Here is a 72,089-nt window from a genome sequence, read left to right on the forward strand (position 1 = left end):
TCACATATTTAGTTGCGTGTGTGTGAAAATCTAACTTTAATTTCATCATGTACTTCTATGCATTTATATTTAGTTGTGTGTATGTGTGTTGTGTGTGTGAAAATCTAACTTTAATTTTATCATGTACTGTTGGAATACTGAAAGGAAAGAGTAGAGTGGACACAAAATCAGAATACTTGCTTGTGGAATGAAGAAGAGTGAGGTCCTTAAGTAGGCACCTCATACAAGCTCACTGACATCACTGATGACTTCAGAGCTCCACAATCATCTCCTCAATCTGCTCCTAGATTCTCTCAATCATCCTATGTGGCTTTCCACCACCTAACTGTGCTTGTGGGCACCTAACTGTGCCTCTAGCACTCACACATAGAAACATAAGGTGTGCCTGAGGCATACACCTTGAGATATCCCAACAAACCCCCCCTCAAGGGAATGCCTCAGGCTATGTCAAGGATACATCTAGTCTCATAGTTTCTCATGCCATCTCATGGTGGTCAAGGATAAATCTATGGCTAGGTTCTCATGCTAGCAAGGGTTCCCATGGGTGTAAGGTAAACAAAAGGGATACAAAAAGACCTTCCAATGGTTATCTCCCCTGCATGTACATGCACACAATGTCTGCAGGAGGTACCATGGAACAAAACATACACATGGCCTACATCATAAGGTGACCAGAGGTGTTTACAAAACACACAAAAAACAATAGTTTATTTTCATTCATTTTGGAGGACTATCCAGGCTGAGTACCTTGACATAAAAAGAGAGATCTGGAGCATACATAGAGATGTGTTTAAAATGCATAATCTTCAAAGGATGCCTCATCTTGTGGAGGCTCATTAACTATAAGTAGATTTGCATTTTCTGTCTTTGCTTTAGCTCTACAAAACTTCTCATGATGGTTGTTCTTGCCACAGTGCTTGCATGGATTAACTTTGAAGCAGTCCTTTGAAAGGTGATTTGTCTTTCCACAGTGATTGCAAGGAGTATACTTGCCCTTCTTGACTTTTACAGCATAAGCAGTGTCATTGCCTTTCCTTAGCTCCATATGCCTTTCTTCTTCTTGGAGAGCAGAGATAATGCCTTCAAGGTTAGGATTGGGAAGATTCTTCAAAGTGCTAACAATGTGATCAAAACTTTCAGGCATACTCTTAAGTAACACTGCCATAGCATCATCAGGGGTGATAGGAGAGTTGATAGAAGCTAATTGAGTCATAAGACTCCGCATATAGTTGACATGAGCAGCTAAAGTAGTATCACTTGCCATCTTTAATTCAAAGAAAGAGATTTTAAGTGATAGTTTAGAGATGTGAGAGCTTGCACCAAAAATCATGTCTAGCTTCTGCCAAGCTTCCGAAGGAGACTCCAAGTCAGAAATATGGTGTATATAATCATCACCCAAAGCAAGAGCAATGATACCATATGCCTTTTCTTCTCTTGCTGGATCCCTTGCCGGTCGTGTCGGTGTTGAGGATTCTCCAGCATTGGAGGCTGTAGAAGAAGCGGTAGGAGTGGGTTTGACAAGTCCCCATAAGTTCTCCCGCATCAATGCAAATTTCACCTTCATTTGCCATGTATGGAAGCCCTTTCCATTGAACTTCTCAAGATCTAACCCAGATATTGGGCAGTGTCTATCTCTCTTACAAGGCAAAAATAACTGAAAGACTTCCAAAATATGAGCACTTAATGTAGCAAATAGTAGTGACTAGATTTCAAACAATGATGCTTCTTCTTACATGCTTCATAGAAGTGGATGATATAAACACTTTCCAATCAAAACCAGGTCTAGCAAGTCAAAACAAAACTGAAGCAACACTTGTAGTGAAGTTATTAAAAACTTCAAAAGAACAGAAATGCTAGAGTAGCATTTTATGTAGGATCATTTTCAAAAGCTTGTCAAAACTGTCAAAACTAGAGAGCTGAAATTGGAGGGCTTGTAGCTCACTCTTCAAAGCAAGGAAAAGAGGGCTTTCTAAAGCAAAAGAAAGCTCATATACCAGAGAGGGTCCAGCACAGAGGTTGGACGAAATGGTGCGCACTTTTGCCCGGGAGAGTTGCCACCATCTGAAACTGAGTTTTGACGATTTCTCCCTCGTTACTGAACCAAATGACTTGAAAAATGGCTCAAAATCTTCGTCTTGAGGTCGCCCATCTACTCCTAAGAGGGCTCAGGCAATGGCGGAGCAGGCAGGGAGTATTGAGCAACAGAAGAAATTCGCTGTTTGGAGAATGGCAGCCACCACATACATTTTTTCTTCAATTGCTTGCAGGTGGAAGTTTGCCCATACTAGAGGAGTTTCCAGCTCAGAGGGTTTGGGCCATGGTCATCTGTAGGTGGAGAACCAAGCTCTCAAAGATTTTGGGAAGAAAGAGGAAAATGGAGAAGAAGAAGATGATGTGGCAGAAATGGGCTCAAGGGGGATCAAAGGGCTCTGATACCATGTTGGAATACTGAAAGGAAAGAGTAGACTGTACACAAAATCAGAATACTTGCTTGTGGAATGAAGAAGAGTGAGGTCCTTAAGTAGGCACCTCATACAAGCTCACTGACATCACTGATGACTTCAGAGCTCCACAATCATCTCCTCAATCTGCTCCTAGATTCTCTCAATCATCCTATGTGGCTTTCCACCACCTAACTGTGCTTGTGGGCACCTAACTGTGCCTCTAGCACTCACACATAGAAACATAAGGTGTGCCTGAGGCATACACCTTGAGATATCCCAACATGTACTTCTATGCATTTATATGTTTAGAAATTTATCACAATGCAAAGAACTTGCCAGGCAATAGAGGCTTTAAATATAAATCTACCCCTCAAGCATTCTCATACATCTAGTACACTTAAGCCATCTATTTACAGTGAGAATCAGGAAGAAGGTTGACGCAGATTCCTCAGACAATGCTGCCCCAAAAATGGCGAGATAGCGCATATGGCTTGTTCTGCAGATTAGCCCTGACCTTGGGAAGACTCTCCTGAAAGATGAGAAGCTGAGAATGCGAGTTTGAAGAGAACTCTCACTTCTAAAGTCGATTTTGGAAGGGAAGGTGGAAGATGGAGGTGAGGAAGAAGATGATGATGTGGCACCTAACTAGGGCTTAGGCTAGAGAAAGAATCTAATGCTAGGCTAGGCTAGATCTAGAACCTAAAGCTCTGATACCATTTGTAGGATCCCGTAGGATAGAATAGATGCCTCTTGCAAGAGGTGTGAGAGCACAATGAAAGAAAGATGGTAGATCTCTATTATGATTGTGAGAGAGAGGACTCTCTCTTATAGAAAGGGGGAGAAGGTAATACCTTCCCTACATAGTGGCAATCAGCCCCTACATTAGTGGGAATCAATCCCTACATCACTGGGATTGCCTTTGTCTTACATCATCACTTAGGTCACACACGACACATCATAGCACTTGATGTGCCTTTACAACACACACAAACACACATGTGACTCCCCTAGATGCACACATGCACCATAGAGCAAGCCCTTAATCATACTTACCCCAACAACCCTTACATGTACTCACTAAATTGACGTACTTATATTGCATGCCGACATCACCTCCTCCTTAGGAGGGGCCCCATAGGTTGGTCGAGTTTTGTATAGATGTGTTAGTGTTTAAGTTAGTGTTAGTTGTTAATGAGGGACCTTAGTTAACCTTATCTTCTTCTCTTGAATTTTGCTCTACTGACAAGCTTCATGCCACCCCTCTCTCCTCTCAGCTCTCCCTCACTTTTAGACCTCATCTACGAGGTCAGCATCCTTTTTGCCTGCCCAGGTCGTCATGGTCACGACCCAAGTCTTCAAGCACTCCTTCAAAGACTCAGAATCTCGAGAGCAGGAAGATATTCAGTAAGCTTCATTGCAAACAATCTTTGATGAGCTTCGTTGCAGCAATCTTCCAAAATGGCCACCCTTAAGCGTCACATTATGATTAGATTATTTTGTCAGGATGAAGGCCTGCATACAATATCTCTAGAAGTAGTAGCAGCAGCAAGAGTACGTGACAGGGGAGCTAGTCATAATCAGTTGAGATGAGGCAAGGCTTGTAGGAGCCATGGGTTCGACTTGCTGGCAATTATTGGAGCCAATCGATACACGGTGTAGAGCCTTTTCACTCCTACATCAGCATTCTGTGTGCTCCCTTCAGTTCTCCACCACTTCCCGAGGGAACAACCATCTTTCATCTAAGCTGCATGTCCTGCGCAGGAAGTGGGATTATGCGTCGTGAAGCTGCACAATTATCCTCGCAGGAAGTGGAAAAATAAATCCTTTGATCTGGCACAACAGTATTTGCTGGATGCGACTTGCGCCTCTTCTGTGAGTGAGACAGACATCAACCCTCAAGCTTTGCGAGCCTTACCCTCACACAATTCTGGGTGGTATGTGGTGCATCTCCCCTTACTTTTTCTTTTCAAGCCTATGATAAACCAGTATTGTGAAGCCAAATGCGCCCCATGATTTCGTATTGGTCCATTTTGAAATCTGTGGGCTCTTTCATCTCTTTAATCGTAATGCATTCTCAAATTTTCAATCACCACCGGGAATGGAATAATCAGCCAATTGTGCGAGCTTGACTGGTTCTTGAGCACAACTTTCCCATCATCTTCTCTATCCGAATGCCCTCATATTTATTTATTCCTTACCTAATTCAAAATTTGTGCACTCATGATTCTAGATTTTCCCACTGTCACTATCGAATCCGGTGGGGTTGCATTTTTAGTGGGAATGCTACCTGTAATCGAGCCTGCTTTAACCATCCCAACCACCTGATAACCTCGACAATCGGAACTCATAATTGTGTTCCATGGCACTACAAGCATACTGGTTGTTTGCACTTCTTTTCATGCATTTACCGCAGAGGTCACAATAATAAATCTCAGAAGGGGTGAGTTGTACTCTACTCGGCTGCTTCAGATCCTGTTATGTAGTAGTTAAAGTGATAGTTGTGTTGCTGTTGTGCCTATAAAGTCAGAAAATGATGCATCGATTCAAGAAGCAAAAGATGCAAAATTTTCAATAGCATCGAATAGGCCTTTGAGGAGTGATTGTCGGGAGCTTGATCACTAAGTCGGCAGACTCGTGTATGGAGTTGGGAAAAAGAGCACTTCTTTTTCATTTGCCTCCCTCCCTTGAGCACAGTGGTCGACCATTAGACTTGCATCTTCCATGTTGGTAGGGATAGACAATCTGAAGAAGCTCTTATTGTAGGATACTCTATGGGCTATCCATAGGTACCGCTCATTCCTTGGTATGTGGATTGTAGGTCTAGTTATTAGACTTTAGGTTACATAGTACAGTTAACTAGTTAACTAGTACATGTAACCTTTATGACACCTGGTTGTGTTGGGACACCTATCTTAGGGTTTCATCATATTGGGTGTAGTCTTTTGTACTTTCCAACACTTTTAGTTATTCTACTACAGCAGCACGTTTTGCTTCTTGCCTCCATCTCCTTTGCTTCTGTTGTCCACTCCACCCAACAGTGGTATCAGGGCAGGCTTTGCCTTGGTTCTTGGTCTTCCCCCGCTTGCAAGCTTCTCATGGATCTATCATTTGCTAGTTGTCTACTTTTGGAGCTATTTTTCAGTAAGTCGCCTACCTTTCTGGCCATCTGGAGCACTCTCGTGGATTTTTATCGTGAAAGATTGCATCTACCTATTTCATTGAGCTGGGCGACTGCACTTCAGGGTAGATTTGAGCTGGGGCAACACTTCTCCTGGCTATTCTTTCCGTGGGCGACCTATTTTGTGGCTTTTCTCCTGACCAAGGCGACCTCTTTTCAGGCAACCATTTGCTGTTTTTCACATTGGACAGCAACTTTCTCTCTTCCTGAGTGATTGGTTTGCTTCTTGGAGCTGGAATACACATTCAAATTTGAGATTTACTGCTGCAGCAACTGTATTTTGCTGAATTAAGTTCATTTCGACTTGGATTTGTGCCCGAGACACTCAAATTTTGCACCAGAATCCTACCTTTTGCTAGACGAATTGATTTTGGTGGCATATGGAGTGATATTCAGTCACCATTTGCTGATTTTCAGTTACTATTGACTACTACATACAGGCTGCATGCTTGTCATTAACTTTTCTTAGCTTCTGGGCTGATATTTGGTCATTCTTTGGTGGACATTTGTTGTCTTTCTTCCATAGGCTCACCTGGTAAGCTTATGTTCTTTCTGTTGCACACTTGGCAAGGCCCTTATGCCTCTGGACTTGGCTTTTGATGTACCATTTGACAGTGGACAGTAGCACACTTAGGCACATTGGATGGGTTGCCTGACTCTTACCAAGGTTTTGCCACTACCTTGAGGTTGGTTGCCATGGGCAAAGCCAACTACTATTCCTTTGCTTAGTCGGTTGCACTTCTATTGCAAGAGGAGCAGAGCCGTGTGAATCGGAATGCCAGTATGCACTTAGATCAGGCATTTGCAGCCAATGACAGGAATAAGGAAAATCTTAGAAAGCTTCCCCTAAAAATATAGAAAATAATCAGCCTTCTTCTTCATCCTCTCAGGGTGATCAGAAGAAGAAAAAGAGGTGCAATTATTGTAGGAATCCAGGCCATGAAATTGCTGAATGTAGGAAGAGGATACATTTTCCAATGTCATTACAATCCTTTAGTGCATGATATAGGTTCAGATGCTTGTATGGCAGCTTCAGCTTCTACATGGTTCTTTGACAGTGGTGCTTCTAAGCACATTACCTCCTGTAAAACTTTGTTTACTTCTCTTGCTGATGCCCCACAGGGGGGTTCCGTGACATGTGCCAACAATGCATCATGTGTGGTTAAGGGCATTGGGTAGGTGGCTGTTACATCTGGGCGACACTTCTTGTAGCTGTTCTTTCCCTGGGCGACCTGCTTTGTGGCTTCTCTTGGCTAGGGCGACCTCTTTTCAAGCAACTATTTGCTATTTTTCACATTGGACAACAACTTTATCTCTCCCTGAGTGATTGGTTTGCTTCTTGGAGTTGGAATACACATTCAAATCTGAGATTTACTACTGCAGCAACTGTTTTTTCTGAATTTAGTTCATTTCCACTTGGATTTGTGCCCGAGACACTCAGATCTTGCACCAGAATCCTACCTTTTGCTGGACGAATTGATTTTGGTGGCATCTGGAGTGATATTCAGTCACCATTTGCTGATTTTCAGTCACTATTGACTGCTACATATAGGCTGCGTGCTTGTCATTAACTTTTCTTAGCTTCTGGGCTGATATTTGGTCATTCTTTGGTGGACATTTGCTGTCTTTCTTCCACAGACTCACCTGGTAAGCTTCTATTCTTTCTGTTGCACAGTTGGCAAGGCCCTTGTGCCTCTGGACTTGGCTTTTGATGTACCATTTGATAGTGGACAGTAGTACACTCAGGCACATTGGATGGGTTGTCTGACTGATCTTGCCAGTTGCACTACTATTTGTTCATTCAATTTGCTTGATTTGAGGGGGGAATTGTGACGTCACAATCGAAGTATATTGGGTAGCATCTACAGAGATTTCAAATGGAGGATTGTAAGCCTGTCTCCACCCCATTAGAGACTGGTTTTCATTTCTCTGCTCAAGATGGCAGTGGTCCATGTGGTTCATGAAGTGGTGTCTGGTTCCTGCGCTCACAAGGTAGGGGGCTAAGGGGCACCATGACCTAGGACCAAGTTTCTTAGATCCAACTAACAACCTGAAGAAAAATATGATTATTTATTTTTAAAAAGTTTATGTTGTGGATATGCATATGCTTCATTGTCTGGTATGCATGATGTGATGTGCTCTTTCTTTTTTAATGTATTTATTGGTCCTTTGTATAATGTAAGTTGAAATTGGTTTGGGATGCTTTATGTAGTGTAGTATTATGATTTCAAACATGAAAGAAGGGCTTAGTTCAGGAAGTGGTGTCTAGTTCTTGTGCTCACAAGGCCCGGGCTAAGAGGCACCACGACCTAGAACCAAGTTTCTTAGATCTAGTTGACAAGGTGAAGAAATGTATGCTTATTTATTTTTTAAAAGTTTTTGTTGTGAATATGCATATGCATCATTGTCTGTGATGTTCTCTTTCTTTTTTAATGTATTTATTGATCCTTTGTATAATGTAAGTTGAAATTGTTTTGGGATGCTTTATGTAGTGCAGTATTATGATTTCAAACATGAAAGAAGGGCTTGGTTCAGGAAGTGGTGTCTGGTTCCTGTGCTCACAAGGCAGGGGGCTAAGAGGCACCACGACCTAGGACCAAGTTTCTTAGATCTAGTTGACAAGCTAAAGAAATGTATGCTTATTTATTTTTTAAAAGTTTTTGTTGTGAATATGCATATGCATCATTGTCTGTGATGTGCTCTTTCTTTTTTAATGTATTTATTGGTGCTTTGTATAGAGTAAGTTGAAATTGGTTTGGCATGATTTATGTAGTACAATATTATGATTTCAAACATGAAAGAAGGGCTTGGTTCAGTAAGTGGTGTCTGGTTCCTGCACTCACAAGGCAGGGGGCTAAGAGGCACCATGACCTAGGACCAAGTTCCTTAGATCTAGCTGACAACCTAAAGAAATATATGCTTATTTGTTTTTTAAAAGTTTATGTTGTGAATATGCATATGCATTATTGTTTGGTATGCATGATGTGATGTGACCCTTCTTTTTTTAATAAGTTGATACCAATTTCATGTATGTTGGGCTATGATAAATTTGTTCAATTTCTTAGATTTAAAACTATTTTTGAATGCTCTTTTGTTTTGATCCTGCATATGGTTTAGGGATGGAAGGATCTAAGCATAAGGCTATTGACTTTGAGTTATCTAAAGCACAATGAAAGTATGTCAATTAGGTCCTTCGAGATGAGCTTCTTGCATAGATAAATAACATGAGTACAAAGGAGATGGAGATGACCATAGAAAACACTTCTAGATTGCATACTCTAAAGAGTAAAGTTGTTTTGAATACAAGGCATCAAGTAGAGCTGGATCCCAATAGGAAAAACCTTGTAGGGATCGCAAAATGGGACACTGATGTTATGCTATGGGTAGAGAGCAACATTGGGAATGTCTTGGCTTGGTTTCATGAAGCATGTGCAAGGAACCCAACTTTTGCAAATGATATTAACGAGGCAAAGATGCATTTACGGAATTCCTTCTAGGCTAAAAATAAGACAAAGGTTATAAGGTCGGATGTGAAAACCATACTAGCTGCAAGTTGGGAGAAAAAGTCAGCAATTGCTTTCGGAAGGGCAGAGGAAGTAGCACTTGGAGAAGAAAGTGCAAGGATTTTGAATGGAAAAAGGCGAAAAGTGCAAGGTAGTGATTCTCAAAAGCTACAGATCAGGGCAAGTCATATAAGCAATGTGTCCTTCATGATGTACATAACTAAAAATGAGATCCAAGTTGGTGAAAAGATAGGTTCTAACACATATTGATTTGTCTACAAAGTACAACTCACAGGTGCTCCAGGATTATTACAATATATAGATCGGCATCCTGTGCTTGTTCCTCTTATTGCAGCAAAGAGCCCTTGTGGACTATCACACCATATTTAAATGGGGTAGCTTGATGCATTTCATGAGAACTTTTCCATATGAGCAAGGCAGGTTTAGGCGCTATGTTGACATCATCCTAAAAAGAGGCAAAGAAATGAAGGCAAGGGCACAAGGAACATTGGAAGATGTATGCACAAGGAGCAAATAGAGCAAATTAACTAATTTAGTGCAAATGTGCACCACATTATACATGCACTCATTGCTGGATTAGCAAGGTTACATAAGGGTCAATGGATTCATGCAAACTTACATCCTGGTAACATTCTATTAGATTTCATAGCAAATGGTGCATGTAGAGTTGGCATAATTGATTGGGGGATGACACTAGTTTCTTCAGAGGCTAGAAAAGCTTTTAACGATATGAAGAAGACATCTCTAGAGACTGACCAACAATTTACACAAAGGAAGCATAAGAAAGAGCAAGAGCATGCACGAAAGAAGTGGTTTGCACCTGAGCTTCAATGTTTTTCTAGGAGAGGCATGTATAGCCCTCAGTCAGACATATATGCATTAGGATGGATAATTACAGAGATTATATAGTTTTGGGAAGATGCAGCTGGGTATTTTGAACTTTCTTGCCACATGCCTGATAGTGCACTATTAAAGTGTATTAAAAAACATGCCTTTGAAAAGATGATGACTGAGAATTCTACAGAGAGAATAGCACTTATGGATACCTATATTATCCTATCAACATTTGGATGTAATGCAAGTCTAGCAATGCGGCCCCTTGATGAGATGAATGTTGCTTTGAAGCTAGCAACATAGAAAATATACTCTCTTACAAAAATATCTTGTTGTTGTATTCATGTGGTGGACTTGTATTCATTTTGTATTCATATAGTAGATTTGTATGAAAATAAATTAAAGTATTTCTTCTCTTGAAAGATGTGTTATACTTGATTTGCAATGCACTTGAAGTGCACATAATTTTATAAGGATAAGAAGTATTATGCTATTTTTTCAGCATGTGTTTAGAGAAAAGAAATTATGTTCTATTTTATGCTCAACTAATAAAGACATAATTTTTGAAACAGGTACTTATCATGGGAAGAAAGAAGAAAGTTCAAGCTTTGGAGAAAAATACAAAAATGACATCTTTCTTATTACCTTCTACATCACTGGGCACTAATATAAACATGTTTACAACATCAAGTACACCAGTAAAAGAAAAGGCTATAATTAGCTTTTTTGGACTATTTAGACTAGACTTTGAGAATTTTCTTCCCGCATTGGATTTGAAAGATATTCATTATCCTTAAACAATTTTATGTTTTGCATACTCTACAGCATCCTAAATCTAGCTATTTCATGTATTTTGAAATTATGTAAAACGGAAAAGATAGAGTTTTCAATATAACTAATTTTTAGTATATTTGTGAAAATTGAAAGTTTTTTAAATGCTCTAGAATATTTAGCCAAGTTTTGAAACAAAAATCATAACAAAAGATATAATTCGCCAATTCTTTGAAACTTTTAAAAATAATTTATGAAAAATTTCGCCAGTATATTGGCATGTGCAAAGTATGGTATCCATCAAACAAATGCACATGCCAAAGGAGCATGTGGATGTGTATTTTTTTTATGCTCATGTATGAGATTTGATGGAAAACAAAAAAATATATGAGTCCATCCATATGCAAATGGTGTCTGATGGGAATGATACTTTGCACATGACTTAAAGTAAATAGTTTAAAGGTGTGTGTAAAGTATCATACCCATCAGCAGATGAATGAACATACGATAGGAGTACCCCAATGCATATCTTTTTATACTCATCTATGGGATGTATTGAAAAATGGAAAAATATGCATGTCCAACCATGAAAATGATATAAGACAGTCATGATACTTTGCACAAGACTTAAAATAAATAGGTTTAAGACATGTGCAGAGTATCATACCCATCCAAGAAATGTACATGCAATAGAAGCACTCAATGGCTTATTTTTTTGATACTCACATATGAGATGTGGCGGAAAACGAGAAAATATGCATGCCCAACCATGCAAACGGTGTTTTATGGGCATGATACTTTGCATGGGCCTCAAAGTAAATAATTTTAAGGCATGTACGATGTATAGTACCGATCAGACAAATGCACATGTGATAGCAGCACATTGATGTGTATTTTTTAATATAGATGTAAAAATGGAAAAATATGCATGTCTAACAATATAAATGATATCAGACGGTCATGATACTTTGCACGAGCCTTAAAGTAAATAGTTTTAAGGCATGTTTAAAGTATCATACCCATCGAAGAAATGTAGATGCGATATTATTAGCAAATTCCCGGTATGTGTGTATGTGTGTGTGTTTGTGTGTGGCAAGCAATTTTGATACAACAAAGCAAGCACCTCATCGACAGATCATACACTTCATACCTTGAGTATTGTGTTGAAATAAACACTAAAATAAGCTTGTTGATGAGGATAAATATGCCCTTGAATAAAAGCACAGTTGTTATATGACCATGATAGGCTCGCTTTGACACCTGTGATTTTGCTAGAATGTAAGTTTGCAAAATAGTATAAAAATTTGTCTTTGTACGGCAAGTGAGTAATGGGAACTGGAAGTGAGAGTGGGGGGGGAGGAGTGGGATGGGAGAGGGAGAGGTAATAGGGGAGTAGGATAATAAGGGAGTGGAATAAGTGAGGGGGAGTTAATAGGGAATGGAAAAGAGGAGGGTGAGATGGGGAAATGTGAGATTTTGGGAAATGGGAGGTGGGATGGGGAAATGGGAGGAGCATGGGCGTGGTGGAAATGTGGGATGGGAGTGGTGGAAATGGGGGAGGAGGAAGAAATGGATGGGGGGGAGGGCCAATGGAAGATTGGGATGAGGGATGGGGGTCCAATGGGAGAGGGTGAGGAATGGGAGCCAATGGGAGAGGGGAGGAATGGGGAGCCAATAGGAGAGGAGGAGGGAAACCCTAGTTTTTCTTATATATACTTTTCCTTGCCTTCATTCATTCCCCCCTAAGAGAGAGGAATCCTTACAACCGTGGCCCAAGATGAGGGAAGGGAGGGGAGGAGAGAGAGAGAGGAGAGAGAGAGGAGTGAGGGAGGGAGGGAGAGGAGGGAGAGAGAGGAGGGAAGAGAAGGGGAGGAGAGAGAGAGAGAGAGGAGTGAGGGAGCGAGAAGCATGAGAGAGAGGAGGGAAGGGGAGGGGGAGAGAGAGAGAAAGAAGAGAGAGAGAGAGAGGAGTCCTCGCAGACGTGGCCCCCAAGTGAGAGAGAGAAGAGAGGGGGAGGGGAGGAGAGAGAGAGAGAGAAAGAATAGAGAGAGGGGGGGGAGAGAGAGAGAGAGAGAGAGAGAGAGAGCGAGAGAGGAGTCCTGGTGAACGCGGCCCCCAGGTGAGACAGAGAAGGGAGGGGAAGGGGAGGAGAGGAGAGAGAGAGAAAGGAGAGAGTGAGAGGAGAGAGGAGTGAGGGAGGGAGAGGAGAGAGAGAAGGGAGGGGAAGGGGAGGGGGGGAGAGAGAGAGAGAGAAAGATGAGTCCTTGCGGCCGCGGCCCCCCAGGTGAGAAAGAGAAGGGCGAGGAAGGGGAGGAGAGGAGCGAGAGAGAGAAAGGAGAGAGAGAGACGAGAGAGGAGTGAGGGAGGGAGAGGAGAGAGAGAAGGGAGGGGAAGGGGAGGGGGAGAGAGAGAGAGAGAGAGAGGGGGAGAGGAGTCTTGGTGGTCACGACCCCCAAGTGAGAGAGAGAAGAGAGGGGAAGGGGAGGAGAAGAGAGAGAGAGAAAGAAGAGAGAGAAAGGAGTTTCGACAGTAGCCATGCCCCCCACGGGTGAGGAGAGGAGTGAGAGAGAGGAGAAAGTACAAGGAGAGAGAGGAGAAAGTATGCGATTAGAGAGAGAGGAGAGGAGTGAGAGAGAGGAGAAAGTACAAGGAGAGAGAGGAGAAAGTATACGATTAGAGAGAGAGGAGAGGTGAGAAGGTATGCAACTAGAGAGAGGAGAGGAATGGAGAGAGAGAGAGACAGAGACAGAGACAGAGAGAGAGAGAGAGAGAGACATGCGACTAGAGAGAGAGAAGAGGTGAGAAGGTATGCGACTAGAGAGAAAGGGTAAACATGTGACTAGAGATGAGAGGTGAGAACATATGTAGCTAGAGAGAGAGGAGAGGTGAGGGAGAGGAGAAGGTATGCGACTAGAGAGAGAGGAGAGGTGAGAAAGTAAGTAAAGTATGAGGGATCGAGCCGAATTGCCCTTCTTCATCTACCTCCCCCTTGCGTTGAAGTAGCACCCGTAAGACCATGCAATCTTCCTCTCGTAGAAGTCGTACCACCCGTCGGATGCATGCCCTCATCATCGGGCTGGGCTATATCATCAAGTCCCTATTCCAACAATTTGGTAAAATGGGTTCAGGAAAATCCAACAAAGCTCACTCTAAGCTAATGCAAAGAAAGAAGGACATGATAGAAGAGCTAAAGTGAACCTCAATGAGAGAGAGAGAGAGAGAGGGGGGGGGGGGTATCTTGATAGCTCACTCACAAAGTGAGTGTCATTGGGGGGGGGGGGGGGGGGGGGGGGATAGCTTTTCCCAAAAGCATGTTTTTTTTGTTTAAAAAAAAAACTTATTTTATTTAAGAAAACTAGTTTTTAAAGAAAAACATTTAAAAAAGGGGCCATGTTTGGCACCCAAAGGAGGGCCTCTGGGCGCCAAACATCGCCCCTTTTTTTTAAAAAAATCTTAAAAAAATAATTGTAAAAATAAAATAGGTTTTAAAATATTTTTTTTTAAATCTCCAAAAAAAGGGTGAAGTTGGCGCCCAAAGGAGGGCATTGGCACGCTCCTCTCGGCACCAACTTCACCCTTTTTTTGGAGATTTATTTTTTTAATTAAAAAATCTAATTTCTTTTAAATTTTTATAATAAAAATAACAAAAAAAAAGGGCAAAGTTGGCGCCCACTTGTGGGTGCCAACTTTGCCCTTTGGTTGTTTTACTATTTGGCAAAAATTCTATATGATTTTTTACTAGTTTTCATGTTTTTCTATAGGCTTGCTTGCCTTTCACACGAATCAACTACACCTTCGAGTTGTTGCATAATTGCGATTGCTATGCCAAGAGCCAAGATTCTCATTTTTTGAGGGTTTTTAAAAGCTTTTTTGTTTTTTGGGGTGGAGGGGGGGGCTATTGCTGTTTTTTAAAATATTTGGCAACAAACAATTTACAAAAAATGGAATCTTCACCCTTACACGTATTCTTGCATTAATAAATAATCATTGAATGCTATTTGTCAGGCATCAACTATATAAAGACCCCCTACCCCCCCCCCCCCACATCTCTCTCATGCTCTCATTCTCTCTCAACTCCTCCTCCATACCCTAGATATTTGTCCATCTCTCTCTCCCCCCTATCTTACACCTCTCTCTCTCTCTCTGTCCCTCTTTCTCTCTCACTCACACACACACACACACACACACACACACACTCCATCCTCTCTCTCTCTGTCTCTCTCTCTCTCTCCATACCCTAGCTCTTTGTTCGTCTCTCTCTCCACCCTATCTTACAACCCCCCCTCTCCCTCTCTCTCTCTTTCTCTCTCAGATCCCTCTTAAAATGGTGGGCCCAACCGGTGTAGGGTCTAGCAACCTCAACGAAGTGCGGATCTATTTGAACTCCCTCTTGTCAGAGCCAATGATACAATATGCAAATGGCAGAATCGTTGTGCTAAGTGAGGATGACCCTGTGATAGGCAAGGGCATTCGTGTGATGGCCATCACACATGTAAATGGTCGCCTGCAAACTAAGCAAGTGGAAGCCATTTAGGCAAGTGGATTGGGGCAGTCGTACATGCTGAGCACGAAGTTGTTGCGTGACTATGTGCTGGAGAGAGGAAAGAGTGCACCTGTCCATGCTCCGCTCACAATAGATCTCACCCAAAGCCCATCCAATTTGAGGTAGAGACCATGCGAGTTGGACCCATCATTTCGAGTGTGAGGGAAGGAAGCCATTGCCCAAGCTACACCCACAATAGATCTCACGGCTAGCCCAGGAAGCTCGAGCTCGAGGTCGAGTTCAAGCCATGTTGAACAACCATTAGGAGGCCATGGCACAGTACTGATCAATGATGATAATGATATAATAGCCGCAATGGAGGGTCCTCAAGCAGTCATTAGCATGTTGTCATACATTAGGTCTTCTGGGGAACGGCATGGACTACTTCATCAACTGTTGCACAATTCAACCACAGTGGAGAAGTTGATGGAAGTTCTGACAATGTTGGGAACGTTGCGTTTGAAATACTGCCCATGACGCATGGAGCGAGTGCAATGGACGACATGGAGCAAAAGTATGATGGCCATTGCTGGATGAAACCAATGTCGACAACAATGACATTTTTTGGAAAAGTTCATCGCAGTAGGTTTGGAGGGAAACCAGAGTGTACAAACCCCCTTTGCTCTATCAAGTTGCTTAATGGATTATCAAACCATGCTGCATTGATAGGTGGGTCCATAGCACACCCATTGTCGAGAAATTGAGTTAAAGGACGTTGACTATGTCTCTTTGATTGCATGTTATAATCTTCTCTCATCCTCGGGGGGGTCACTATGTATAAACCCTCTATATCACGTGCATTCAAGGCCTATATTTAAAATCCCTTATCTGTAAATTTTTTCATTAATAAAATGTACCCCTTTTCTATACAAATCTGTAAATTTTTTCCAAAACTATATTAAATAGTCCCTTATGTATATTTATTTCTGTAAATTTTAGGAATAAAAAATATCCTTCTGTTGAATTCACGTGTTAGGGTTACATATGATGAGTGACCCCCCTGAGCTCTCATCTGGTGTAGCAAAAATGAACAACAACATTTCGGTTGTTGGAATGTCTGCTACTAACTTGAGAACCTTGGCCTGGTTTCTTTTGCAAAAGGTCCCCCATTCTTTTGAAGCAATGCAAATGTGTGGCATACTACATGATGGCGGGGCCCAAAATGATGAGACTCTTTTTCCATGATTAGGCATTGATGACGACATAAGTGTTGGTTTGCTTGATAGGTATGTCTTCTTTTCTATTTTCAAAACATGTTGTTACCTTTTTTTTTTCTCTTTCATTTTCTCTTTTATTACAAGCCGACTCTATCAAAGAGTGATCTTCTTAGAAGCATGCCACATATCTTTGTTCGAACAAATGGTGGATACAAGCTACCTAGAAACTGAGCAAAAATTATATGGTTCCAAGGCTTTAAAGCTGGATCGACTAGCAGGACATAAGTTCCACAATGACTGGACTAAAGGCATGGTAATCCAGCTACGTGCTCACAACAATAAGCCATAACCCGAGGATGGGTAATAAAATGGATCCGGGAGTATGTTGTCTATGTGCCAACATGAACTTAGATAGTATAGAATGTGTGCATAGAGTAGCAGTGGCAAAGCTCTACTTGTACTTGCATAAGGCTACGAATAACCTCTCTTAGGAATCCCCAACATGCAAGTTCTACTTTGTGATCCCTGTATACGAGTTCTACATGCAACTCCTACATGCAATTCCTACATGCATGTTCTACTTGCAACTTCTACATGCAACTCCTACATGCAAGTCCTACATGCGATTCCTACATGCATGTTCTACTTGCAACTTCTACATGCAACTCCTACATGCATGTTCTACATGCGAGTTCTACATGCAACTCTTACATGCAACATGCAACATGCAACTCCTACATTCAACTTGCAACTCCTACATGCAACTTCTATATGCAAGTTCTACATGTAGCGAGAGAAAGTCTTACAATTCCTACATGTAGAGAGAGAAGCTCTCCAACTTGTATAAATACCCCATAATGGAATGAAGCCCACACTCTTTGGGGCATTGTGTTGAGTTCTACTTTGGTATTTCAAGCAATTGTCTCAAGTGTCCATGCTTCCTTGCACTCCACGTCCAAAAGCATGTCCTAACCTTGCAACTCCTTCTCCCCTCTCCTCCAACCTTGCAACCCATCCTCTCCCTCTCCTCCTCCCTCCTCCTTCTCCTCCTCCCTTCTCCTCCTCCTCCTCCCTCCTCCCCCTCCTCCTCCTCCTCCTCCATCCTCCTCCTCCCTCCTCTCTCTTCTTTCCCCCATGCTCTTACACCTTCTTCCTCTCCCACTCCTATGCTCCCCCTAAATCCTTAACCTCCATCATATATGAGGGAGATGAGTTCTCCACCATGTACTCTACCGTGAACCTTGGATCCTCCTTCTAAACCCTGGAACATCCTTCTAAACCTTGGAATCTCCTTATAACCCTTAAACTCCTCCTAAACCTTGCAACCACCAATGAAGGCGAAAGCCTTCATTACCTCAACCATGATGATGCACAATCCTTTTACACATGCATGCACTATGTTTGCTTACCACACTTAAGCCTATGTCTCTCACCGGAATATGAGTCAAGGTCCTAAGCTACACATACTACAAACGAAAACCCCGATATATCTGTAGGTGACAAAAAGCCTTGGAACCCTGCATATTGAGAATACCCAACTCTTCCTGTAGAAGCCGTGGGATAGAGCCAACAATCTCTATCTAATAATTGTGTATTTACTAGCTTGCACATGTATGTTGAGCACACAAAGTAAAGAAGTTTGGGATTCACCACTAACACCACTATGTGAGTTCCTAGGCTATTCTATCTATCTTCCATTATGCGTACCCTCTACTTGGTTATTTCCAACACAGAGTTGGTCTCCTCATGACTTAGAATTAACATATGACAAGCTCTACATACAGAGGTGGCATGTACAAACACCCAAAGAAAAAACTCATGCATAGAGTAGCCACACTCGGGCCATCAAATCTGGCACTCATCTATAATGTGCCAATGGCATATTGTGCATGTACGACCCTACCACATCTCAAGAGGATATTCTTGTTGTTTAACTATGTGGATGTCAATATCATAGTCTTGCCTTGTACATGAGCAATCTGTTTCTTGGTTCCTTCTTGCCTCATCGAGAGTGCACCGTGATGTTGTGCTTGCTTTGTGTATGTTAACTTGCCCCACTTTGGGTAGTTTGTAAAGGGGTACCAAACAATGGGTGCTTGAATTTTTTTTATGTATTCGAGTGGGTGGTGTGTCTATAAAGGCTCTAGCCATCCTTGTCCATTTGTCCCAAATTTTAGTTGCCCCAACAATGGGCACTCTTTGGGTGGCTTCTAGTGGTTTGTAAAGATTCTAGTTCTCTATTTGCGAGGAGGTGCCTCAAGACACCTCATGGAACTTCCTCAAATGGATAGAGATCTCCATCCTTGGGACAAGGTTTGTGCATGTGAACTTGCTAGTGATGCAATTTGGATGGAATTCTTCAAGATCCCCAGTACTAGGGGACCTACTATTAGTATGAGTAAGGCCACCCACTAGTTAATGGAGTTTTAGCATCATGATGAGGGCTTGAGAGCTCAAGGAAAGTTGTGCATGCCTTGGTCTAGGACCTCCATATCTACACTACTCCCATGGAAAAAAGAGTGATGGGGGTCCATGCATGCAGTGGCACATAATACATAAGGTGGCTCCCATGGAAAAAAGAGATGTAGGTCCACACTTGCAATGGCACCAAACACATAAGGTTGCTAGAAAGAGTTCTCCATGCAGTGGCACCAAACACATGAGGCTTCCATTGGAAAAAGAGTGATGGAGGTCCATACTTGCGATGCCACTAAATGCAAAAGGTGGCTAGAAAGAGTTCTCCATGAGATATCTTGTGAGTGAAAGTGCCACACACACAAAGGTATCTCTCAAAACAAAACAAAATACATAACCTCCCCACCTCCCCCCCCCCCAAACTTTTTGTGATTCACATTTTAGATTAGTCTTAGAATTGCTTTAGAAAAATAAAAAAAGCTTTAGATTCTCTAGAATGACTATACAAGATGAAAATGGGGCAAAAGACGCCTGCAATTCACCATAAATTCACCCACAAGTGAGACTAATTTCAAAACTCACCTCCAATTAATGCCCAAGTCCGGATTCCTAAGAAATGATGCCTTTGCAAATTTCTTTACACTTCTGCCACTATCTCTTGGGAATGTTCGCAAGCTCGGCGCAGTTTTCTTCCATCGTCAAAGAACTTCGACTAGGCGTCATTCCTGAGTTAGAAGTTAGCTTGTTCTCCTATGAATAAGGCTCAATCTTGGATAGTGGAGGCTTGGGAGCTGCCCTCTTTCATCCTCTCCAGTGAGTTGGAGCATCCACTTGGGGGGCAAAAGGCTTTGGGCAATTCGTGGTGACTACAATGTTCAAAAGTGAAGGGGCGTTGAAACAGAGCTTGTGCTTACTGAAGGGGGGCAAATAATTTTTTTGGTGACACAGGGAAAGGAAGGAGAGGTGCATTTCAGAGGAGGCAGAGAGGATGCGAGGGAAGTGGATAAGAGGAGGAGGAGAAGGGGAGAAGGAACGCAAGGCCAATCCTTAGACTTCTTCAACACACTGCCATTGCCCTCTAGTCCAACTTGTTTCAGTGTCGGGAAAACTCCCACATGTGAAGCCTTTCATGTTGTCAGGTTCTAAAGTTCTTTCATCCAATGGAGATTTCAAGAATCGATGGTAGGCACCGAGTGCATTAAGGGGTCTATGACGAGTTATGGACCAGCTCTGCTGGGTCTCAACTTTCAAGGTGCTAAAATGCCATTAATTTCAATAAATAGAATATCAAATAAAGCCACTGCATGGGTTGGTTGCATGATAGTAATAAACGTGAAGCATAGATGGCTAATCTCCAAATTGAAAAGATGCACTTTCCACATATGCATGCAATTCATCTTTCAATTAGTGGGAATTTTTTATGATAAGAATTTTTTATCTAGATGTGGAGGAGAAGGTGAAGACACACACGCATATAGACAGAGTGACAGAGAGTTTGTGGGAGAGAGGGTTGTTTGTTATGCCTGAGGGGAAGGGTTGAAATTAGACTATTAACATCACCAAATTTATTAAGTGTGTCATGTTCAGAACTAGCACTATTGGCAAGGATTGTATGGTGATCTCTTATACCAACAATATAACAAAATAGCTTTTATACACACAACAAACACTTAAATGCAAGCAACATACTATAACGAAAAAATTTCTCTATAATATAGTACTTTAAAATATTGCATCCAAAAGTGGAGTCACATGTTCGAACATGCAATATCTACATCCAAGAACCTAGCGATATGTTTAAGTACACATCCACGAACAAATTCATAAAACTGAATATACAAAATCTACAATAGACATGCAAACATCCCTAGAAAAGCCCGTAGCCATGTACTCCATGTGCACCATGTCTATGTCGGTGACAAATGTACCACAGACTACAAACAATCGGATCTGGACCCACATTAGAAAAGAAGATAATTTATGAACAATAATTATTGAGCCATAAAACTTTTACAACTATATGTTGATAAAACCTAACTCATTCGTAAGAGTACTTACTCTAACACTAAGGGTTGTGAATAATGCAGACAAAGGTGTACAGATAGTCCCCATTTTGCCCTCGATAGAAAGCACATAATATCACATGTGCATAGTATCCAAAATAACAAACAGTGATGGTCTACGGTCCATCATCTCCATTCAGTTGTCATTGAGCAATGACACTGTAATATCCCAAGTGGACTCGTCCCACTAAAGGATGGTCGATGCAAAGATTCATTACAAGCCTTGAATTAGGAATAGACCTAAAAGGAAAACAATAGTATATTTCCCCACTCATATATAATCCAAATAACCTTTTGTTTTAACAAAAATAAAGCAACAAATAGTATACACATTTTCTACCCAAGGTAGCTCTCAGCTCAAGTAGTAGCTGTGCGCCCTTTGGAGACATCTAGCCTACTGGATTTATATATTTCTAATCGTTAATGACTCTACTAATTAAATACGTCAATATAGAACTTGGCTATCAAGCAATTGTGTACTTACCACCTACGCTCTTGTTTTGGTGATGAATGTGAATTGCCTAGACATCTTATTGCAATGCAAGAAAGAAACATACGTGTCAATCTATTTATATAGGAGAAAACAATAGACTTTCTAAACCACAATTTCCAAAGAAAATAGTCTATACTATATTGCAAACCCTCAAATGGAAAATCAATTTTCATAGAATGCACATAAAACTCATAAAAGCCAGACGTTGTTAAGGACAAAGTCATGAGATATTACATCTCACTTAATATTTGTATATATAGCTGGCATTCCCCAAGACATACGATAGTTCTTGGATGAAATATTGAATGAAGTAAAAAAAAGCTATACAAAGATTACATAAATGAAGATTTCCCACCCAAGAAAGTCTTAGGATGGCTTGAAAGAACAATGGCATACTCCTAGGCTCTTCCTATTGCCAATTGCAAAACTTCACTATATACAACATTTGTGGTAGAAGTATTTTCTACATCCTCGTCACACTGGCATCAGACACATTCTCTGGAATGAACACCTTAATAGCGTTTGATGCTCGGACATGCAAGAATGCCATGTACAACTGCCCATGACTAAACACTGGTGTTATCGAGTACAGTCCCAACACAGACAACGTTTGTCCCTGTGCCTTGTTGATTGTCATGTCGAACGCCAACCGGACGAGAAATTGACTTTGCCTCATGTTGAATGGAAGTTTTAGGTTGGTCCAAGAGAAAGTTATCCTTGGACTAAACAGTCTATCTCTAGCATTGGTACCGGTAATGATTTCATCTTCTAACACTTTCATGTGAAACTCTTTGCAAATCAACCGCATTCCATTGCATAGTCCCCCTGGTGAGGATTCAGATTACACAACAAAAGTATAAGAGCATTCCTTTTTAAAAATTAATCGATGAGGGGGTATCCACGGGCCAAGATCCAGACTATTCAAGTACTTGATTGCATACAAAAAAGAATCTCCACCAGAGTTATCCAACCAGAGTTATCCACCACTGAGTCTACACTTAGATACTCCTTTTCCTCCCTAGGCACTGCCTTCAATGCGGTAGCGTTAATTGCATCAACCTCAAGGTTTTGAGGTGCAAGAATAGCATGCTCTCGAAAATATGGTGCACAATCAAGAACTATTGCAAACCTCTATACACCCATCCAATGAGGCCTTCCATGAACTTTGACTCTAAAAGCATTTGCGATGGAATGACAATAGTATCTTCTTTTGTACATCTATTTATCCCATTGCCAATGTCCAAAACCCATTGTGTGAACTCTTGCTCAGCTAAGGTATCACCATTCCGAAGGACCCACATATTCCGTGTCAGCTTTAGCACTGTAGTGCAACCCCAATTCCTTGAATGGCATAAGGTAGAATCGACAATGCCCTCTTGTCTTGCCTTTGGAAGCACTGGCAAGACTTGCCTAAAACCCCCCCCAATTCAACACCACCTTTCCACCAAAAAGCTACTCATTTGACATCATATCTCGCAGTGTTCTAGCCACTGTCTCAAAAGCAAACTAATGAGTCATGGGTGCCTCATCCCATATTATCAGCTTAACCATCTTCAAAACATCTACAAGGTGACTATTCACCCTAATATTGCAACAGTTGCTAGTACCATCCAGCTCCAACGATATCTTAAATTGTGAGGATGCTATGCGTCAATTGGCTAGTAGTAGCAATGCTGCAATCCAAAGATGCGCATGCCAGAGCGATGTGCCCTTGCCCATGCAACTGATGTGAAGAGAGTGGGAGAGAAGTAAGGAGTCTCACTTGCAGCTTTCTCACATACACAATGGGGGAATACACACAAAAGTGGAGGTTGAAAACACTTTTCCTCTTCTTAGTTGTGAAAGCCAAAAGAACTCTCTCTCTAAGTACAAAAGGAATAGGTGAACCCTATATGTGGGTCTCAAACCAAACTCAGCTAACCTAGGTGGCATACTAACTGAGCCACTAACTAGAGTACATAAAAATAGCTATCATCCAGCTATTATTCATGGGTGATGTGCCAACCGCATCTACAGCTAACAAGTCGGTGGCATAAATGCACAACGGTCACCCTGGCATATCACGAGTCACGAGTGGAGCTCGATATCTCAACACTCCCCCTCGAGCTCAATCCCAATTCCTATACACCAAGCAGGTCTTTGAACTTGCGCAGCTTCTCTGTGCCCAATGCGTTCGTGAATATGTCAGCTATCTAATCCTCTGTGCTGACATAAACTAGACCAATAAAACCTATTAGAATCTTCTCCCACACATAGTGATAATGCACCTCAATGTGCTTTGTCCTAGCATGATAGACTGGGTGATTTGCCAAGTGTATACTACTCATGTTGTCACAATAAATGACAACGGGCCCATCTATAGACTAATGTATATCATAAAGTAGCTTACGCAACCAAGCTACCTCACATGCAGGCATTGTTGCACCCCTGTACTCAGGCTTTGTGCTCGACAAGGCAACTGTAGGCTGTTTCTTGCTGCTCCAAGTGACTGCAGCACTCCCAAAAGAGAACACATATCCACTGGTAGATCGTCTATTAGAAACACTACCAGCCCAATCAGCATCAATGTATCCATGCAATTGTATTCGAACCCTAGTCTCATAAAATAGTCCATACTGCAATGTGGACTTCACATACCTCAGTATGCGTCTAGCCACATGCAAATGCGGTTTCCTTGGAGCCTGCATAAACTAACTTACCAACCCAGCAGCATAGCTCAAAATTGGCCTGGTAATAGTCATATAAATCAAACTTCCTACTATGCATATGTACATAGTAGGGTCTTCCAAAAGCTCATTTGCATCTGTGCTCAACTTCACATTCTGCTCCAAAGGAACTGAAATAGGCTTACAGCCTATCATCCCATATTTGGACAGCATGTCAATCCATCCTACCTCTATAAGAGCCATATCCCACTTGTAAATCTAATCACCTCAACGCCCAAGAAGTAATGCAGCTCTCCCAAATCCTTCATCTCAAACTTTTGCTTCAATAGCATTTTCACATGAAGGATATCTTCATCACTATCACCTGTGATGATCAAATCATCAACATAAATGACAAGCAGCATAATGCCTTTCTCTATTTTTCTCACATAAAGTGAGAAATCTGCCTTGGAAATATGAAAGCCAATAGTGACAAGATACTATCCTATCTTGTCAGACCATGCTCTGGGTGCTTACTTCAAGTCATACAAGGCTTTCTTCAACCTGCAAACAAACTCAGGATGAACAGCATGAACATAACCTGGTGGCTTGCTCAAAAGAAGTGGGTTTGGTTCATGTATCACTTTGACCATATAGGCATAGTGAATGGCTATAAATCCATCATATTTCAGCCTATCCATAGGATACTTAACTGTAGTAGACCTTCACAAAATAGGCTCACTACCAGGTGCTCTCAAAACATCCCTTGTCTTTCTAACTCTAGGTATAAGAACTTAAGGAAAACCCAACTCATCATCAAGGCTCTGTTCTGAGCCACTGGATTCACCATCCACATAAGAGTGACCTGCATTCACATCAAACATGGGCTGATCTACTTTCTCTTTTCCTTTTTGTGATACTTGCATACCACTATCTGCATTGCTTTGAGGAGGTCCTCCTAATCTCAATCTGCCTGTCCATGGCAAAGTATGTGAACCACTACTAGAGGACACTACATGTCCACTAATATTTTGTGATTACTGCTGTGAATTCTAAGCAGCATTACCATTTTGTGCATCTACATTATCACTCACATTTACTAGTTTATACTAGCTGCTCATCTCATCGAAAACATCTCTACTTATTGTAAACTTACGAGTAGAGGGGTTATAGCATCTATACCCTTTCTGCTGCAGAGAATAACCAATAAAGATGCACTTATCAGCTTTTGGATCCAACTTGGTTCTCAACTCATCTGGCACATGAACATAGGCAATGCAACCAAAAACTTTCAAATGAGAAATATCTGGTTTCCTACCAATATACCTCTCCTCTGGCGTCATGCCATGTATTACTGCAGTGGGAGTTCTGTTCATTATGTAGACTGCTGTAGCATCTGCTTCAACCCAATAATAATCTAGCAGGTCTTTTTCGTTGAGCATGGCACGAGATACCTCTCCAATATGCATGTTTTTCCTTTCTGCAAGTCCATTTTGTTGTGGGCTATGACTACATGAATATCGCTGCTTTATGTCATGCTCCTGTAGGAACCTTGCAAATTCATTTGAGAGGTACTCTCCCCCTCCATGTGACCGTAGGCATTTTATTTGTAGGTCTGTTTCTTTCTCAACCATAGCTTTAAAAGCTTTGAAATGCCCAAACACTTCACTTTTCTTTTTCATAAAATACACCCAAACTTTTCTACTATAGTCATCAATAAAAGTGACAAAATAATGATAGCCTCCAATAGATGCAGCTTTAGTAGTCCATACATCAGAGTGGATTAATTCCAATGGCCTCTTACTCTCTTGAACATGTCTAGGAAATGGTTTCCTTGCCTGTTTTCCAAATTGACAAGCTTCAAATACCTTATGCATTTCTGCAAACTTAAAGTTAGGCAATCCTGCAACAATATTTTGGGCCTGCATTAATTTAAGTCATTGTAAATTAACATGACCAATGCGTTTATGCCAGATATCAATATCTACAACTACACCAGTCCCATGTGCAAACATTGATGTACTCAATTCAGGCATGTCCACATCCAACGTAAACATCCTGCCCTTCTTCTTCCCTTTTGCTATCAAGCGACCTTTATTTTTCATGTCCTCAACAAAGCATCCATGAGGATTAAATCTGACCTGCAAGCCTTGCTCAACCATTTGACCAACAAAAACCAGGTTCTTGGTGATATTCAGGAGATGAAATACATCAAATAGGTATTTATTTTTCCCATCCTGCATAGACAAAGGAATTTTACCAATCTACACAATAGGATGTGCACTATCATCACGATCTCCACAAATCCTGGTCTTTCCATTTTCCTTGCATCCTGCATCCATTCTGCATGACCTGTCATGTGGTTTGATGCACCTGAGTCAACATACCACACATCATTGCTTTCTTCTGCACTTGTCATGGAATTGGTCATGTGCCGCACCATAAACAAATGCTCATTTCTGTCATCACCCTGTCTACTAGAGGATGCATAATTGCCTTGCTGAAATTTTCTAGTCATGATGTCATTCTGCTTTTTATAGCAGTCTTTAACCATATGACCCATTTTACCACAGTAGCAGCATTCAACATTACTGTTTGCATTTTGGCCTCTCTGCCATCCACCACGACCTCTTTGGCTCCCCCTGCCTCTAAACTTACCACGTCCTCCTCCATAGGACTTGTTTTCTTGAATTTGTAGCATATTTTGATTTCTGCCACGGCCTCGAGATCGGCCTACTCTACCTCTGCCTCTACCTCTTCCAGCATTTGAGTAGAAGACAGTTTCTTTTGAAGTTCCTCCTAAAGAAGATGCACCACCATTTCTCTGCTCTTCAAAAATTAGAAGAGCAATATTGATTACCTTTATTTTTTGCAAGGCTCCCATTGAGTCGAGCAAAACTCTTATCTGGTTCGAGCTCAGGCCTAATTCCACTAGGAAAGCTAGATCGCCTTTGGAATTTGGCAATCCTCCCCCAAAATTGTTGAAATTGTTGCTTATATTTAGCTTTTCTAGTGCACCCAAGTTTTCAATAGCTGGAGGCAAGGAGTTCAAATTGTTGAAATGCAGATCCAAAAACCTGAGATGTAGTCATTCCAACTGATTGAGACCGGCTTTGAGGTCCACCAACCTTCTGAAGAAAGTTACCAGTAATAGCAGTCAGCACAACAAATGTTTTCCAAGGCACTCAAACAGGAGATAATAGGGTTAGGGAAGTTGTGATGCTCAATAGAAGCTCCGACACCCTCCAATGCTATCATGAAGGCCTATAAGCATATTTCCTGACACATTTAAGATCTTCAGATTCTCTAAATATCTGATAGCATCATGCAAAGATGATAATTGATTTGATTGCAACTCAGAATCCAAGTATGCTATTGAGGGTGGAAATTCCTACACAGCAGGTTGGAAACTCAACATCATAGATTCACTGTGGCAAGCTACTACCCTAGCCACCTGCTACATAAAATGAGAATAAAAGCTTGCTTTTCATGTATCTTGCAATTCTTTTACCTTGAGCTGATTCTTAGAGAGGTCTAATGAAGTTGGGGTTGTTAATTTTCCAAAGGAGACAGGCAAGGTCCTGAGAAGGTGTCCACTCGAATTGAGATTGCTATTGAGTGTCTTGGGCAGCTTTAAGTAGTAGCTTTGGGACGTGTTGTTAGGTTTCTTCGTCAACATGCTTGCGGCCTGCAAAACTATTGAGGACTTCCAATGTCTTCATCATTTGTGCATTAGGCTTTTTCACTAAACCCTTGTAAATTTGGTGCAGCTCAAATAAGGAAATGACCGCCTTATATGGAAGCTTAGCTTTCTCCATTTCCTCCCTTGTGTTGGCTTCTTCCTGTGCCTGAGATGCCATTTCAGACATTGAGAAGTTGAGAATGGAAACACCTCCTAAGGGGGATCGTATCAATCAAAATCACATGCCGTTTGCACACGTGTAGTACGAGCACATCCCATGAGAACAGCTTGTATGAAAGAGCAACTTACAAAGCCAAACCAAGATCATTAACTTTCTTTCTTGTACATACACGAGTAAACCACATTAAGGCTAAGTTTCTTAAGACAGTCCTTGTGTGAGTATAAATTGGAAGAGCAAATACATGACTTAGAGCCAAACAAAACTCATGCTGCAATTGCCTTTTGCATAAGCAGCAAACATGTAGTTAATTTAATGCCAAAGAACAATCATTTCGTTAGATCGCAAGAGTGCTTTGCAAAACAGAGACGTAGAGTCAAAAGCCAAAACTCAAATGGCAATCTACGGTGAAGATCATTTGGGAGCCAAAATGGGGCCAAGGGTACAAGAGGCAGGATTTAGAAGTGCAGAGAAGACAGGAACAGATGAAACGAAGTGAGAGGCAGGCATGGGATGAGGTAGAGAGGACGATATAAGCACCTGAGAGGCAGACCAAAGGGCAGGGTCAAAGGAGGGGGGGAGGAGAGGCGGTGGGAGTTGATGAGGGAGATAGCGAGGAGGGGGTGGTGGAGGGAGGAAGGGTGAGGGGGAGAGCTAAGGGCCTTGAGGAAGGAGAGGGGGTCTGAAGGGGAGGGATCTGTTGGACAAGCAGACATGGTGCTAGTGATAGAAAAGAAGGAGAAAAAGGTAGTGCATCTGAGAAGGCAACTAGGCTTGAAGTTGAGGAGGGGATGGAAGTGGAAGGGGAAGGGGAAGGGGAAGGGGAAGGGGAAGGGGGAAGGCAATGGCCTGGGGTGAAGGTTGCTGAGGCAAGAAAAGCTTGAGGAGGAGGAGGAGGAGGAGGAGGGGGAGGGGGAGGATCAGGGGAGAAGATGAAGAGGATTCTGAAGATGAAGATGATAAACAAGTAGTACGCATGTGCATGAGGCATGTGAGAATGAAAAGCAAATGCACCTTGTAGATCCAAAAGTAAAGGCACCACCTTTTAGGTAGACACGGTTATTAGGCAGTCATGGAACTGAATTTAGATGAATCAAAGTTGAAAATAGAGCTCATGGACTGAAAATAGATGGACACATGGCTCAAGGAGAGCTTGGATTTTGTGTTTGATGGCACTATGCTGCCTGCCTAAATATACTACATTTTTATTTATATATCAAATATTTACATGAAACCGGACAAACCGGTAAACCTCCCCCAAAAAATTTCCCAACAGCCAAATCCATCATCTTTAAAAACTTTGTCACATGGAACAAAAGTCCGGCAATGGAACCTTTACCTCTCGAGTACACTCTCGAGTACACAACGCTGTAGAAACTACTCCTTTATAAATTGAACACAATAGTTATTAAAAACTACACCATGAAACAAAGCCACAGGAGTCCCACGATATGGAAGCCCCAATGCCCGAGCAGCTATAGGAGACACACTAGGCAATTCATCCAACAACTCAGATCATCATCGCCACTGTAGAGAGCACCATAGTCAAAACTAGATCCACCAATATCAGGACTAACTTCATCGCCACTAACAACACCCGCAGCTCCACCAATGTATCAATCAGTGATTGCAAACTCTGTTCCCTATGCTACAAATACATAAAAGCAAACAAATAACCCCCTATTTGCTCAAAGAATATGCAGATGGCAACCCCAACTAAATACGTCCCACTGTTAAATAAACTTGGGGAACGGCTTATCTCCATAAGAATACCATTTGCACAAATACAGGAATTATCTTTTGACGACCAATATGGGCTACATGGAAGTGTAATCAATGTGTTCGCAGATGTAGACCAAGTATGTGTGCTACCTAGATTACTAACAGACAATGCATTGGTTATCCTTGCTTTGAAAAGGAAAATTGAATACAAACATAGCTATATGAGCAGAACCATTCGCCCAAATTTAATAAAGCGTGCCATGAATGAGTTATTGGATACACCATTATACCGAATGAACAACGTTCAATTAAATAAAACATGGGTGGAACATATACGTACTCTTCAAGAAACACCAGAGCATAACGACAACCACATCAAAAATAGAGGCACCAAAGACACTACTGAAGATTTGCTTACAGACACCTTGGTCCATGGTATCTACACCAACGAACAAGTTGTTGACTTCAATGATAGAACCATCATTGTCGCCCCAGTAGAGGGATTTCCACCATTGAGTATATTCAAAGATGTACACTGCAAGGAACTTGCATTCCCAACACTTTTCTTTGGAAATATGCATCCATGCAAAGCGACAAGACCATTAGAAATAGTGAAGTGGGAACTAACAAATGAGGATAGACGCTTTGCTTTGAATATTGAGAACTTGTTCTTCAAGACAATGAAAGTCGTCATAAAGCAAGTACTGTCATCATCTCATGGGTCAGATTAAGAAAAGGGAAATTATAAGCTAGGGTAATACTTTACAAGCCACGGACACTGCGCAAGACACAAACATCGACAAGCTGCTATAATCAAAGATTGGCTACCGTGAATTAACAGCTGACTACAAGCAACATTTGAAAAGAATTTTATTTGCGATGCTCCGTCAACTAGGAACACCAACATTCTTCGTAACATTTTCTACTACTGAAAAGCTTTGGGACCCTCTCATAGAATGCCTTCATGAACTACATGACAAGCTATTGATAGAGACACGGATGTCTAAACCGATGAATTTAAGGGATATGATACGTTTTGATCCAGTAACAATAGCTCGTTACTACGTCTATAGATTCCAAGCGATTAAAACTCTTTTATGAAGAGACCCGACCATAATTGGGAAGTTGAAGGACTACTTCTTTGTCACATAATTTCAAAATAGAGGAAGCCAACATGACCATGGGCTTCTATGGATAGATGATGCACCAGTTTATGACAAAGAAACAAATAACAAAATTGAATCTTTCATTGATGCATACATCACATTGATACAACACAATTAGAACAAACACAACGTGACATACAAATACATAAACACCGTAAAACATGCACTAAAAGAAGCAAAAGATGTAGATTTGGCTTTCCAAGACCACCCATGAGAAGAACAATGATCCTAACCCCTCTAGAAGACAGTTTTGATATGAAAGATACAAACAAATTTGCAGCATGCTAGTTGAACAAGGGATGATGCAACTATCAACAATAGAATTCTTGGAGATAATAAATATGATGGAAGACCAAATACATCCTATCCCATCGAAGCAATATTTGCCAACCAATAGTCTTTCCAAAAAGAGAACCCATTGACATATGCATGAACAATTTCAATCGAAAGATATCGACACTATGGAGAGCCAACACTGATATACAATTCATTTTGAACCAGCATGGGGCAGCATCATATTGTACATCGTACATTACCAAAATAGACAGAGAGACAAATAATGCTATGCAGGCTACGGTAAAAAAAAACTTCGAAGCAAGAGACCCTACAGCGAAATGCATAAGAAAAGTGGCAAACGTAAGGCTAAATACGCAACATCTAAGCTCTCAACAGGCAGTCTACTTGACGTTGTCTCTACCTCTCAATAGCACAACAAGAGAGTTCTTCTATAGTAAAAAAAACACCCTGAACAATCTATTCCTCATAGACTTCACAAGTCAGATTACCTACACAGTGAAAGGAGCACAATGAAGGAAAAAAGAAAGAGTGATACCATTCAACAACTACAACAAAGCAAAGGATCCGGAAAATCATTTTAGGGAACCTTGTTTGCTGTACCTGCCCTTCAAAAACAATGAACATTAACTAACTGAAGAATTGCCAACATGGCACGACATGTACACCACCAACAAGGACATTATACAGTGCAAGTTTAACAAAGACAATCACGGAGACTCATACTCTGTCAGAGAAACAAGAACGCAATGTACATCTTCAACAATAGCATCAGCTTCGGAAGGACCACCAAAAACAAAACACTATGACATAGGTATTGATATGAACACAAACCATATAAACAGACCAAAAACAAGAATTGCAACGTGCAACATACAAATCATCTCCAATGACATATTCTTTCACGATTACAGAAACCTTAACAATGAACAAAGGCTCATTGTTGATGATATCTTGCTGAAGAAAAGAATTCACATGCACGAAAGAATTCATCTATCTCTGTCAGGAAATGTCAGCATAGGTAAAGCACACACATTGATGGTTCTAATCCAGGGAATGTTACAAACGTACTTTCAAAAAGTGACTAAGAACATAGAGACACCAAGGGTTTTACTCCTAGCGTATACAGGAAAGGCAGCAAGATAGATTGGAGGAACAACAATTCATTCGGCTCTACACTTGCCACTACTAACTTCCATCTCTTTCTGCAGAAAAACTACAAGAACTGGCTATAATATACAAAGACGTAGAACTGCTCGTCATAGATGAGGTATCGCTAGTAGGATTAAACACTTTCATTGCTGCATACATGCGCATGCGTGAGATTAAACACAACCACCTCGAACCTTTTGGAGGAGTAGATGTAATTCTATGTGGGGACCTATAGACACATGCCACAAAACATGTAGCAAGACAATCACAATACCGTCAGACCCAAAAAACACTGCAGGACTACATGTAGAAATAAAACTTAAAGAAGCTATGATTGTTGAAATTTGCTCAAGAAACTTGGATTTAAATGATGGAATAGTTAATCGAGCAGATGGAATTTTTATGGGATGCAACAAAGACATAGATCCCTCTATTGTATGGATACATTTTAATGACAACAAAACAGGAGCATGTACACACTATCAAAATGAAAACCTTTACAAAAACAACGAACCAAGACATTGGACACCCATTCTTTAGATCACAAGAGAATTCCAAGTTGGTAGAAACCACCTCAATACTATATGTAGAAAACAATTCCCCATACAACCAGCATCAGTAAGAACTATACATCGCGTGCAAGGTATCTCAATGGATTCATTGGCATTCGATCCATCAAGAATTAAAAATCATGGATTAGTGTACACAGCTCTATCTAGAATTCGGGATCCATCAAATCTATACTTGCTAACACCAATACAAAAAATATATATATAAGTGGATACTCTTGTACTTCAAGAAATACAAAGGCTTAAATTTAAAGCACCATGGAAAATGGGATCAAAAGGAATTCCAAAAAATAACAACCGGATTCATTATACAAAGCCTCAACACTAGGTCAACAACACCTCACATACAAGATATTACTTCATGCAAAAGCATACAACTCGCAGACATCATATGCCTATAAGAAACACACTTAAAACCAAACAAAATAATAAATTTACCATCGTTCCAATGCACATCCTTCTCCAATGGCTCAGGCATAGCAACATGTTACAAGGAAGGGATCATAACAACAACAACTACACATTTATACGAAGACAATGCACAATGCCTACTAACAATATGCGAATCAGATCGATGGGAAAGAAAAGCAATTATTAACACATTAAAAAACCCAAAAACAAACACAAACTCATTATTAAACATAATTAAGATCATTCTAACCCAGATTGAAAAAAATACAAAAATATACATCGCCGGCGACTTCAACATCGCATATGAAAAAGAAAATCCATCGAAAGCAAAATTGGACCAATTCATGAACTCTAAAAGTCTAAAACAAGTAATTAAAAATCCAACAACGATCCACGGGTCAACAATCGATCACATATGGACAAACGACATTACAAAACAATGTTGAATTCTATTCATCAAGCCTACCCTTCTTATTTTTTCAAATATTATCTTCAATTGTTGTGAATAAGATGGAGTGATCTATCTAGTAACTGAATTGTGTTCCAAATTTTATATTATTTGTGTGTGAATTTGTCCAAATGTGGTCAAGTGTCGATCCATATATAGTTGTCGGTGTCTGAATTATTTGTTGCAAGTTATGCTTTTGCATAACTTTTTTTAGGTCTCTCAAGTTCTTGTTTTCTTTGTTGTAGTCAATGTTGAAGTCGCCAAGAATGTATGTTTGATTTTTTCCTATGATTTTTTTAAATATGTTTTCTATTATTGTTAGTAGTGTTGTAGTTGGTGCACCTAGTGGTTTGTAAAGATTCATTAAGTTGAATGCCTTTGAGTGTGCACTTTGAAATATTGTAAGTAAACATTGTATTCCTTTGATGTGGAAGTATTGTGTTTCTATTAGTGTTATATTTCTTTTATAGTAAGTTGCAATGCCCAGTCCGTCATGTTTGTGTATAACTTCAAAGTTTCTTAATTGTATGATGTCTTCTTTGTTTGTGTGTGTTTCTTGTAAGCACAAGCTTGTTGATTCCATGAGGGTATTTGTTGCTTGTATGTCTTTTTTATGTGGTTTTAGTTTAGTTGTGTTCAGTGAGTGGATGATGATTCTTTGTTGTGTAAGTAGTGGGTTGTTTGCTTGGTCTATGGTCCATGGTGTTTTAGTTCTGAGTCTGTTTGTTTCCTCAATTACGTTTGGATCAACTTTAATGTGCTTGTTCTCAATGTTTTGTAGGAGGAACAGATTTTGTGGATCCCTTATTCTTGATAGTGCTGTGTAGACTAGTTTGTGGTTCTTAATGTTTGTTGGATCAAATGCTAGGGAATCCATTGTTAACCCTTGAGATCGGTGGATTGTTCTAGCAGCAGCTAGTTGAATAGGGAATTGTGTTCTCGTGAATGTATTTAGATGGTTTCTTCCAACTTGAAATTCTCATTGTGTTCTAAAGATTGGTATCCATCAAGGCGGTGTCCCATTTTTGTATATTTTCCTATTGGCATACCTTGCTTTTATGCCGACCTTATCATTGTTAAAGAGTATCCAAATAATGCGTTCGTTTGTACTTGTGTCTCAGTGCATGAAAATCCCATCAACACCATTTACAAGGCCATCACTTACGTCTAAATTTGCGGAGCAAATTTCGACAATCATCCCTACTTTTAAGTGGAGTTCGTGGTGTAATCCTCCTGTGCACTTTAGGTCATCTAGAATTTGTATTTTTTTCATTGCAATGACTATGCCTTTTGTCTTTTGCTTGTAGAAAGTGTGGTTCTCTGGGCAGTGATTGGAATACTACTTTGTTATGCTTGTCTTTAAGGGCATTCATGTAAAATAGATGTGGTATTTTTTCCTTTGTTGATGGAAGGCACACATATTTTTTGTTGAGTATGTTTAAGTCTTCTTGCGATTGTTCAACTAGTGAAATGTTTTGACCAACTAGTGAATATGTTTTGCCCAACTAGTGAAATTTCATCAATTACAAGCAATTTCAGCTCATCAAATAGAGTTGAGAGTTCTTGTAGTTTCTCTGTCCTCAATGCTACATAACTTGAGGTAAGTAGCGGTAAGTGTAGTGCAGAGTGTATGGTGTACCCCCCGATGTGAAAGGCGGCTCTGCTTGTGTACGCTAGAAGTAGTACCCATTGTTTATTACTTTCTATTGTTTGTTTGTGGCAATAGTGCCATAGCAATGCTTGAACGAGAAGCATCAATGTGAACATCTTGCCTGTTCCAGTGTTGCCAGATAAAAAAAGGTGAATTTTTTGCTTATGGTTATTTCTTTTCTTGGCAATGATGTCGTCAATTATGCATCTTTGCTCACTGTTTAGCATTCTATATTTTTCATGAAACTCTTCGTTTGGCATTATTTCATGGGCTCTCCAGCAGCTGACTATTTAAACTAGTGAAGTGTAGTATGCCATGACCTTGCCCATGAGACAAAGTTTGCTTAGCCTCATGTAAATGAGTGTGTTCTAAAGGATTTGGAGGACTACTTTTCTACCGGATCCCAAATTGGAGACTTGATCTGATAAACACTTGCTTCAGGTCTTCCCTTTGCGTGCCCTCAGGAACGTCGCCAAGGATAGTGAAGTCAAAGACGCACAACAAGTTACGTGCACGCATGTAAGAAACATTCCTGAGAGTGTGCATGACTATCCCATTCTCATTGAATTCTTAGATCAGTTGTGCTTGAACATTCTTGCGATTGTTCACAAATGTTAACTATTCAAAAACCCAAATGTTAGTTAACTGTATAAGTGTGGACATAAGAATTGAAGCAAAGTGCTGATATACACTCACGACACCCCAGTCTTCATTGCGTGGTCCATCCGCGATAATTACTTGATCATTGAGACCACCCTTGGAATCCACTTTGATCATGACAAAAGCGATGGTGCTAGCTACAGTGGATATGTTACCTAGGGCTGACTTGATGGTGGAGGACGCCCAAGGAAAGTATAGTGCAATTGTTGTCTAAGGCAAGAATGAAATAGTACCATCAAAGGGCTCCCCGCGTATTACAGCAGTAGTTGCGTTAACGTGTAGGGAATTTACTTAGCACCAAAACGTATAATGTCTATAATGAGATTATGGAAGTCTTTCAACCCAAAAAAATTGGTGTCCATAATAATTATCTTGCACCTTAGGACCAAGAGGGAGCTCAACATGAAAAGAGCATGAAAATTCATATCAAAACCTAGGTGATTCTTGCTACCCTCAAGATTATAAGAAGGATTCGATTTACAGGCAGCTCAATGTGTGAATTCATACCAACACTTACCCTTAAGATGGCAAGAAGGATTCGATCAAGGGTTTAGGATGGTGTGCTTGTGGGGCACAACGTTCTAATATTGTTAGGAGGTCCATAGATTCAGTGGGCAATTCTCCGTGAGGTGCCATGGCTTGTGTAAGCAAGGGAATGAAGACAAACGGAAGTATTGGCTAATCGCCGACAGCTGCTGCTAAGGTCTATAGTCCACCGTTGCGTAGGCCTTGTTGTAGAAGCTGCCTTTGCTACTTCGTTGTATCACCACCTCGTTTAACCAATCGAACGAAAGAAACTTCCAATTGCCAGCACCACAACTGAGTCCACAGATCGCTCGAAGGCTCGTTGGGTCCTAAAAAGGCAAGATGGACACCGCCACGAGAACACAACACGCAAAATCCGCAGAGAAGAGAACACCAAAAACTGTAATAGTCATGCAGCCATCCTCTGAGCAACCGACCATCTGGCCGAACAAATCGCTGAAGAAGTCCATACGATAATTGAAAGGCTTCGAAAACCCAAGAGAAACAGGCTATAACATCGCCCTAATGCGTGGAATCGGCCAATAGGAGCGCAACGACAGCACAAGGAACTAGTAGGAGTCCATAGGATGATTGAAAAGCTCCGGAAATGCTGGAGAAACAGGCCATAACATCACCCTCATGCGTGGAATTGGCAAATAGGAGCGCAACAAAAGCGTGGAACCACGAAAAACGGAGATGAAGAAACAGAACAACGTGGAACCAAGCAAACCATGCAAGAAAATAAGGTGGGGGACATGTGGCTGCATGCAACAACTGGAGTTATCCACATGGCTGCATGCAAGTCGTTCTCAGAAATCAGAAATAGGAAAACGCGAAGCCACGAATGATACATAAACACGAAGCACCAATCACATCCATAGATTCATCGCTCCTCAAAGAGACTTACACTTTACATAAGCCTACCCCAAAGGGCAGGCCAAAAACAAGAGAATGAACAAACTATGTCCAATATTGGACAGACCACTCCATAGTTTATCTCACAACCAACAAATGAAATTACAACAAATTACATACATATTTGGGCATCTTGTTTATGATTGGTGCAAGTTTGAGTTGCTATTCTCATCCCTTAAAATTTTCCATCTTTTTCTCTACTTTCTCTTTGTCTCTCACCCCCTCACCCCCCCCTCTCTTTATCTCTCACACACACACACACACACTTTTTTTTGGTGGAAATCTCTTTCTCACACACACACATACACACAGCTTTTTCCGCCCTCTTTTTCCATGCTACCTATCCAATTCATCTTCTTTTTCCTTATTTTGGATCTTGTGCAGGCCTTATGAATGATTTTCATCATTTATAGCTTGTTAATTAGTTTGAAGTTTATTTTAAATGTTAAAATGGGGGTAGTAATTTAGCGGAGGACATTCTAAGGCTTCATTTACAATTATACAAGATCTTACATGTGACGGTTGGGATTTAAACTCCGCCGACCCCAACGGTTGACGGGTAGGGAAGGGCAATTAGGAGGCAAGCACCCGGGAGCTTGCCTGGCCCTTCTTGAAATAAATTAGAATACACGAGCAGCCGAGTGAAGATAGGTCAGCGGCATTCTTCTTCATGGGCTGAGATCTCATGAGACCTGGGAACATGAAAGGCTTCGTGGAAGTTTTCCCGCCAAGTACATACAACGCTGAATGAAACAAGAAAGAAAAGGCACTATTAACGTTGAGAGTAGAAGAGGCCAATGGCGGTGTGTCGTAGAAGTCTAAGGATTGCCTTGCGTTCCTTCTCCCCTGCTCCTGCTCCTCCTCCTCTGCGCTTCCCCTCTTCGTCTCCTGCTTCTCCTTCCTCTCGCACCCTCTCTGCCTCCTCCGAAATGCACCTCTCCCGTCTTCCCCTGCGTCGCCGAAAAAAACAGTCTTTGCCCCCCTCCAGTAAGCGCAAGCTCCGTTTCGACTCCCCTTCACCTTTGGACATTGTAGTCGCCGCGAATCGCTCAGAGCCCTCCGCCCTCCAACTGGACGCTCCGACTCGCCGGCGAGGACGAACGACGGCGGCTCCTCAGCCTCCGCTATCCAAGATCGAGTCCTATTCGCAGGACAGCAAGCTGACTTCTCACTCAGGAGCGCCTGGCCGGAGTTCTTTGACGACAGAAGAAAACTGCGCCGAGCTTGCAGTCATTCCCAAGAGACAGCGGCGGAAGAGTAAAGAAATTTGCGATGGCATCATTTCTCAGGAATCGGACTCGAGCGTTATGGATTTAGTTTCTGTGGCTTCTCTGGCGATGCCACCATACGATACCCCGATTCTATATCAAGGTCCTTACCCCAGTTTCCTTCGGCCCTCTCCCGAAGAGTGTCTAGAAGTTAAGGATCGCCTGCAGCATCTCCACGGACCACTTGAAGAATACGCCAGGCATAGGATTACGTGCCCTACAACAGATCCGGAGCCGCAGGTCCTTGCGCTGAAATATCACAAGGATGAGGACTGTCTAAGCGACACGCCGTCTACTAGCGGATGTACCGAAACGATGTCTCACACGCTAATATCCTCGGCAGGGCAAGTCACTACATCAGCATATTCTCGAGAGCGTCGCGGTGTGCTGGACTCACTTGTCGGCACTATCCTGTCCCAGAACACGACGGATTGTAACTCCAGGCGAGCCTTCGCCTCCTTGAAGGACAGATTTCCGACTTGGGAGGAGGTGCGAGGAAGAGCACGGAGAACTCAATTTTGAGAATCTTAATCGCTGCTTGCATTTGCGGTACCAAAGATGCAATGAGCGGGAGTGGATGTTCTTGTTTTCTGAGAGCTCCGTTTTGAAACTGAGTTTGGAAATGCCTTGATTTGTTGACGGGAAAAAGTTGCTGTCCGAGACTCGTGTATCATACAGATTGTTTGGATTCATACTGCACACTACGCTTCTTGTAAAGTGTTTTCTGCTAGTTGTTTATGCCGTACCTAAGACCGTCGTTGTCGTTACGCCCAGGTACTTGCGGCTGATCCTAAGGCTGTGGAGGATGCAATTAGATGCGGAGGTCTGGCTGAGATAAAGGCGTCGAGAATCTTAAATATCTTGGACACAATCCATCGTGAGAGGGGAAAATTTTGCCTCGAGTATGTACGCAATATGACAACCGACGAGATTAAGTTCGAACTCTCACGGTTTAAAGGTGTTGGACCAAAGACGGTATGCCAGCTTACTCCATTTTGTTAGCGTCTGGAATGTTATATAGAACTTGAGGTGGACTGACTCCATTGATTTTGGATGCAATGGGTGATCGATCGTTAATTTTATTGCTTCCTAACCAACAAGTTAGTAAGGTTTAGGCTTACTGTTTGGGTGTAGTGCTTGGGTAGTCATGTACAACGTTCGATGATAGGGAAGCTACCACCATGCCTGTGAGGAGGAGATGCTGGCTATTTTACAGGCATTGGGATTACTTCTGTGCTGGAGTTGGTTTGAAGCCCAATGGGGTACCAAGCAACCTGTTTATGTAACCCATTGTGTCAACGTAAGCGGGAGAGGTATTTTGGCCTTTTGAGGTCTAATTGGGTACCAAGACTGTCCGTTTACAAGCTCACGGTTGGCAAAGCTATTGAGTGAGAGATGAGTGGTTTTGGGACAAGTGGCCTAGTCTTAGCCTAGTCTTAGAGAATTCTGTTACTGTTCATTGGAATGAGCACTTGGGGCAATGTGCGGTCTACAAAATGTCTTGAGCTGAAAGAGAGGAGTGGATGGGGAACTTTTACAGCTGGACAAGAGTAAGAAGGGTGCGATTGAGCATTGAGGTACTTCCGGATATAAATGGGAGATTGTGTGCAATTGGATGCACAGGTGGTTGATATCTCTTTTTTAAAGTGAGAGCATGGGAGATTGTGTGCACTTAGATGCACAGGTGGAAGATTGTGTGTAACTAGATGCACAGATGGATTAACGCAAGCTGGCTGTACAATTTTTTGGTACTCTGGATGGAGCTGTCCCTATGGACAGCAAGGACTCATCCAGCATCATGGGCTCAGAGAGAGGGTCCTTCAGAATATGATACGATCTACATTGACTTCCTTGTGAAATGGAAGGTTTTGTTAGTCAAAGAGATCCTATAGCAGCTTGAGAGCAGCACATAGGAACAGTTCACCATTTATAATGCTGATTGAGCTGATGATCAGCGTTTCTCCTGGCACAGCCACATCTTTTCTATGGTCGGAAAGTTGTCCGGCCTAGGACTCGCAGATTTTTTAGTTTGGAGGGAGATCACTCCTCTTGTCTGCTCTCCACGCTGGCTCCCTTATCCATGCATTCTCTGCAACTCGTCAATCTCCTTCCCCCTCTCTCTCTCTCTTCCCCCATTCCCATACTAACCTTTTCACCCTTCTCCTGCTTTCTTCTCCATCTGGAACAGGGCTTAGAACAATCTTTCAACTTTACACGGCTTAAGATTTTATCTACAGTACCTGCTCACTGTCAGGAGGTTTATATGTTTGTTTTGCTTATGATGCTTAAATTGAATTAATTGAGCTATTATAGCCTGGAGAGTATAATTCTCAAATGTGTGTGAGGATGATTTTCTCTCTATGCTTCGAATCTTTTATCAGCTCGATTGATCACTAGAAAGAACGCTTGAAATTCTGTGTTGTGGTTTGCCCAGATAAGCAAAAACAAGCCTTGTGCGTGTACGTGTGTGTGCGCTCGCGCGCAGAGAGAGAGAGGTGGCCTATTTTCCTAATATTTTGTGCTTCAAAAATTCCAGGTAGCCTGTGTGCTTATGTTTCATCTTCAACAGGACGAGTTTCCTGTGGACACACATGTAAATTCGGATCTTTATCCATATTAATTCTGCAAGTCTGATACGTTTTGAAAGCTTTCGTTGATGATCTTATATCTGATACGTTCATTTTCCTCTGTTTAGCCTTCCGGAATCCGAATATGTTTGGCACCTTGTTGGGATACGTCTATGTAGAATTAATGAGAATGTTCAGATTTGCGAGAGATTCTCTCTGACATATTGTATTGTTTTTCTTCGCTCCAGCAGGTTTTTTGCCGCAAGGGCGTCTTATGTGGTGGTTTGGATGCAGGTGTTTCGTATCGCAAAGATGCTTGGTTGGATCCCGGTAAACGCCGATCGGGAGAAGGCTTATCTGCATCTGAATCATCGCATTCCCAATGATTTGAAGTTTGACCTCCACTGTCTTTTGGTGACTCATGGTAAAAGGTGCCCTCGTTGTGCCAAAGGTGGACGGACACAGAAGCCAGCTGACGGGCCTTGTCCTCTCGTAGGCTTGCCCCTTATGCTGACTCAAGCTTCTTCAACTGATGTTTTGGCCATTGAGCCATCACCAAGGGAATTGTAATGAATTGTAATGAGGCTAGGCTATTCTAGTAAATATCTCAGGCATAATTCGATATTGTATGGTTAATTGTATGGTTAAATCGTGTTTGTGTTGCCTCAATCAATTTTTAGCACTGCCTTCCAGGCAGCGTTCTAGTTACATTTTTGTTAAAAAGTATCCCACACTTTGTTGCCACCTGGCCCCTTTCTATTTTGGTTCTTTCTCTCACTTTTTTTTTTTAAGAACTCTCTCTCTCTCTCTCTCTCTCTCTCTCACACACACACACACACGTGTACACATGGAGTTTGCAAATCATTCGAACTTTTCTATACACTGGCTTCCATCACAAGTGTTGCAAATTAATCATTCATTCATCTTGACAATTGTTTTCCTTTGACAAACCAATTTGAAGGTAGTGCTCACGAGTACTTGTACTCGTTTATTTTAGAGATTGTGTGTGGTTTTCTTGAGGCAACATTTTAAGCATTTTTTAAAAGCTTGGGTCTTGAAGTTTCTAAGGGGTTTTTGCCAAAAAAGGGCTTGTATTGGTGGTTAGTGGAAGGATCTTTTCATCTCAACAAAGATGTAGACGTAGACGCCTATGCTTAAAAGAAAAGTGAGTCCTTTGAAAGTAGGACTAATTATATGTTCTTAAGTGTAGCATATTTTTTCGAGGTACTAGGCACTTTTTAGAGTAGATTGCTTAGTCTTTTAAAAAGTTATGGTGTTGAAGATTTATATGTTTGGATCATTTGTGGGATCCTTAATTATATTTAAGAAAAGGTAGGCTATAGAAGATTGCTCCTCCAAACTTGAAGGTTGCCTAAAAGCAAGAAATCAATTAGTTAGAGGTGGAGTGCTTGTGGCTTGAAGGAGCACCAAGTCCTTGTAGGTGAGTCAAGGCAACATTATTGAAAAGACCATGGTTGATGGTGTTGATTGTCTTGTAGGAGTCAAGCATATGCACTTAGTTGCATGCCATTGTTCCCAACTTGTAGCAACCCAAAAGTGACTTAGTTTGATGATAGTGGTGGCTAGAATTGGTCATTTGTAGAAAAGTGTTTGAGGGGATGCTTGATCTCATCCAAAGGTGTTTTTGGAGGCCTAAGGGCATTGGTGTGAGACGCAAGGAGTGCATGACACTCGCAATATGGGTGGTGATGTCAAACTACTAGTGACTTCCCCATAAAAGGATTGTGTAGTGATGGTGCAAGCGACTTGTACTACTATTTTTGTTTCAGGCATGGTGCAGAACAACTATGGAATGGATGGTGATGAGATTAATGGTGCAAGCCAATGCTAGTTGTGTAGTGGAAAAGGTATAGCCAATTTGCTTGTGGCATTACATTTGAAAAATGAAAAACACCCATTGTGAAGGACACCATATATACAATAGGTAGAAGCTTGAAGTACATAGCCCAAAAAGAAAATATAGAAAAAGGTGGCACTCCTAGGAGCCAAAGCTTGCTCGACCAACATCAAATTGCATCGGAGTATGGCGGATGGTTGTTAAAGTCGGGAAGTGTGTTGAGGCTTTAGAGTCAGTCTCCTCTTCCTCCTCTACAATGTCCCTAATGTTGCACAAGTCCACATTCTTGGATTTGTATCGATGGTGTCCAGAATTGTAGTGGTCATGTTTTGAGCGAAGAGTAGGGATTTTGGCTTGTATGGTAAGGAGGTCCTCTTGCACCTTGGCATGTGACTTTTGCAAATTTGCACTCTTCTATCTAATCGAAACTTGACTTTGTGCCATCGCTATTAGGTGAGTTAGGAGTTCAACCACTTGCAAATGAGCTTTTTCCTTCTTTGTTGCCATTGAGGTGCATGTCTCTCGTAGCATTGCAAGTTCTCTTGAAGTTCAGCCTAGTGAGCTTAGTGACAATGCTCCATTTCTTGTTTTTTCAATGTCTACTCTTGCCTTTAAATACCATGACTTTGTTGAAGCTCATCTTATCGGGCTTTCCACTCCGCTTCCTTGGCCTATGGAGTTGCAACACATTCAGCTTCCTTGGTTGTAAAGTTGTCTCCCATTCAACTATCTTTACATGTAGAGTGCCTCCCACTCCTACGCTAAGCTGTTGTAAGCTTTTTGCTCTCCAACCTCAAATGTTGTTTTTGGGACAACATGCGGTGAGTGTGGCCTTTACAATTGAATAGGGCAGCTCTCGACTGTGTAAAGTTGTCATCCATGATGCACTATGCCATATACATAAATTGTTTTGCCTAGGCATACCTATCCTTGAAAGTCATGCAATCAGCCATGTCAAGTATCTCACCATACTCCTTAAACAAAACTTGCATTTTTTCATCCTCCTTGAGCTCCAAAGCTGCCATTGGAGCAAGGGTATCAATGTTGAGGTAACAAGTGGGAGCTTTGGATGCACGCAAGTTGCTTGCCAAGCTCGCCCATAAGGGGATTGTAAATATCTGACCCAAGTCCTCTTTCTCCATACAAACTAGAGACCTCTTCCTTTTAACGGCACCCAAAAGCCTCCTATGATCCTCATCTTGCTCTTTGATTTGTACCTCCTAGGAGAATGTATGTTCAGATGATGAGGCCTAATAATAGTCAAGCATATAGTCAGTAGGAAAGGTCAACTTGTTGCCCTCAAAGACAATGTGTCCTGGTCGGGTATCCTACAGGTCCGACTCAAGGTCATCTGTCACTTTTCGGGGTCTTCTTAAAGGTAGCATCCGGTGAAAAGTTGTAGCAATCTACTAAATATGAGAGGTACCTCTAGGAGCAGTACTCAATAAGGAACTTATACGCAAAGTAATATTTAAGTCGAATTGTCATGCTACTTCCGTCACTTGCCCCAAAATGGTTGCAAGGAAAAAGGAGATATGCTCCATGACCTCGAGGAGGCAAGAAGCTACCCACCATAACCAATAAATATGAGGGATTGATTCGTGGTAGTATGTCCTGATCATGACGTAGGTGTCCTATCGTAGCCCGTGGAAACATATGAAAAATAGAACATGTGAAAGAAGCCACGAGAAAGGGAACAATGGTTGATGTCATCGCATGAGGAGAACCTGAGGAACATGGCCCACACGTGACCTCAAAAAGAAGATTTGTGAAACCCGACTTTGTCAAAATATAAACTATAGGACAGGCTAACTTATTGAAGAGTGGCCCAATAGAGTCCCAAGGAGGCGCAATTACTATAGAGAGTGAAGCAAAGGCAAGAGAGAGTGATGTTAGAGAGGACTCCAAAAGAGGCTGGTATGATAGAGATAGTAGAAGAGAGGACAGAGGAAGAAGAAGGAAGAGGACTTGCCACAAGGGGCAGCTGCGTAAAGGGGCGGTTGCGCGCCATTGATGTAAGAGGAAGAAGTAGGTGAGATGAGGAGCACAGGTGCAAGTGTGTGACCCCCTGCGTTTGTGGACGTTGGCTTGAAACGTGGAGTAAAAGAGGGAAGTAGTCGTATGGAGTGATGGTGAAGAGTGAATTCAAGGCAAAACATATACCCTTTGCGATGAAATAATGACATAGTGCAAAGTAGAAGTGAGTGAAGAAATAACGGGTGAGGACCGCCTCTCTATTGTTTCCTTCTGTGGTCTTCTTATAGTCATGTTGTAAAGAATAAGGGAGAGAGATAGGAGACTCAAGTTCAGCTTTCTTCACAACACACAAAAGAGAGAGGACACAAAGTTGGAGGGTGAAGCCTTTCTTCACTTTTGCACACAACAACAATACAATAGAAGAGGGAAATACCCTATATGTCAAACCTAGAATACGTGGTTCATATGTGAACCCAAACCAAAAAGATACGTGGTAGTCTAACTTCACCACGAGTACAACTAACATAGGCGGTGACATAAATGATAGTCATCCAGGAGATATATCGGGGGTAGAGCTTGATATCTCAACACTCCCCCTCAAGCTCAAATCCATCTCACGTACACCAAGCAAGCTCCTAAATCTGCGAAGCTTCTCGGTACCCAATGCCTTCGTAAAAATATCAGCCACCTGCTCCTCAGTGCTGACATAGACAAGATCAATCTCACCAGCTAGAACCTTCTCTCTCACAAAGTGATAATGCACCTCAATGTGCTTCGTTCTAGCATGATAAACTGGGTTATTAGCAAGCATGATGCTGCTAATGTTGTCACAATGAATGACAACTGCTGCATGAATTGACTGTCCCATATCTGCAAGTAGCTTCCGTAACCAAGCTACCTCACATGCAGCCATTGCTGCACCCCTGTACTCAGCCTCTGTGCTCGACAAGGCAATTGTTGGCTGCTTCTTGCTGCTCCAACTGATGGCACCACTCCCAAGGGAAAACATAAAACCACTAGTAGATCTCCTGTCTGAGACACTACCAGCCCAGTCAGCATCTGTGTATCCATGTACCTGTAATGCACACCGAGCTTCATAAAACAGTCCATAATGCAATGTGGACTTCACATACCGCAGTATGCGCCTAGCCGCATCCAAATGTGGCTTCCTCGGTGCCTGCATAAACTGACTCACCAGCCCCACAGCATAGCTCAAATCTGGTCTGGTTATAGTCATGTAAATCAAGCTACCTACTATGCGCCTGTACATAGTAATATCTTCAAGAAGCTCACCTGTCTCTGCATTGAGCTTCACATTCTGCTCCAATGGAACAGAAATAGGCTTACAGCCTGTCATCCCATATTTGGACAGCATGTCCAAACCGTATTGCCTTTGCAACAGCCATATCCCACTCGGGGATCTAATAACCTCAATGCCCAAGAAGTAATGCAGCTCTCCCAAATCCTTCATCTCAAATTTCTGCTTCAACAGCAGCTTCACTTCATTAATGTCTGCATCACTATCACCTGTAATAATCAAGTCATCAACATAGATGACTATAAGCACAATCCCTCTGTTTGTCCTTTTCACATAAAGTGAAAAATCTGAATTGGAAATATGAAATCCAATAGTGACAAGATATTGCCCTATCTTGTCTGACCATGCCCTCGGCGCCTGTTTTAAGCCATACAAGGCTTTGCGCAACCTGCATACAAAATCGGGATGTGAATTATCCTCATAACCTTCCGGCTGCATCATATAAACCTCTTCCTGCAAATCACCATGCAAGAAGGCATTTTTCACATCCATCTGATGCAAAGACCATCCCTTTGCAGCAGCCATAGCAATTACTGCTCTCACGGTTGCCATCCTTGCAACTGGGCTGAAAGTTTCCTCATAGTCAATTCCATATGTCTGCGCAAAACCTTTGGCAACCAATCTTGCCTTGTACCTGCTAACAGACCCATCAGCATTGTGCTTTACTTTGTAAACCCACTTGCAGCCAATAGCCTTCTTATCATGAGGCAAAGGCATCAAATCCCAAGTGTGGTTTGCATCCAAGGCAGCCATCTCTTCATCCATAGCTGCTTCCCAATTTTTATGCCCTGCTGCATCCTCAAAACATGTGGGCTCTGGCTCCTCTAGAACCTTGACCATATAAGCATAGTGATGTGCTGTATACCCATCATATCTCAGCCTGTCAACTGGATACTTAATACGAGTGGACCTCCGTACAACTGGATCAGTTGCAGGAGTCTTTAAATTATGCCTGCTTTTCCTTGCACCAGGTGTAACAACAGAAGGAATCCCAAGTTCCTCATCAAGGCTCATTTCAGAGCCACTTGACTCTCCATCAACATGAGAGCTACCAGCAGACACATCAAACACTGGAGCATGGTCCACTTTTATTTTTCCCTTATGTGATACCTGCACAACACTATCAGGACTGCCATGTGACGATTCACTAGATCTCAATCTCCCTGTCCATGCATTAGATCCACTAGTAGAGGACTCTCTGGGTCCACTCAAGGCTTGAGATTGCTGCTCTGCATTTATTGCAGCATTCCCATTTCCTGCATCTGCATCTCCTACCATAACAGTTGGTGCATACCAGCTGCTCATTTCATCAAAAACAACATCTCTGCTCACTTGCATTTTGCGGGTGGAAGGGTTATAACAGCGATACCCTTTCTGGTGCAGAGCATATCCAATAAAGATGCATTTTTCTGCCTTTGGATCCAGCTTTGTTCTCTTCTCATCACGAACATGAACATAAGCTATGCAACCAAATACCTTCAAGTGAGAAATATCTGGTTTTTGGCCTGTATACATTTCTTCAGGCGTCATGCCATGGACAGCTGCAGTGGGGGTTCTGTTCATAATATAAACAGCAGTTGCTACTGCTTCAGCCCAAAAATAATCAAGCATGTTTTTCTCATTTAGGATCGCCCGTCCTACTTCTGCAATATGCCTGTTCTTCCTTTCTGCAACCCCATTCTGCTGAGGGGTAGACCTGCATGAGTACTTCCTTTGAATTCCCTGTTCTTTCAGATATTCACTAAATTCTTCTGAAAAGTACTCTCCCCCCTCCATCAGATCTTAGCACTTTAATATGCACACCTTTCTCTTTTTCAACCATGGCCTTAAAAGCCTTGAAATGGCTGAACACTTCACTTTTGTGCTTCATAAAATAAATCCACACCTTCCTAGTGTAGTCATTAATAAACGTCACATAATAATGGCATCCACCAATAGAAGCAGTTTTGGTTGTCCAAACATCTGAATGGATCACTTCCAAAGGTCTTCTGCTCACCTTAGCATTTTTGGGAAATGCATGTCTGGCCTGCTTACCCATTTGGCATGCTTCACATACCTTTTGCATTCCCTCAACTCTGAATTTAGGCAAACCTGCAACAATGTTTTTCGTTTGCATAGATTTCAGCCTTTGTATATTCACGTGCCCAATGCGCTTGTGCCATATCTCAATATCTGCAATGACACCTCTCCCATGCGCAAACATAGCAGCTTTCACCTCAGGCATATCAACATCCAAGGTGAACATTCTGCCATTTTTGTTGCCTTTCGCAACCAAGCGGCACTTATTTTTCAAGTCCTCAACAAAGCATCCATCAGGATTAAATCTAACCTGCAGACCTTGCTCAACCATCTGGCCTACTGAAACCAGGTTCTTAGTGATTTTTGGAACATGAAGTACATCTGCCAAGTACTTCGTTTTGCCATCCTGCATAGCCAATGGCACTTTACCAACCTGCGTAATTGGGTGCGCAGTATCATCACCTGTTTCAACATAACCTGGCTTATCCAAATTTCTAACATCATGAAACCACTCACCATGACTGGTCATGTGGTTAGAGGCACCTGAATCAACATACCAAACATCATTGCAAGCTGCAGCATCTCCTGACATGGAGTTAACCATATGCTGCATCACAAAAAGGTGCTCATTTCTGTCGTCACCATGCCCACTTGATGATGCATAGTTGCTTTGCTGCAACTTCCCACTTTTGATGTCATTCTGCTTTTTATAGCATGTATTCTCCTTGTGTCCAAGCTTTCCACAATAATAGCATTCTGTGCTGCTATTTACTTGCTGGTTCCTTTTCCATGAACCACGGCCTCTTTGGCTCCCCCTGCCTCTAGAACTACCACGTCCTCCTCCATAGGACTGGTTTTCCTGTTGTTGCTGTTGGTTCTGATTTCCTACACGGCCACCAAAACGGCCTCTTCCTCTACCTCTGCCTCTACCTGTATTCGAGTAGAAAGCAGTCTCTTGAGAAGTTGAGGTGGCTGAACCACCATTCCTTTGCTCTTCACTCAGCAAGAGAGCAATAAGTTCCTGAAAATCAGGAAATGTTTCACAGACTCCAATGGATGTCCGAAACTGTGCATAATCTTTCCCAAGACCATTCAAGGTCACAAACACTAAGTCCTCATCATCAACAGGTGCTCCAATGGAGGCAAGAGAATCTGCAAGGCCTTTCACCTTCAAGGAATACTCATTTATATTCAGATTTTTCCTTTGCACATTGTGCAACTCCTGCTTTAGCTGCATCTTTCGTGCTTTGGTATTTGTGCTATACAGCTTCACCAATGTATCCCATGCCTCCTTAGGCGTCTCTACATCCTGTATATGCACAATCATAGAATCTGAAATGCTAACAGACAGCCAATACAGGCATTTTCTGGCTTTTTCATGCCATTCTTTAAAGGCCTTCAATTCAGCAGGAGTGGGAGCAGTACCCAAAACTGGTTCTGCAGTTTCACCACTGATGTACTCCCAAACTCCCTTTCCCATAAGGAAGTTTGTCATCCTGAACTTCCATGCTTGGAAGTTGTTCTTGTCAAGCTTCTCACTGACAATGGTAGACAGATTCTCAGACATTTTACAAATCACGAATTGCAACAGCAACCTGTAAACAAAGAAAATGCCTCACAAGGGCAAATAGCAAAACTTCTGTAAAAAGCCTCACAGGGGCAGATCTGCAACACTGACGAAAGTGGTATTTCACCACACAGTCACTTCCTAGTGACGATTTTGCATCAACTGGCAACAGGCATGAATCTACAACTCCCAATATCTCTGCACACAGGCATACGATGCAATTTCTGTGGCACCTTTCCACCGACTAGCCGCGCAGTGGTCGCACAGCGAAAAACAGGGCCTTTTTTTGAGTGTCTGCGAAGAACTTGCGCCTTCAAAATGGGCCCCGAAGCGGCATATACTGCGCTCTCGCCACACCGCGAAGGGCCTCTCAATCTGAAACAGTGCACTCCTGCACTTCTGGCTGTGCTACCTGCAGAGATTTGCTCCCAAACTCGAAATAGGAAAGCAACACTGGTCCTCTTACCAGGACACCACAAACTTGGCTTGCTTTCTTGAGCTCCTTACCACGAACAAGGCTCTGATACCATGTAAAGAATAAGGGAGAGAGATAGGAGACTCAAGTTCAGCTTTCTTCACAACACACAAAAGAGAGAGGACACAAAGTTGGAGGGTGAAGCCTTTCTTCACTTTTGCACACAACAACAATACAATAGAAGAGGGAAATACCCTATATGTCAAACCTAGAATACGTGGTTCATATGTGAACCCAAACCAAAAACATACGTGGTAGTCTAACTTCACCACGAGTACAACTAACATAGGCGGTGACATAAATGATAGTCATCCAGGAGATATATCAGGAATAGAGCTTGATATCTCAACACATGTCCCCTTCAGTTTGATTTCCACTGAGTAAGGAGTGATAGAAGGAATTGTGAATCTCCAAAGGTGGGCTGAATGGGGAGAGTGGGAAGTCCTGTGTTGCAGATGAGGATCGAAACAAGGGGGAGATTGGAGAGGTAAAGGACGTCTCACGTAAGGAGGTAGATTTGGGAGCTGCACGAGGAGGGACTGAAGGCGCACCTAGGGGGTCATCAAAGAGGGCTAGAGGAGGAGATATGCAGTAAGGGAAGATGTGCAGGAGGAGGGAACAAGGAGGTGCACAAGAAGAAGGGTTGAAGGCACAACAAGGGGAAGATGTAGGAAGAGGAGCTGAAGGTGCAATGTGGGAAGAGGGGACTGAAGATGCTCCAAGGGAGGGATGATGCAGCACTGGAGGGGATGTCCAGGAGGAGGGCAAGAGATGATGCGCAACAAGGGAGGATGCCCAAGAGGAGGTGTGTGGTAAGGAGAGGCTGAGGGGGGATGCTTTGTAGTGAAGGGGGACTGGAAGAAGGTGGTGCATAGCAAGGAGAGGCTAGGGGGCTGATACACTACAAGAGGGGGCTACAAGGAGGTGATGTGCAATAAGGAGAGGTTGGGGGGTTGATGCACTACAAGAGGGGGCCGCAAGGAGGTGGTGCACAACAAAGGGGGACTCTAAGGAGTTGGTGTGCAGCAAGAAGAGGGTGGGCGGATCATGTACTACAAGAGGGGGCTGCAAGGAAATGGTGCATAGTAAGGAGAGGCTAGGGGCTGATGCCATCCAGGGGAGCTACTAGAGATGGTGCGTAACAAGAGAGGATGGAGCAGGTTGGGATAGAGTAGCTGCCAAGGGTGTTTACGGAGTTGAATTTGGCAAGGCAAGCTAAAAATAGCAAAGGTGAGAGGAAAAGCGGCGAGGGAAGGTGGAATTGCCCAACTTGCACTATCCCTCTATACTCTACATTAGAGAGAGTATCCCTACGCTACCCTGTATATTTTGCCTTGCACTATCCCTTTAGAGTCCACATTAGAGAGAGAGAGAGAGAGAAGTATGAGGGAATCTAGAGAGAGAAAAGTACTAGAGAGGGTGAACGAGGGAGTGACAAAAGGTGTCCAAGGGGTGACAAAGGACAAGTGGGTGACAAGGAGGTGATTGACAGAGGGTGGACCAAGGGGTGACAAGGGGTGGACCAAGGGGTGACAAGGCGTGACCAAGGGATGACAGAGGCTGGACCAAGGGGTGACACGGGGTGAAAAAGGGGTAAACAAGGGATGACAAAGGGTGGACCAAGGGGTGACAAGGGGGTGACCAACCGGTGAGACAAAGGATGGACAAGTGGGTGACAAGGGATTGACAAAAGGGGTGAAGTAGGGTGGACAAAGGGGGGACAGAGGATGAACAAGGGGTGACAAGAGGGTGAAAAGGGGTGACAAGGCAGTGACAAGGGGTGAACAAGGGGCCACCAAAGCTGAATAAGGGGTGAACAAGGGGTGTGATAAGGGGGTGAACAAGGAGTAACCAAGGGGTGACAAAGGGTGAACAAGGGGTGACCAAGTGTGGTCAAGGAGGTGGCATATGGTGGACAACAGGGTGACAGGGGTGAACAAGGGATGACAAGTGGTAGAGAGAGAAGAGGTGTGCAAGATTCCCCTTGTCTTCTACTTCATTGAGGGTGACTTCAATCCACCTTATCCAATATGGAACCTCAAGTGACACCAAGTCCCTTGTATGGGAGACCCAACTTCCTTGTCCATTAACCTAAGGTGATACCAAGCTAGTATATGCAAATTCAAACCACCACATGCCACTATCTCCTTCCATCTTTGCCCAAAAAACACTAAAACACTATTTATCAAGATCCCGTTCTTGGACACTATGTGTCCAAGAATCACTTTGTGCTTAACCCAAAATTGACACTTGAGAGGGTTTAAGGAGATTCGATATAGTCTACATCTCTCAAAGACCAGTCTTAGGTATTTAAGATGATCGTTCCGTTTGGAATTCATGCATAGGTCATCGAAGAATACAGATGTTTCAAAGAAGGTTGTCAAACTCTGGAGAACATATTTCCACCATATTGATAGATAAGGATCCCAAGGCTCCCATCCAGTCCAAGATAACAACTTCATCTTCATTTGGGACCAACTGATCCAATAAGTAGGTCAACATCAAGCTCTCAACATCCTCCATAGCTTGTGCCTCATCTCTTTCATCTTGGTCACGTCCACTAGACCAGTCCCCAAGAGCCTAACTCTCCTCTTTACACCTCCTTCCTATTCAAAATACTCTTCCCCCAGTTCTATTGGTCGGTGTTGAGACTTTCTGGTAACCATATCTATTCCAAGGATGTGGATCCTAAGGGCAACCAAAACTCATCAATGGACCAGTCTTGAATGACCTTTGTTTGACTCCAACTTTGGTCTCCCAAGAAATAGAGGATAGGTTTTTCATGTTCGGTCATGTCCAAGATGACAAAGTTGGATAGGGATGTGACTCCACTAGTCTTCATGTTAACACACCTTTGACTTCTCCCATAGGCTTCACTCTACATTAATCAACCATTCAAACTTGGAAATGGATGTCACTTGTCAAATTCAAATCCAAGTTGTTGCAGCGTATCTTTCGGCATGATGTTTATAGCTACACCACCATCCAAAAAGATGTCCTTTAGTTGCACCCCATTTATGTCCACAGTGATCTTGAGACTTTGTTTGCATGAGGGTAGTGTACGCTGAGGAGTGATTTTGTGTGGGTCCATACTGATTAATTGAATGCATCCCTCATTGAGTTGCATGCCTTCCTTTATGATCCAATCTTGGACCTCAAAACTAGTTCTAGAGAACCAAGATTACTTTCAGCTAGATTTTGCCACAAGGTATTTACTCAACTTGCTCTGAAACATTAGCCATGTGCTGGGAGTAGAATTAATCCCTTTAGTACCTACATGATGCAGGCTCCAAATAGAACTTCAGTGAAAAGCCTATGGCAACTAGAGTATACTAGTTTCCTTGTCTTGTAGTAGGAGAGATGGGTCTTACAAAATCCAAAACGCATTTATAGAAGGGTGGTACTAGGCTAAATGACTTAAGGGGAAGATGCTCATTTCTGGTAGGCTTGGCTATGGCTCTTTGACATGAGTCACCTCGGTGCACATAATCCTAAAATAGCTTTGGCCACTAGAACCCACTACGCATTATCTTCCTAGCAATGGCCTCTTCAAGAAGGGACTGAGTTTCATATGGGAGAATGCACTATCTCAAAATATGGTCTTTTTCCAACCTGTACGATCACCCAACAAGCAATTTAAAAGGAGCTCCTTGAATGATTCATTTCCTCTTCTCTGCTAGAGTCAGCCCTTTAGGAAAACTCACCCATGGACAATGAATAAACTATATTGGCATACCATGGTGGAAAGCAATCCATTGCAAATAAACTTTCATCCTTTAGTACTATCACATTGAAAAGGCCAGATCTGGCAAACCATCTTCAACCCCAATTGTTTGTCTCAAAGATATCCATGACAAATGATCTTGTTCTCTCTATGCCAACATGGACTTAGGTAGTTAGAATGTGTGTGTAGGTAGTAAAGCTCTGCTTGTACTTGCATAAGGCTAGGAATAATCTCTCTTAGGAATCCTCAACGTGCAAGTTCTACTTGCAACTCCTACATGCAAGTCCTACATGCGACTCCCGCATGCATGTTCTACATGCAAGTCCTACATGAGGTTCCTACATGTGAGTTCAACATGCAACTCCTACATGCAACTTCTATATGCAAGTTCTACATGTAGAGAGAGAATGTCTTACAATTCCTACATGCAGAGAGAGAAGCTCTCCAACTTGTATAAATACCCCATAATGGAATGAAGCCCACACTCTTTGCAGCATTGTGTTGAGTTATGCTTTGGTATTCCAAGCAATTGTCTCCAACTGTCCATGCTTCCTTGCACTCCACGTCCAAAACCATGTCCTAACCTTGCAACTCTTCCTCCCTTGTCCTCCAACCTTGCAACCCATCCTTTCTCTCTCCTCCTCCTCCTCCTCCTCCTCCTCCCTCCTCCTCTCCCTCTCCTCCTCTCCCCCTCCTCCTCCTCTCTCCTCCTCCCTTCTCCTCTTTCTCCTTTCCCCCCATGCTCTTACACCTTCTTCCTCTCCCATTCCTATGGTCCCCCTAAACCCTTAGTTCCTCAACCCTTGACCTCCATGATCTATGAGGGAGACAAGTCCTCCACCATGTACTCTACCCGGAAACTTGGATCCTCCTTCTAACCCTTGAACCTCTTCTAAACTCTCGAACCTCTCTCTCAACCTTGGAACCCCCTTCTAAACCCTGAACCTCCCTCCAACCCTTAAACTCCTCCTAAACCCTTTAACCCGCAATGAAGGCAAAAGCCTTCATTACCCCAACCATGATGATGTACATTCCTTTCACACATGCATGCACTATGTTTGCTTAACATGCTTAAGCCTACATCTCTTACTAGAATATGACTCCAGGTCCTAAGCTACAGTTATACTATAACACCGATATATCTATAGGTGAAAAAAAGCCTCGAAACCCTACATACTGAGAATACGCTACTCTTCTTGCAAAAGTCGTAGGAAAGAGCCAACATTTGGCGCCGCTACCGGGGAACCACCCCCTCCATCCACCCCTCTCATTCCCCCCCTTCCATTCCGTCCACCCCCGCCACCCTTTCCCCCCCCCCTCCCCCCCCCCTTCCATCCACTCCGACCCCCCCCTTCCCCTCCCTCTTTCCCCCCCTCCCCCTCCACCCCCTGGTTCCCCTGCCCGCCTGTGCCCCTCTGCCCCTAGTGCCCTCCTCTACCTTCTGCCTGTGCCCCTCCTACACCTTGCCCACTTCGCCTCCTGCGCACTCCCTCCTCTCAATCCTCCTCCACTCCGCCCTCTGCTCCCTCCTCTCATACACTCCTCTCAAACCTTCCCCTCCTCTCCACACTCCCCTCCCCCTCCCCCTCGACCGTGATAGCCCCAACCCCCCCTCCACCCTCTCGATGGCTGCCAATAGCTCTAAGGAGGATTCCGTGCACGACGTGGAAACACAAGAAGTACAAATTCCACCCCAGTCACCACCGACCTACACAACAATTGATGGGGCCCAATCCTTGGAGCTTGTGTGGCCACCTCCATCAACTTATGCTCTTTCCAATGTAACAACATATTTTTTTAAGCAAAGGCGTCTTGGCAGTTTGTATGAGAGCCTAAAAGCCTTGGAGGATAGTCCTACAATGACCACGTACATCAGTAGGGACTTTCTCCATTCTTACCACTCCAGTGATGCACAAGTTTGCAAGTACGACACCATCACTGTACATCAAATCCAACTCAACATTATCCTTGATAGTAAAGTAACTCAAAGGGCCTTCTCACTCCCAACTCAAGGTGCAAAATACCCCACAAGGCCTATCGATGCTAAATTTCTTGAAATGCATCCTCTCCTCGCCAAGGGCACCAAGTTCCATAAGGACGGGGTACTACTTTGCACCATCATTAACCCTCGACTGAAGGAAGCAGCAACATTCCTATCCACAAGCGTAGGGGTTAAGTGCAGCAAGAATCAATCCCTCCCACTCTGCGAATTTGTTTTCCTGAGTAGGCAGCTAAAGCAAGATTGGATCCAACACTTAGCCATCTTCTTCACAAAGAAACTCGATGGTTCATCTGGCCAAAAATGTCAATAAAGAGATACAGGAACGAGAAATGACTCTGCCCCAGTCACCAAAACCTATTGAGGATTTGGACATCCCCTTCTCACCAGCATGGGAGCTGTCACCACCTTCTCCTACTATCGCATTGGCAAATGTGGATACCTTGGAAGAAATGTGTATTCTGGAGGTAGGAATTAAGGAATTGCCCCACGAAATGCTACAGCTCGGCACACAATTGCAACCAATATATCTCCAACAACAGTAGCAGCAACCAAATCTTGGCTCTTTCCCACGACTTCTGTAGTAGGAAGAGTAGGGTATTCTCAGTATCCAGGGTTCCGAGGCTTTTTGTCACCTATAGATATGTTGGTGTTGTCATTTGCAGTATAAGTGTAGCTCAGGACCTTGGGTCATATTCTAATGAGAGATGTAGGCTTAAGTGAGGTAAGCAAACATAGTGCATGCATGTGTGAAATTGAATGTGCATCATCATGATTGGGGTAATGAAGGCTTTGCCTTCATTGGGGGTTGAAGGGTTTAGGAGGAGTTTACAGGCTAGAAGGAGGTTTAGGGTTCAAAAGGAGGCTCCAAGGTTTAGATGGAGGTTCCAGGGTTTGGAAGAGGTTCAAGGTTCAAAAGGAGGATCCAAGGCTCAAGGTAGAGTACATGGCAGAGAACTCGTCTCTCTTGTATATCATGGAGGTCAAGGGTTGAGGGACTAAGGGTTTAGGGGGAGAAGAGGAGTAGGAGAGGAAGAACGTGTAAGAGTGGAAGAGAGGAGGAGAAGGTGGAGAAGGGAGGAGGAGAGGGTGGAGAAGGGAGGGGGAAGTGGGAGGAGGAGGGAGGAGGAGGAGGGAGGAGAAGGGAGGAGGAGCGGAAGGAGAGGGCAGAGAAGGGAGGAGGAAGAGGGAGGAGGAGGGAGAATAAGGGAGGAGGAGGCAGGAGGAGGAGGAGGAGGAGGAGGGAAGAGGAGGCAGGAGAAGGGAGGAGAGGGTGGAGAAGGGAGGAGGAGGAGGAGGCAGGAGAAGGGAGGAGGAGGAGGGAGGAGAGAGGAGGACAAGGATGAGGACGAGGATGGGATGAGGAGAGGGAGAGGAGGGGTTGCAAGATTGGAGGAGAGGGGAGGAGGAGTTGCAAGTTTAGGACATGCTTTTGGACATGGAGTTCAAGGAAGCATGGACACTTGGAGACAATTGCTTGGAATACCAAAATAGATCTCAACACAATGCCCCAAAGAGTGTGGGCTTCATTCCATTATGGGGTATTTATATAAGTTGGAGAGCTTCTCTCTGTGCATGTAGGAATTGTAAGACATTCTCTCTCTACATGTAGAACTTGCATTTAGAAGTTGCATGTAGGATTTGCATGTTGCATGTAGGAGCTACATATAGAACTCGCATGTAGAACATGCATGTAGGACTTGCATGGACTTGCATGTAGAAATTGCATGTAGGAATCGTATGTAGAACTTGCATGTAGAACATGCAAGTAGGATGTAGGACTTGCATGTTGGAGATGCATGTTGAGGATTCCTAAGAGATATTATTCCTAGCCTTATGCAAATACAAGCGGAGATTTGCCGCTACTCTACACACACATTCTGTGCTACCTAAGTCCATGTTGTTTTCTGGGTTTGCCATTGATTTTTTATCGACAGGTTTGGACTTCACTTGCAATTGAAGATCACCTTCTTCCTCCATTTTGATTGAATTATGCAAAGAACCAAGCCTATTGAGGTAGCACCTCAAATGTGCCCATTGAAATTGAATGTTCTTGATCCCTTTGATGAAGAATACAAATCTCTTGATTCTAGTGTCGAGCCAATACCTAAACAATTATGCAAAGTGAATGAATTAGTGCAGTGTGCTCAAACTTCATGAAATAAAGGGTGTGAGTGAAGTTGTGTCCTTCTTTCTTGGTCGTCGTAAGTGCCAAACACAATGACAATGAACACTATATTTGGCAATCCCAAGCTATGTGTTTGTTGCACTGTGACAAGGGATTCTGGGGAGCTACCCCGTTAGGGCACAAAAATTGGCCTTTTTTCTCAAGAAGGATCAATTGTTGGAATATCTTGAAGAATGAAGAAGGAAGGCACTTATGAAGAAATATTTGAGTTTATTAGCTACCTGGTCTCTCTTTGGATCAAGAAGAAAACAAAGAAAGAGGTAGATGATGATGAAGAGGAAGAGGAGAAAATTGAGAAAAAGGTGAAGTAGAGGAGATTGATGAGGAGAAAGAGAAAGTAGACAAGAAAAAGAAAAAGATGAGTAAAGTATGTTATGATTGGAGTCTTGTGTTGAGTAAGTAGAAGCCCATTTGGATGACGAAGCCTGAAGACATCAGCAAGAATGATTATGTTGCCTTCAACCCCCCTCTCAGCCTGCCTCCCACCCACTACACTATTACCACCCGTATCAATGGATCGTCTCAATTTGTCATTTCCCCCTCCTCTCTTACACTTGAGTGGGGATATCTCTCCCTTTCTATGTCTATCTATGATGCATTGGCATGTTCAGGATGTCCATCGATGACTTTTGCCTAATTATGTGCTATCTTTAGTACTTCATATACTCTCAGGAGGTAACTCTAATCCTCTCGCATGCCTTTCATAACGTTTTCTTTCCTTTGCAGTGCTGATTCAAAAGGTGCTAGAGACTAGAGCCTTTTTTTAAAATTAATGTCTTGTAATGAATGCAACTTTCACTTTTAAGAAGTACAGTAAGAAGAATTAGATGAATTAAATCTTCTATATAGTGTGCTAAAAATTTCCATTTATCATCCCTTGTAAGATTCAAGAAGGGGATTTTGATTGGTTTGGGATGTAGAGAGCATCATAAATAGAACTCACAAGAAATAAAATTCGTGCCTTGCACTTATTGAAAGTAGTCGCGAATATGAGTTTAAACAATCATACAACAAGGAACTATGAAGAGAGCCAAAAAATTTGCAATTTCTAGTATTTGGTGTTTCTCACAATCTTTTAAAATTTGCAATAGCCTCTCTTGTATGAGCTGAATTTAACATGTTGAGGTTTTACCAACAAGGCAACATGAGCAACTACATGGAAGTCTCCAAGTCAGGGTAATGATCGTGAGGCCGGCGAGGAAGATACAAGTGAGGGTGAGGCTCCTCTACAAGGAAGGTGCATCACAATTGAAAGTGGACATAACTCAAAATAGGAAGCAAGAGTTGAGGACACACATGGCAATAGTGTAGCGAGTGGAAGGTGATTTGTTGATAGTAAGATCCGTAACACATCTACAAAAACAACTTGGGTGTCCATCAAAAGTTCTTCAAAGTCAAACTGGAAGTAATTATCAAAAGGAGTTCATGGGGTGGTGGAATCATGGAAAAGATTCCTTTTTCAAGCTTGCATCCCCCTCCACCTCATTAGCTTACTCCCTTATTAATCGACTCCCCTCCCCTTTGCTTCTGTTGTTAACATCATGAAGCTTCAAGCTGGTTCCAGGCTGATGAAGTATGCATTAGTGTTTGATTGGTGGTGGAGGATTCATCATGTCGGCTCTTAGTTGAATGATATCGAAGTAGGTCAACAAGCTTTGCTCTCTTTTGAATTTCTTCATGACCATGACCTACCAAGTTTAATGTTCTTTGCAAAAGAGCAATAAGATTCGTTGTAATCCTCTTTGTGCTTTTTGAAATTTCAATGAAAATTTCAAGGCATTGCGTGACAAGGTTCTTTCTAATAACCTTAAGACTTTTGTTTTACTACAACATCTCTTGGGAGATGTTTAGAGGCATATTCTTAGAGTCTACCACACCTTTCATGAAACCAAGCCATGATGATACCCTTCAGATGTACATTGTTCAATGTCTTCCTTGTATCAAAAGACAAAAAGGATCCCATTGAGGAACATATAGTAAGTACTACCTTGAATCCGAGTTGCCTTTCTATAGAGAAATGTTTCGCATAAAGATGCTCCTCCCAAGCATTTGTCACATCCTCAGCAACCCCAACTCAACCCATCCTTTGGTATCCACATGAGTCATGCAGTTGGTCCACTTTCAAAGTTCTAAGTTCAAGTGGATCAATGATGCAAAATCGACAATAATGATGGATGCCTACAACATTATGAGGATAGTGCATTCACATGTAAGTGATTGAGCCTACATACATGCCTAATATTTTGGTTAATCTATTTAAGATTTGGTAGAGTAAAGATCTTTTGCTTAGCCTTCTATTGTGATGCCTTCATACATGCTTTAGTCTTCAAATTCACATTTAAGTAATATGTCAGTATCTTATCCATTCATGAGACTGATTTGCAATGCTACTAGATGCTAATGTTCTTGATTCTCTCATATCAATGCACAGGGAACGTCCCATCCCTTTGATTATAATAGAAGGAAGCCTACTACCTCCCTGTCCATACCATGTGTGGTTATAATAACTATATTATAGATTATTATACAAATATTATTAATTTCTTTCCTTGCCCTAGATATACATGCGTGTTGTTGATGTAAGGGAAGATTCGGAATCAATAATAAACATAGCCAAGTTGGATGTAAGGCCGAAGGATGACAATTTATATGGTTATAGTCCATGTCACAATATTATATAGGTTACAACTAAGGATGAATTATGTGCTCTTGTGAGCACATACTTATTCATGTATTTATTGGGCTTCCATTCCCAAAGGTACAAATCTTTGCACATTACCAAGTCAGTAATAAAATACTACTCCTAACATTTGCAAGGAGGATTGGGCCCTAATGAACCCTATGTCATGTCTCATATACATATTTTCCCGCATTCTTTTTTTCATTAAATGATAAGATTAAATTGCAATTTTAAGTCAGTAGTTACCTATTCCATAAAAAAATGGGACTCTAAAGTATAGGGAGCAAGTAATAAATGAATGAATGCCAACGACTATGCAGTATAGGTAGCAATGATCAACAAAGAAGGGATGTGATGATATGCAATTGTAATTTGTGGCCATCTCTTAGTGCATTGTACTAATCAAAAATCCATTTAAAGAGCCATAATCTTTTTTTTTTTTTTTTTAATTTTTATCTAATTTTTTTATGTATTTGTCCTTTGTTGATGACATAATTAGTCTTCTTCTCTAGTAACCTAGTCAATGATTACAATATTTTTGGGCTTCAAATCACAATGTTTTTTTTAGGCTGCCTAACCCAATCCTAGTTTTTAATGATTTGAAAATTAAACAAGTCATACCTTGGACTCCAATCTGCAGTTTGTGGTCTATCCGACCTTAGTTTAGTTTTGCTAAGTTCTAGCTTGGATTGTCTTGTGCCCAAAATCAATGGGTTCTCATAGCCATTGAGACCTAGGGCACCCAAACTTTCATCTTGGTTGGAGGTATCAGAATCTATGCGTGCTGATTTGATACTTGCTACAATAGCTTGGCATCAAGGTGGAAGCAAGGAAGCCTTGTTTTGATGTGGGGATCTCCTCACAAATGGTGAGTGTTGCTCTATTACCAATGATTGGGAATCCAACAAAATAATCTCAACATTTGCTATGACCAAAGCCATAGGTAGGAGAAATTCGAAGGGGAAGGACCTACAGACACAAAGAGAGGGAGAGATTAGAGAGCGTGTGTATGTGTTTCATGCCTAGAGAAAAGGAGAAAGTAGGTTCAGAAAACCATTGTCATAGAGCACTAGTCTTCCTTTTACTAAAGCATGGCACAAGTCACTAGGTAGCCAAGTATTTTGCTTCCCTCTTGGGATCCAAGGAGCTAGGTTTCAAATTAAAGAGATTTGATTAGGATACTTTTGTGGGTAGGGAGAGCATCTGTCTCTCACCCACAGGAGTGCCAAACTATTAGTAGAGAGGAAAGCTTCCCTATCAACAAAGTGACAGGGAGAGGGAAAGAATTCCGATAATGCATGCAAAACATATATTAACAAAGTGTATTCAAGTGACATGGAGAGAGGGAAAGACCTGCAAATATGCATTGTTGGATGATCTCCTGTTCAACTCCTAAAATCATACATCTCTCAATACCCCAATAATCCCAAAAGGTTGGAACATATAGTAATGTGGATGATAGAAGGCATACATGCGGGCTAGTAGGGTGGCTTTACAAATATATTTGATATACATGGATAGAGCTAGTAGTATGAATGATAGAAGGTGTGCAGCTCGTTTTTGTTCAATCTTGTCTCAATAGCTGTGTCATGGTAGTACAACAAATAGCCCACTATGGCTTTACATGTAGAAGAGTAGAATATATAGGATCCACCAATGCTGACTATGAAGTAGTATGGTTCAAAAGGTCACTCCCAGGGATTGAAATTATTTCTTTGATCCTGCCAATACTTTATTTTGACAACATTAGTAGCATTCAGCGAGCTTTCTCTGATCCTACCAATATTTTATTTTGACAACATTAGTAGCATTCAACTGGTTAAAAACCCATTCAACATTAGTAGCATTCAACTAGCTAAATACCCAACAAATGCTACATATTTTAGTGCAACTTTGGGTAGCTCTTATTCCACATAGGTCTTATTAGTCCATGCCTCAACCCATGCATTCAATGTGTTCCATGAGCCTTCAAAATTTCTTGATAATTCTCTCCATGTTTCTTATTGGGTCCAAGTGCACATCCCTGGACTAAAGTCAAATGCCTTACATGGTGCAAAGTGTATGTGCAACAATCATTTTAGGCACAGCCTCAGTAGAACTAGGTGCGGTAAGTTAAATCTCACCATTCACTTAGTACACAAGAATTGCAAAGCATCTCATTCTGAAAACATCCAGAAAAAACATCTCTCCATAGTCACAATGCCTGTCTGAACGTTCTTTTTTTATTTCTCTTGCCTGTCCAAAAGCATCCCTGCATTTTGGACATCTTCAATGTTGCCTGTCCAAAAGCAACCATTATAGTGACATATGCGCTTAGTTGCACACCAACACTTTATTCTGCAAGGCCCTTATGCAGCCATTACTGTAGTTCTACTCTTCATCCGAAATAGAAATGTATTGAATAGGTGCAACAATGCCACTCGCCTTGCTCAGTCTTGCATCACTACTCTCAGGTAACTCTATCTGTAACTGCATCATCACTCCACTCGAACTAGTAGTCGCAGTCGTCTCTAACTACCTCTTCCACATGAACATCTTCAATCTTTGATCATGCTCTAGATCCATCAGCCATTGTAACAGATGAGGCTATCCACTACCTGCCTGTTGTTCAAGTTGTTCAGCCACTGCTCCATGGACAATACTTTGTCTATCCATGCACATAGTAGTAATTGCTATTGCCATCATTTATATGCCATCGCAGGTCTTTGAATCACCATCGGCTCATAGGAAGGGGGATCTAGCAACCCTGGAAAAGGCATGTGCTTATTATAATACTTCCCTAGAAACCTATCTGCCTCTTTCCACCAAGGCGAGCGAGGAGGTAGTGACAGACTGAAAGAATGGGTGCACAATTCCAACCACAAACTTTAGTGCATCTATTCTTTTGCTATTGTAGAGAACGGTTTCCACAATGCCTTCTGCCAACTCTTCATATTTGGCTTCCCAATCCTCTTCAATCTGCATTGACTCCACAACCACTCCTTTTCCATTATCTGCACCACCGCCACCAAAAGAATTGCTAGACCGTTTTAGTCCAAAACTCGTTGGCACCTGCAAACCCTGTTGCTGACCGAAACCCGCACCAGCTCCCGCATCTCCATCTGTCCTAGGTTGTCATTTGTGTGGAACCAACTCTCGACACATCGGTGAAACAATAGCCGCACTCCATCTTGCCACCTACCTATCCCATTCCACCCGCACATCATCCTAAAGAGCTTCCAAGAGAGAGCCCATTTGCTCCATATTGACACTCACATTTCTTGAAAACACCTGTAAATACTCTGCTAGGACATTGGTAGCACATCAGCATAGCAACTCATGCTCAACGCTCGACACATACTCTGCATGTAGCTACTGTGTGGCCTCTAAATGTGCTTTTGCCACTTGAACTCTAGCTTCAAGGATGTCATCCGGTCCTCTAGTTGCCACACCCACTCCTGCTAACCTCGTAGAGCCTCATTTTCCATGCACAACTACGTGACTTTTGCCTCTAAGCTAGTCACTCTAGCAGACTCACCCCCCACACCAATTTGTGAAGCTATCTGCATGAGCAAATGTGAACAAAACTGCAACTGCACATGAATAGGCTGCGCCTAAAAATTGGACCCGATAGAGGACACCGAAGACACACTCGCAGACTCAGAGATCACCGTTAACACTTCTGTTGTTGCTGACATCCTTGTTGCATCAGAGACTGCCACTGATGTTGTAGGAGTCATAGCAGTCATCGCTGCTACACTCTACTAAAGCTGCTCCATCCACCGCTACATAAGGGGACCTGCCACCACCGGAGTATCTCTTGGAATCATCACTCTAGTGGACACTAGAGTCACCAGCATGTGCTCCACCAAGACTGGTAATGCCAGAGGGGTAGACACAACAATTTGCATCATCGCCACCCCACTGGTGAAATGCCTCCACACCATCTATATGTGAAGGAGTTGAGGGTGCAAGGGGAGATACCACCCCACTCGCCAAGGCGAGGCTTCTTCCTCCGTTGCTTCCTAGCTACTCCACTAGAAGATCCCTCACCTTCATCCTATGTAAGCCCCTTAGGTGCAAGAGTGAGCACCAAGGCAGTCGATCGTCAAGGCACTATAGACTCTAGATGTATGGGAAACAAAATCTCCAGGACCTGCCCAATCTTGGAATTCACTGCTTGCTTCTTATCCACATGTGTTGCCACCCTTAAAGCCTCTGCATGAATCTGCTCCTTTAGGATTCAAGCCCAGATTCAAGCCCACAGCACCACCCTCTCCTCAGCAACCGCTATCATCCCTCGAGTCTAAGGAGTGATAGTGTGTGTTTTGGCTTGCAAGAACAGCGACTCAAGTATCCAACGATATAGGTACCTCATCTAGGCATCCGAACACCCACTCAACTTGTATTCACCCCTAGTAGGAGCTCCAAACTCTGCCTCCATCACTACCAATGTACAATTGGTTGCGTAATCATCCCTCCATCCATAGGAAAAAAGAGATACTAATGAATCAATTGCACTACCAGCTCCCGATGCTCATCCAAGAACTCCACAGCAAATCCTACCGCCAACTGCTGGCAAAGCATTGATGCTGATGGATGAACAGCCACCCTCTGCCAATCAATATTGCTGAAACTTTGAATTCGGAAGCAGCTGGAGGCGAGCATCAATCGACTGGGGAATCAATATACACCAACAGAAGAAGAGGAAGAAATTGAGCATGACCCATTCCCATGGCGAGGCGAAGGAGAAGAAAAGAGATATGGATGCCGATGAGAGCTCAAAGGCGAATGCACTCAAGAGAACTGCAAGTGCAATGAAGAGAAAGCAGCAAGCAACTGGTACATGCAAACAATTGCTCAAGAGTTGTAATTCAGATTGCTAATATCCCACCCTTATGATAGTAAGTTGCATGGCGGCTAGGCTAGGACCTCATTGAAGACTGCTTTCATCATGTCATGAGCCCGCCGTCTGCCACGTGTCCTGATGCGATAGCTCTGCCACCACCTCAACCCAGGAAATATGTGCCTCATTAGAGATGGGAAATGGGCTTTGAATACTAACGTCATGATGGTATGGATGAAGCCGAAACCCATTCACTAGATGTGGAAGTACGTGCCCTTGCAAATCCACAAGATAAAACGATGTCAATCCGCAATCATGAAAAACCCAGAATGGACCCGACCATCACAATTTCAACTTCCCTAGCATTTTTCCAAGGCAAGTGTTGAGTAGAAGAACCAGTTGCCCATGCTCAAAAGATTTCTTCTTGGAAGCCAAATCCACCCCCTCCGCTTGTGCCATGCTTGAGCCTCCAAGGTGAGATAATAGTTCTCCATCCACAAATCATCCAATTGATCTAGAACATCCAACCGGAACACCATAGATTCCTATGGAAGAACATTGTCCTCCACCACAATTCTTAGACTCGGAACAATATGCTCAATCGGCATGATTGCTTCCAGCCCAAACGCCAACTTAAAAGGAGTCAACCCCATGGCCACCTTGAATGACGTATGGTATGCCCATAATGCTGCCAATAACTTCTCATCCCAATCCATGTGGTACTCATTCACCAATAACCACATGATCCGCTTGAAAGTATGATTTGTAGACTCTACCAATCCATTTGCTTGCAGATAATAGGGGAAAGACTTCTTGTGTATCACCATATAAAAAGCATTCATTTGCTTGATGACTTTGTTGACAAAGTGAGTCCCGCTCTCGCTGACAATCTCAATGGGACACTCGAACCCAGTGAACACATCACGGTATAGACACTTTGCAATCAATTTTATGGTGTTGTCCTACAAGGCCTAAGCTTCCACCCATTTGGTACAATAATCAGTGGCTACCAGAGTGTAGCAATTCCTTGTGCGGGCCACTGTGGTCTTGAATGGACCCATGAAATCCAAGCCCCATTTTTGAAATGGATCCAAAGGCAAGATGCGATTAAGTGGCATGTGGTCTCGATCAGTGGGCTATCCCAACCGTTGGCAAAGGTCGCCACTTTTTGCAAACCATCGAGCATCCTTCTATATGATTGGCCACCATAGCCCTGCCTGCAAAACTTTCTTTTTGGTGACTTCGCTCACAAAATGGCCACTCAAAACCCCACAATGGGCTTCCACAATAGCGTCTCAGTCAGGTGTTGTCGATACAACTGTCCTAGGACTACTTCAAAGGATCGAATCCGCAATGCCAAGCGTTTCCTCTAATCTCGATTCATGTACTTGGGCATGATGCAAATAGATAGGAATGAGAGCATCTCACGACCATGGCCCTTCTCGGACGACTTCGGCCTCTGTTGTGATTGGATCCACCAAAAAATTGCCGCTAGCTCCGCATCATGGAACTCGTCCTCCACTCCCATTGGCAGCTCAACTTTAATCGAGAAAGGTAATCTGCAACCACATGCTACGAGCCTGGGTGATGAATCACATCAAAGTCGTATTCCTGCAAGAGCAGCACCCATCGTGCCAATCGACCCGTAAGACTTTGCTGCTTCAACAAATATAACAATGTGGAATGATCAACATGGAAGACAAACGATCAACCCAACAAATAATGCCGAAATTCCTTGATAGAGTAAATCATGCCCAGTTCTTCCCGCTCTGTGATAGAATAATTCTTTTCAGCCATTGAGAGCCGTCGACTTGCATAGTAGATTGGACGATACCATTTATTCACATCTTCCTGCATCAAGACACTCCCAATAGCTCTATTTGAGGCATCCATGAACACATGAAAATTCTTCTTCTAATCTGGAGACAACAACATCAGTGCTCTCGAAAGCTGAATTTTCAGCTGCCGATACACTCGGTCGCACTCTGCAATCCACATAAATGCCTTCGGTTCCACATGTGCGAATGCATTCAAGGGAATTGCCATGTGAGCCAAGAACCACAGATGTCTACCATGCCATCGAATTTGGCCAAAGAACTGCAAGTATTCCCTAGGCATTGGTGGTGTCGCGGCTTGCATAATTACTGCCACTTTATCTGGATCCATCACAATTCCTTTTGTCGAGACCACATGCCCTAGGAGTCGGCCGTCACGGACTACGAATGCACATTTCATGAGATTCAGACTGAAGGAGACTTCCCTACAGTGTTGGAAACATTTCCACAAGTGCTCCAGGTGCTCATCGAATGTGCCGAACACACTGAGGTCATCTAGGAAAATCCTCATGAAATCTGTCAAATAGGACCCGAAGATCTCCTACATTGCCCTCTGAAAAGTTGAGGGAGCATTTCGCAATCCAAACCACATGACTGTGCAAACATAGACCCCCCATGATGTGATGAATGCTCGTTTGGGCTGGTCTTCTAGAGCCATTCGGATTTGGTTTTACCTGCTCTATCCATCCAAGAAGGAGTACACCTCATGCCCCACCACTTCATCGAGCATCGAATCCATATAGGGCAAGGGAAATGGATCAGGTACTATGGCCGCATTCAACTTGCGATAGTCGACACAAATCCACAATTTCTTGTTTTTCTTTAGCACAATGACAATCGGGGAAATCCATTCTAGATTTTCAATCGGTGCGATGAATCCCACCAGCAACAATCGCTCCAATTCTTCTTGCACTTGCTTGGCCACATGCGGATTCATATGGTACCTATATCTTTGTCCGAGTGACATTTGGTTTGAGGTTGACCCGGTGTTGGTAAAACTTTGGATCCAGACCCTTCATATCCGCATAGTCCCAGGCAAAGACATCAAAAAATTCCTACAAGAGGGCAATCAATTCGCTGCAGAATTTAGTTGTCAACAAAGTGCTAACTTTGACTGGTTTGGATGCGCCATCCGCTCCGAGATAAACCGTATCTAGAGCATCTTCTTGAACTCGTGTGACTCTTCTCATCCATTCTTCGAATTCCCTCTCTTGCTGCAGGAGATCCCATATATCCAATTCTATTGCTACTTGCTAGGGCTCAAACTCCTCCTCCGGAACAGGGCTAGCCACGTCTGCGATGCATGTAATTGTCCATAATGCCTTCCACATCGATAGTGAAGAGAGGAACCACCAACTCTGGATTTGCCTTGAGAAAGGCCTCCTCCTCATCATCCTCGAATCCGTCCACCATGTTCACCATCTCGGCCAACACAGGTCGGACTGCATCTGATATAGTGCCACCACTCCCATTGTGACCCACACTTTCTTCTTCCCTCTCCACACTGAAATGACATTTTGCTCCCAATTTTGCTTGACTTTTGCTTGCTTCAACCAAGGCCTCCCCAAAAGGACGCTATACTCTAGTGTTGCAGCTTCCATGTTGAGCACCACAAAGGACACCATAAATGATATGCCCACCACCTCCAGAACAACGGTCCACAAGATTTCGAGTGGTCAATCTCGGCATTGATCAGCCATGCGGACTAAGAATGGCACCGGCTCCTAGGACATCCATCCCATTTCTTGGTAGGTCTTCAAAGTGATAATATTGACCCCCAAACCACCATCTACCAACACCTAAGCAAAAGTTCGACCTTGTGCCTTTGTCGAAATCACCAGAATTCTCATGTCGGTCAAAGGAACTGTCGGAATTGGGCATGAATCAGCTTGACATAGCTCCACCTCTTTTGGTTTCAACTCCATGTGCAAGGACCATAACAATTGTTGGTGGAATCCTAGAACCAGATTAAGCAATCTACCCAATGAAATTTGGATAGGAGCCTTCAAAATGCACTCCAATCTCGACTCCCTTTGTAGAGAATTCACTCACCTCTTGGCTTGGTTAGCGAACAACAACAGAGTTGCTTCGACCGCCATCAAACCATTTCTTGGTAAGTGTAACTTGAACTTGGCTTGAGTCTCCGATTGAACAACTGGTTCCGCAAACTACAACTTACATGCCTCGCTGGGTGGCATTGCGGACTCTCACAAAGACATCAATAGTGGCTCTGTCATCACCGACTTGCAAAGTTGGCATCAAACGTGTTCTTGAGCTGACCAATCCAGTAGCTTGTCATCGTTCTTAGGAGTCGTCGGTCCTCGCAGCTTAGTGCCAGCACAGGTGATTATGCTAATCTCTGGTCACACCAATGGATCATCATCAACAATGTGTACCATCGAAGTGTTGGGCATTTTTCTGGACATCTTTTGCCGCTCCGCGTTACCCATCCCATTCTTGAGCTTCCAGGCATTCGTTCTGCCAATGGCCTTTGCCCAAGCAAAACAGATAGGTTTTCGATCGATTTTGACCATGACCCCTGCCTCGCGTCCACGGCCACCACTGCCTCCACCTTGTTGGAACATCTATTACTGGGATTGGAACGCTTGCTGCTATGGCTCTTCTTGCACAAAAGATGTAGCCACATCTTGCTCTGCTGACCAATCGCTCTCTGTCCACACCCATTGTAGTGGCATCCCATTGTGTTGTGTGTATTAGTCAAGCAAATTGCACACCAATTCATGTTAAGAGCACACTCGACTGTGGAGTGACCAAGATTGTGGTAGCGAGTGCACCATATACCCTTCAAGCCTTTAGGGAGGGATCCTTCTCCGAAAGCCACTGGCATGCCCTTACCCCTCTCCAGGTCTTCGTCTCTGCTTCTGAGTTAGAATCCTCCGAACTGGTACTTTCAAACCTTTTGTCCGAACTGATCGAATCTGAATCTCCCTCACTGGCATCTGACTTCTTTGATTTGGACATTTTCTTCTTGGATTTTCTCTTCTCAGATTTGCAGTTCTTAGATGTCCTCCTGTGTAACGATTCTCCCACTCACACTGCTTGCACCATGATCACCACGAGCATTGTCTACATTTGATCCACTGTGGCCAACACCGTCTGCAAATCCCATGACAGCCCCAAAATGAAGTAGTCATTGAGTACCTCTTGAGTAGGGCTTTGAGCCACATGCACACGTTGCAAGAGTACATTGAATTTGGACGCATAACCTTCCACATCTTGATCGTAGCTACACAATCTCTCGAAAGTTTGTGGAACCGTTTTTTCTTGAAAAAACCGCCTCAAGAATGCATCGTGGGCTACATCATATGTGAAAAAATGGTTCACTGCGTACTCTACCAACCAACGAGCCGCTTTATAAGGTTCATTCAAAAACTGCCTCTTGTTGGAGCGGTACCACAACTCCTGGATTCTTGATCCCATACACCTTTTTGAACATCCAAACATGCGCATCGGGGTTGGCATACTTGACATTACCAGCTGCAACCATAGGAGCTGCTGCAGTCATCACAATGCTTCCAATGTTTGGTGCCCCTCCATATGGATTTCCTTGATCGAAGAGATTACGAGAAGAGGTCGAAACCGTAGTTGGAGATGAAGATGCACTTAGCACGCATCAATTGAGATCCATATCCATAGCCTTGGTGGTGAAACTGATTGAGCAGGTGGACTCTGACACCAATCAACCCCTTCTGGAGCTTCTTGCATACTACCATCTCCATGCTCAGGATCACTATTATGCCACCATAGCCATGTTGTCGGTGTCAAGGGATCAGAGGTCCTTCCAAGCATGTGTGCATGCATGCCTATTGGGAAGATAACAACCACAGAATTCGTTGCCACCACGACCACTAGATGAGGTCCTTCACAAGAATTTTTGCACTTGGTTGACCGTAAGCAGGGTGCTAGGGGTCGGATCGCATCCGATCGGGTTTATCTTGAAATCCACGGATGTGCCTCCTCACCGTAGTAATCTCCTCCTAAATCTCCTCTTGAGTGAGTGCAACTATGTGCAAACCTCCATGTGAAGTGCCTCCGCAATGATGGAAAGGAGCAGATGACATGAGCACTCAATTGCCTGATTGCAAATTCCTTGCATGATGGTAAGAATGTGCATCGTGATCACCAATGTGTAGCGTCATAAATGCGCACAGACACTATGGGAAACAATAGACAAACGATACACGTAACATCCACGAGAATGGAATAAAGATATGCAAAGAATGACAAAACGCTGAAGAATATTTTATTCTAGAGCAATAGCTCACACAACATTTGTGTACACAATGACCTCGAAATGCTAGTAATAGCATGCATATAGAACCGTCTGA

The 72,089-nt window shown here is 42.7% G+C and overlaps 1 protein-coding gene and 1 pseudogene across 1 annotated transcript; one reads left to right on the forward strand and one right to left on the reverse strand.

Moving 5' to 3' along the window:
• Positions 1–20,687: 20,687 nt before the first annotated feature.
• Positions 20,688–27,927, reverse strand: LOC147892329 (TMV resistance protein N-like; annotated as a pseudogene).
• Positions 27,928–38,237: 10,310 nt separating this feature from the next.
• On the forward strand, positions 38,238–41,882 carry LOC147892330 (DNA glycosylase superfamily protein). The gene is made up of 4 exons (XM_087388602.1): positions 38,238–39,197; positions 39,483–39,683; positions 41,245–41,301; positions 41,570–41,882. Exons 1-4 carry the CDS (start codon positions 38,238–38,240, stop codon positions 41,843–41,845), a joined length of 1,494 nt encoding a protein of 497 aa, XP_087244728.1. The 3' UTR covers positions 41,846–41,882.
• The last annotated feature ends 30,207 nt before the right edge of the window (positions 41,883–72,089 follow it).

This window comes from Dipteris shenzhenensis, chromosome 17, assembly GCF_047967505.1.
Source record: "Dipteris shenzhenensis isolate YYH24624 ecotype China chromosome 17, Dip_SZ_1.0, whole genome shotgun sequence".
Taxonomy (NCBI): domain Eukaryota; kingdom Viridiplantae; phylum Streptophyta; class Polypodiopsida; order Gleicheniales; family Dipteridaceae; genus Dipteris; species Dipteris shenzhenensis.

Bases quoted from the DNA above. Each gene is read 5' to 3' on its own strand.
- LOC147892330 (XM_087388602.1), top strand. From the start codon at position 38,238: ATGGCGGTGTGTCGTAGAAGTCTAAGGATTGCCTTGCGTTCCTTCTCC. The intron at 39,684-41,244 runs GTATGCCAGCTT...CAAAAATTCCAG, and splicing joins AAGGTGTTGGACCAAAGACG to GTAGCCTGTGTGCTTATGTT. The intron at 41,302-41,569 runs GTAAATTCGGAT...GTTTGGATGCAG, and splicing joins AGTTTCCTGTGGACACACAT to GTGTTTCGTATCGCAAAGAT.